This window comes from Canis lupus, chromosome 25 (assembly GCF_003254725.2).
Source record: "Canis lupus dingo isolate Sandy chromosome 25, ASM325472v2, whole genome shotgun sequence".
Lineage (NCBI taxonomy): Eukaryota > Metazoa > Chordata > Mammalia > Carnivora > Canidae > Canis > Canis lupus.
The window spans coordinates 11,820,884-11,892,721 of NC_064267.1; the positions used below are offsets into that span (position 1 = coordinate 11,820,884).

The 71,838-nt window shown below is 44.7% G+C and overlaps 1 protein-coding gene, 1 long non-coding RNA gene and 1 other non-coding gene across 3 annotated transcripts; 2 read left to right on the forward strand and 1 right to left on the reverse strand.

Moving 5' to 3' along the window:
- Positions 1-8,857: 8,857 nt before the first annotated feature.
- GSX1 (GS homeobox 1) lies at positions 8,858-10,400 on the reverse strand. Its single transcript, XM_025463821.3, has 2 exons — positions 9,989-10,400; positions 8,858-9,522 (listed from the first exon to the last, which is right to left on the reverse strand). The coding sequence occupies exons 1-2, from the start codon at positions 10,398-10,400 to the stop codon at positions 9,143-9,145; spliced, it is 792 nt and encodes a 263-aa protein (XP_025319606.1). The 3' UTR covers positions 8,858-9,142.
- A 17,619-nt stretch (positions 10,401-28,019) lies between these two features.
- Positions 28,020-60,156, forward strand: LOC112669491 (uncharacterized). Its single transcript, XR_003142301.3, has 4 exons — positions 28,020-28,219; positions 28,877-28,961; positions 34,546-34,784; positions 60,032-60,156. It is a non-coding gene; the product is annotated as an uncharacterized LOC112669491 (long non-coding RNA).
- Positions 38,591-38,805, forward strand: LOC112670224 (small nucleolar RNA U3). The gene has a single exon (XR_003142817.1). It is a non-coding gene; the product is annotated as a small nucleolar RNA U3 (small nucleolar RNA).
- Positions 60,157-71,838: the final 11,682 nt, after the last annotated feature.

The window sequence follows — 71,838 nt, forward strand, 5'->3', positions numbered from 1 at the left end:
TAATGTGTTATACACATGCTGATACATTTCATTATATAATATTTAAAAATTCATATTTGTTAATGTCAGCATCTCATTAGAAAAATCCAAGTATTGAAAAGATGTTAATTTTGTAGTGATGGGTACATATATTCCAACATTTCAATTTTTGCTTAAAACCTCAAATTTTGGGGATCCCTGGGTGGCTCAGAGGTTTAGGGCCTGCCTTAGGCCCAGGGTGTGACCCTGGAGTCCCAGGATTAAGTCCCTCTTTGCTCCCTGCATGGAGCCTTCTCCTCCCTCTGCCTGTGTCTCTGCCTTTCTCTCTCTCTCTCTCTCTCTCTCATGAATAAATAAATAAAATCTTAAGCAAAACAAAACAAAACCTCAAATTTTATCATCAGCAGCAAATATTGTCAGTTCATTTTTTTAAAGTAACAGGATTACTTTGTTTTCAAGGAAATGTCTACCAAATACCCAAGTCTGAATAATTAGTTTGCCTGTCAGTTCTTCTTTCATGTAAAATGGTTTTCCATGAAAAAAAACCCTAGCTAGTTCAGCTTCCTACTTAACCAATCACTTGAGTGTTTTTTGTCAGGACTACTGTTTTTCATACCTTCATTTACAGTAGGCAAAAACTTAACATTTCATCTTAGAGAATATTAAAAAGGCATATCTTCAAAGTTGAAAGTCAAGTCTTTAAAGTTGAGCTTTAATCAAATTATCATTTCAACCACTTTATCAAGAACATTCTTAGGTGCAACTAGATACTTTTTTTTTTCCCCTGGGTGTGAAGAGGTCAAGAATACAGTGACCACTGCCTTGGTTTGTCTAAGGTGCAGGGAGTTTTGCCCACCTTTGCTTTTGCACCACTAGTGTAGATGCCACACAGTGAAAAAGAGAATTGAGATCTCAGTATCATTAGGGAAATAGTTTTTGGCTTCTTGGACCCCCTTCAAGGGTCTCAGAGGAGCCCAGGGATTCATGGCTCATACTCTGTGAATGACTGAACTATAACATGGGGTAGTGATTGGTATCCAGAGTGGACATCTGTCATTTTGTCTGCTCCACATCCCTTCTTTCCTTCCAGAGACATAGCCCCCACTTATTGTGTTCAACTGGAGCATCCAGTCATAGTATCCACTCGAGTGCCACCCTTGGCCACAGTCACAGGATTGGCATATGACCCAGGCAGGGTCGATCTGTGGCTAGAATGGTTACCACCATGGACAACCTCTGCCACCACTCTGTGACCACTACCACATACCACTTGCCATCACTATGGGAATCTGGGCAAGAGAGAGATACTCTTGCTCTTTTGTCAGGGTGTTTAGCTGGGATGAAGTAAGCCTGAGCTGATTGTTACCATCTCCCCTTTTTGCCTACCTCCTAGCCCCACACTCCCACCCTGCAAGGAGAAAGCCTGTACAGCATGAAAGGATAATGCCAATGCACAGAGAGGAGCAAAGTCAAAGGTTAGGGAGAGAGGGCAAGCTATCTCACCACATTGTCATGTCCCTGGAGATCCTGAGGACAATTCCATTTGGAACGTAATTGGTTCTGTGAACCAATAGATACCCTTTAGCTTAAAGTAGTTTGAATTCAGTGTCTAACACTCCGTAGAGAGCTGTGATTAGAAGAGTTAGCAAGCACCATGAGGACATTCTTAACAACTCAGAGAGTCTTCAGGGTGAAGGAGAATTTCAGAGAATGTTTTCTCCCTGGTGAGTCAGAGCGAAGTATCACAGACTGCACAGTTCTGTGAATGTGTGTCAACCACCTCAAAGAGGCATGGCTAGGCAATCAGTCAGAGAGGACAAATGGATGTTGTATCTTGAGTCTCCATGTAGGCCGGAGCATGGCTTCCCTGTAGGTGTGGAAGCACCATTCCTACTGTCCTCAGGAAGCCCAGTGCTGTTCTAGGATAAGCCAGCTCATGCTCCAGTTGTGACTCATGCTATAACAACTGGATGATGAATTAAGAAACATCCACCCAAGTCTAAATGCTCCGGTTTGGCCAAAGGGAATGTATGGGTAACAATAGTGATGCAAAAGAGCAGCGGTCCAGGGAATCCTATTAAGTTGTACTGGTCACCTGGTCAGAACTGATTCTGTTTCAGGGACAGTCATACCTGTCCCAGGTCTGTTCACAATCCCATGCAGGTTCTATATTGCTCATATATGGCATAGATTACTGCATCACTCTAAATTCTTGGTTGCAGACAATCGCAATGAATTCTAGCTACTTAAGCAGAACAGGTATTGAATGGAAGGTCACCTGATAGTTCACAGAATCAATGGGAAGTACTGGTGAAATGCCTGGAAACCAGGCAGGCAGAAAGAGGAGATGTAGCCAAAGTCTCACCACTGAGCAGTCTAGTTAGATGCCACCTCTAGGGCTCCCACCCTGGACTATCCCCATATCCCACCATTATCATAGGTCATCTGCCATCACTCGGGGGTTCTTAACTTTCTGGCCATAGGAAATACTGTCTGACATGCATCTCTGTGTCACTCTTCTCTAGAGTCAGACTCCCAGGGGAAATGTTGGACCTTAGGTCTGTGCACATGCCTGATCTGCTGGGAAGGTGGCAGAAGTAAATATCTAGTCCCCATTGGATCTTCTAGTGCAAAGTGGGACCCTTCAAATGTCTACTCAGTGGATGCTTGCTTTATTCCAGAGCTGACTAATTTATATTTGACAAAATAAAATCTAGATGATGATCAAAAAAAGAGAAAGTGCTGGTCAGAACAAGGGGAAAAAAAACCCTGATGTCAGTTACATCCCTGACTTTAGAGAAGGGGAAACCAAGATCCAGGAACGTCATCATTTGTCCAAAGTTATAGGATTAGAGGCATAGTTGGGTCTGGACCTCAAATTCTTGACTCCTACTCCAGTAGACTTTCCTCTGCAATCTTATATTCTTGCATGAGCATGGAAGGGCTCAGAGAGCTCTCATCCAGGTCAGAGTTTGTATTCATTTGCTAAGGCTGCCATACAAAATACCACAGATTGGGTGGCTTAAACAACAAAAATTTATTTTCTCTACTATGAGGGCCAAAAGTTTGAGATCAATGTGTCTGCAGGCTTAGTTTCTTATGAGATCTCTCTCCTTGGCTTGCAGGTGGATGCCTTCTCCCTTTGTTTTTACATGGTTGTCCCTTTGTGTGTACCTATATCTGGAGTCTCTCTTACAGACACCAGTCATATTGGATTAGGGTTCACCCATATTACCTAATTTAATTACCTCTTCAAAGACCCTGTTTCCAAATACAGTTACAGTATAAGACACTAGATGTTTGGCCTTCATCATATAAATTTGGGGCAGGGAGACACAATTTGGTCTGCAACAGAGACACTCTAGAAATTCCTAACATCATGGAATCAAGGAAACAGACAACTACTTCCACCTGATACCTTTTGGTGAACAATGAGCCAATGGAGGTAGCTTCTGCCTCCCAGGATCCCAACAGCCTAAAGCTCAGTGGGACTAGCAAGGGAAGCTCCTCACTGCAGGATTGCCTGAGTGACCCCCACTTGCTCAATTCATATCCAGTCTCATCAGTTGCCCCCTGACTGTGGTGGCACAGGACAGAACTCCTGAATGAACTCCTTCCTTAGCCACCACTGCCTGAAGTGAATGACAAGTCAAATGGCTCCCTCACATACTTCACTGGGCACTTCCTCCCTTGAGCTGGGAAGTCCCACACACAGCGGCTTGTATGCCAGGCTAGGAGGCATCAGGGTTAGCACCTGGGATTTCTTTGGTGGTTTCAAAGAAGCCTTCTAGAACCAGGGCTTGGATTCATCGTGACAGGATAATCTAAAGCAGAGCATTTAACTTCAAGATAATTTCCCTCTCCTAGAATCATCAACTTTTTTTTTTTTTTACCTTCCTTTTGTTTGAGCCTCTCAACACACACATGTTTCTGTTAATATATTAGTATTTGAAACTCACCTATGGGTTGCCATATATAAGACTGGATTCATGAGATTCTTGCCTCACTAGAATCATCGTATTCCTTACTTTGTGGGTGAGCTTAGTTCTGAAATAATCGGTAAGATAGTTACTTACCCTCGTCTGTGGTTCTGGGTTAGAGGCAGATAGCCTCAGGCAACAATGGTCCATACTGGTGAGACTTCTGTACCATCCCCCTTACATAGACCCCTTTTCTTGCCCCTGTACCTCTTCCACATCCCTTAGTTCTCAGGGATCTTCTGCTCCTTTATTGTTCCAGAGTCTTCTCTCAGAAAAAATTATGTATTCAATGGTTACTACTCTCAGGGGTACTTGTGTTGAATCAAATATGAGGGGCCTTAGCAAAAAAGAATTGATTTCTAGTTTCAAACTTACAGGCATTGACAAAACAGATAAGGAGTATGCTTCAGGAAGAACCATAATAGTGGTGGTGGTGGTGGTGGTGGTGGTGATGGTGGTGGTGTGTGTGTGTGTGTTTGTGTGTGTATGACTTGGTGGGATGCCACCTCAAGCTCCTGTTGGGCTCCCATGGACATGACTGAAGTGGGATCCCAATTGTCTACAGGTCATGAGACAAATGGATAGAATATTATTGCAAAGGCTTCAGTGGCTTTGTAAACTCTGCTCACCCAGTTAAGACTGTGACCCATTCACCCTTTCAATCCACATGCCCAATGCTGTAGAGACTAGCTGACATGCTTCCATTGTGCAGGCATTTTTGGTATCTCCCCTAGCGTCCCCCCCACCCCAACCTTTTCTCTTTCCCGTTCCTCCTCTCACGCCACACCTCAGTGCATGGACCAGTATCCCGGACGTATAAGGAGCACATATTCAGTGAAGGATAATTAAAGGAAAGGTAGAAAGGTGTGCTCAGAGTTAGGCTACCAAATCCTGGCCCCTGTGGACTGGCAAAAAAGATATGGCACAAAAATAGTCAGCAGAAAACACATGGGTATACATCAGTCGTTCTTAACCTTCAGTGTTTTTGCCCTCCAGAAGACATTTGACAATATCTGGAGACATCTTTAGTTGTCACACTAGGGAGGAAAGGGGGCCCTGGTGTCTAGTACGTGGAGGCCACAGATGCTGCAAAACATCCTGCAATGCCCAGACAGGCTTCCATAAGGAAGAATTATTTGGCCCAAAATGTCATTAGTATAGAGGTCAAGGAACTGGTCTAAGTGAATGTGTAAAGAAGACTCCAATTTGGACTTCCGTGACTTCCAACACCTGGGAAATGCTTCAGAGGGGAGCTGGTACTTATTCTCTCTGAATGAGTAACTCCTGGGACTCCTGGAAATGTTAGCACTTGTGTGAGTTCTCCAGCTGCTCTGTGATGGATTCAGATCTGAGACTGTGAGTGGCCACTTCTATCATTCTGTAAATCAATCAACACCAACTCTGTCGGAGGCACAGTTGTAGGCACAAGTAACATCACCACCTACAAGATGAGTAACCATTTATTGAAACTTGGCAGACTTGTGCTTAGCATTTTATGTGAATTCTATCCTTTAATATTGCACAACAGCCCTGTAAAGGAACTATTAACATAATCCCCATTTACAGAAGGAGAAATTGAGGTTGAGGAAGAACCAGTGGCTTGCTCAAGATTGTAAGGAAATGGTGGAAACGCATTGCAAAGTCAGGCACTTGGATTCTAGGGTCCACACTCAACCACTGAATTGCACAGAGAACAGAAAGAAGCTGTCCTTGATATAGAATCGGCCGCCTGCATGTGGATTTGCCAGACTAAATGGGGATTTCCAGGAAATTTCATTCTAACTCAGTTTGATTTTAATTTCATATATATATATTTTATTTCATATTTTGACTTGGAAGCCCCAAATTCCGGCTCAAAACACTGTGGGCTCAAAGAACGGATTCTGTGTCCCTAAGTGAGAAGCCCCGATTTCGGGTGGCTCCCCAATGGTAGGCGTGCCTTGCCCTTTTCCAAACCTTGCAGCGGAGGAAGGACTTCGGTCCGGACGGAGGCAGGGGGAGAAGTGTTTGAACCCGAGCGTGTTCGCACTCCGGAGCCGGTCGCCGCTCCGCCAGGCGGCGGCTGGACGCTGAAAGCCCTTGCGCGCCGCAGCCGCCTGCGTGCTCCCCAGCGCTGCGCTCCTGCCACCGCCTTGGCAACCACTGTGGCCGCCGCAAGGAGGCTGCGCTTTCTCCAAGCGCTCTCCAGGACACCCTGTCAGAAAGCGCAAGGGCTGCCCTTATGGGAGCGGGACGGCGAAATAAAGCCTTGGGTAGGGAAAGCTGAGAGGAAGAAAGGCACGCTCCCAGGAGAACTGGGTGCGTGTGGACCCTGCCGGCAGCAGTGGCTCTGCAGTTTCTGCGAGCAGCTGGGAACAGGAGGGACCTCGGCATAGGGTGGCAAAACTGCAGCGTTCGGCCTGGGGAGTACGCAGGAGGTTGGGGGAGAGGGGCGCTGTCCAGCCTCTACACATTTCTCCAAGCTCCATTTCCATCTTCTAATAGTCACCACCCTGTCCCAAACCCAAGGCCCTAGTAGGCCTATCTCCAAAGATGCCTTTCTGACGAGGGGTCTGTCACTGAAAGTTGGAAAGAGCCTGTCCCTGTATCCAGGGAAGGAACTGATTCAAAGTGAGCCCTCCGCCCTTTGCATTTACCATAGACCTGTTTCCCGAAGGCTGTGCTGCCCAGGGGCCCCAAACCTCAGTCAAAGGCAGACTGGTGGATTGCAAATGGCCAAAGGATATGAAACTTCACTCACCCAAGGGTTCTTAGAGCGGCGTGTGAGCTGGAAAACTGAGAAAGCATCCGAATCATTGATAAGAAAGCATTAGTTGGGATTCAATTCATGTTATGCCTCAAAGCGCCTCGGTTTCTTTTATATTGGTACAATTCCCCCCTCCCGGGGGTCTGGCAACGGGTCTGGGTGAGACTGGGGTTCAGACTGATGAAGACAGAGGAGGAACCAGGGAGGGTGCAGAGAGGCGGGTCAGACCAGCTCTCATCTGTCTCAGGCACAACCCAGGCATCTCACTCCAGAAGAACCAGGAATGCCCTATCCTGGAAAGCCAGATTGCGCTGTCTTTATTCTAGGAGAGCTGGAGAAAGCACCTCCCACTGAGCTCGACGGAAGGAAAAGATCATTTTAGAAATGAACCCCGCTTGTGTTGAGCAATCAAACTGGAGCACCTTTCATGAAAGAGGCATATATTTGCTTTGCCTAGACTTTGGAAGCCCCCGCTACCCATACACATATGGATGTGTGTTGGGGGGAGATAGATGTCTGGCAGAAAAAGAAGTGGCCCAGTTTTCCAGGAGGCAGACTTCTGGAGGCAGAAGTCTCCAGATTTCTGGAGGTCGAAGGAACCCAGATCCTCTGTCTCCCGGATCCGATTTCCTGAGCAGCAGAAACACCCCACTCCGCGGATGTGTGCTCTCCGTCTGGGCGGAAACCCCAGTAATTCCTTCTCCTTGTCCACATAATTCACAAAAACCTCGCAGATCTCCCCAAGGAAGGTTGGGGTGTGGATTTTTAGTTCCAATGGACTGGGGGGGGGCGTGTAATAAGAATGGGTGAGAACATAGGTCCCGGGGGCACCGGCGCCTGCTACATAGGGCCGCTCGCCCGGGACTCCCGCGGAACGCTCTGGGCCCTGGGAACCGTTGCCGCACAGTCTGATAGAATTTGCCTCAAAGCAAGCCGAGGGGGCCATTCCAGAGAAGGCGGTGCTATCTTGTTGGGAACTTATCCCTAACAAACAGGGTGAATAAAAAACAATTGATAAACATATCAGAGCGCAGCATAGCACTGAGTTCTCCGGCTCACTAGGGAGTTAGTCGCCGCCCTTGGGGAGGGCGGTCTGGACTACCAAACCCGCAGGGATGCTGGCGGGGCCGGGTCCCAGGAAGGAAGGGGGCGCTGCAGGGGTCTGCACCAGAAGCACAGTGTGGGTGCGTTCCTTCCTTTCCTTCCGACTGGGCTCTGGGCTCTCCCCCCGCACTGGTGCACCTGGGAACCCAGACTAGGGAACCCCCGGGGCCAGTGGGGCACAGGAGTTAGAATCCTCGCGGCGCTGAGGGTGCAGACGGGGCTGGTGGAGCAGCAAGTGAGGAGCTGAGCTGGAGCTCCGACCTGCTACCCCATTCCTGCTCGGCCCCAGCAAGAAGCCCCAACCCAGGCCTACGCCTGTCCAGTCCAGAGTGGAGGCCTGGGGTCCAGAGCCACGTGGATTTCTAAGAAAAAAAAAAGTTTATTTAAAATTTTGTACATAAATAAATAAATAAATATCTTCTGGTATTACAGAAACCATACAACGACAAACTAGACCAGGACGGGGTGGGAGTCTGGGGTCTAGGGAGGAGAAAGGTCGCCAGAGGCGGAGAGCTGGAGTCTCATTTGGGGAAATGCGAAGCGTCTCCGAAACAAAGCGAGTCAGTTTCCCCGACACGGATACTACGGGCGACAATTTCTCTCGTGGGAGAGGAACTGCAGGGACAGCAAGGCCTGATTGCGTGTTAAATGGGCCCACTGACCTTCCAATGGGCCCCTCGAGGAGGGGAACAGAAAGGAAAAGAAAAGCAGTAACAAGAGTTCATAAATTGCGTGTGTGGGGGAGTGCGCGGTGGATAAACGACGGCGGTGAAGAAGTAGGGACGCAGAGAAAGAAGTAAAAAAAAGAAAAAAGAGGGTGGGGTTGGGTGGGGTTAGCGAGCGGGCCTCTGAGGGTTAGGAGGCCCAGCTTGACCCAGGGTGGGGGCGGGGGGTGGGGGTAGAGGACGTGAGAAAGCCTGAACCCGTCCAGAGAGGTCGGGCGAGGAGGCGCCCGCGGCCAGCAAGGCGCAGGGCCGGCCGGCATGCCCTCCAGTGCCGCGGTGCTGCATGGCTGAGGACTCCAGCGCTTGCAGGATTCACAGCTTGGAGTTCACTTTGGACGGCCGAGGGCCCTGGGGTGGCAATACCAGCGTCAGGTCTCTGCAAAGCCCTTGGCGCTGCCCAGGGCCCACGGCGTCGGCAAACCCTTGCCAAACCCGTGCGTGGCCGCGGTTGGGCAGCGGGTGCCTGGGAACAGGTGCTTTGTCCCAGGACCAGTCTCTGAGACGCGGGGAGGGCCTGGGCTGGGCGACCTGGGGAGGTGTGCGCGTCCCAGGGCCAGTCTCTGAGACGCGGGGCGGGCCTGGGCTGGGCGACCCGGGGAGGCATGCGCCTAGGGAGTGACCGTGAGATCCCGGTCGTCTTTCCCCGAAGAGGACGGAGACATGGGCAATTCGTCGTCATCCTCGGAGCACTTGGCTGAGGAGAGCGACGCGCATTTGCAGCTTTGCGGCGCGCCAGTGCCGGCACCCGCGCTCCCGCCGCCGCCGCGGTGGTTGCTGCCTTTGCCCTCCTTCTTGTGCTTCACCCGGCGGTTCTGGAACCAGATCTTCACCTGCTTCTCGGACAGATTCAGGTAGGTAGCGATCTCAATGCGGCGTAGGCGGGACAGGTACATGTTAGAGGCGAACTCGCGCTCCAGCTCTAGCAGCTGCGTGCTGGTGAACGCGGTGCGCATCCTCTTGCTGCTGGGCAGCTGGTTGGAGCTGCTGTCTGGAGGGGGGCGGGGGGTGCAGAGAGGGAAGCGATCAGACTCCTGCGCTGTGGGCCCGGTCCTCTGGTACAAGACCAGTAGAATCCCGGGACTTTGGTCTTTCATCCACCTCTTTGCCCCAAACGAGACGCACAGCAGCGTGAATGCCGGCGCCTCCGTGCCGAGTCTCGGGACCCAAATACTCGGAGTCACGCATTCTTGGCACTGCTTTACCGGGCGCCCCGAACCTCAGCCTTCGCTCGCTCTTGCGCGTCCCCTCCAAAACTTGGACCTTCTGCCCTCACCCTCCCTCCTGGGTTCTGTCCCAGCCCTCCCTCGGCACCCCCCCCCCACCGCCCCTCTCGGGGTCCCAGCTTCACTTTCATCACCTCCAGAATGCCCAGGGACCCTCACCCCCCATCCCTGGCTCGCCAACCCTCATCAGATCGCCTGTGCCTGCCCCATTGCGCAGCGGATTCGGCTTACCCACGGAGATGCAGTGGAACTGCCTGGGGTCGGGCAGCGGATACGAGGTCTGGTAGAGCGCGGCGGCTGCCGCGGCGGCGGCGGGGCCGTGAGCGACCCCGGGCGACACGGCCGAGTGCTGGCGGCCTAGGGGCGCGTGGCAGTACTGTGAGCCGAAGGGCGGGAAGGATGCCTTGAGCAGAGGCAGCGCGGGCGGCCCTGGGGGCCCGTGCAGCTGGGAGGCGGTGACGCAAAGCGGGCACACGCACAGCAGCCCGGCCTTGCGCGCGTGGCAGGCGCCGGGCGAGAGGCCGTGCAGTGCGTGTGGCGGGGGCACGGCGTAGGGAAACAGCGGCGGCGGGCTGCCCTCCGGGGCCTTCTTCTCGCCTGCCTCGCGCAGCACCAGCGAGTCCACCAGGAAGGAGCGCGGCATGGCCCCGGTGCGCGGTCGCCCCGCCGCCAGCCGGCTCCCCGCGCCCCGCGGACTTCGGGGCTCCCCACGCCCTTCCCCGGGCTGCGGCCGCGGGCTGTTGCCTGTTCCCGGGAGACGAAAGGCGCCGCGGAGGCCGGGGCTGAAGCTGCTGCCGCTGCTGCCGCTGCTGCCGCTGCTGCCGCGGGCGCCGCCCGGAGAGCTCGGGGTGCTGGCCAGCGCTAGTGGTGCTGAAAGGCGCCGACGGCGCCGCTTAAATAGGACTATTGCCATGTGATGGGCTACGCCAGGAGCGGCCGGGGCCTCTCAATAGGGTTTTTGTGCCTTTTCTCTTGGCATTCACTCTGCACGCTTCCTCATTATTTCACTTGTTAACTAAATGAACTGCATAATGTACTCTATTCTTGTCAACCCCACCCACGCCGTAACAGGCGCCCTCGCCCCCTCCTCTCCCTTTTGCGGGTTTATTTTCTCATTCTCTTGCGATTTAATATTCTTTTCTTTCTCTTTATTCCTTACTCCCCTTTGGCTTTGCATTGGCGATCGGCTGGTTTATCTTATTGATTTTGTACCCCCGCTGTCTCGCTTCCACAGATTCCCATGGGCGCACACCCCATCTCTCTGCGCACTCAGTGGCCCTCGTCCCCTTCCCTCATCTACCCTTGCTCCCCAAGATCATGCTCTCTCCAATCAATTGGCTCAGTTCTACGTTCTGCACCCCGCAGGTGTCTCTACAGCCGGTCTCGGATTTCCACCTGTGGAATTCTTTCCCCTCTTCCTGCGTGGGAGGACCGGAGCTAGTGCGGGGAGGATGCGCTGCTGCGGAGAGGGGCAAAGAGCTTAGGATCCCTTATCCAGCACTGGCCCCAACGCTTTCTCTTTTACGTTTTTTTCCCCCAAAAGTCTTAACTTTGATGCTGCCCTTAATGCCCCGTCTTTGTTCGGTACATGCTAGTCAGTCAGACTTTTCCTTTAAACGACAGGGCTGTGGATGTAGAGTGGAGAACAGTCTCTGAGAGTCACGGACGGAGACAAGGCATGGGGAATGAAAGCCTCCACCGTGAAGACGGAGCACCTCATCAGAAGAGGCGAGTGTAGGTGCTCTGCCGGGCGCAGACCCTTCCGGCGCCCTCTGCGCTCGCGCACATCTCAACAGACTCCGGTGCACTCGGAACCACTGCCTTCCCGAAGTTTGTCCCACAGGAGCGGCGCGAAGGGCAGTTGTATTCCAAGCTTCTGCTGCCTTTGCCTAACCCGGACGACCTCCCCTGTCCCCAAGACTTTCTCCAGCCGCCTGCTCTCTTCTTTCTGGTCACACAATGGTTAAACAACTTCAAACGCCTGGCTCTGTGTACACAGCTTCAGCCTTTTAAATAGTCCCCGGGCTCAAAGCTGCTTCGCCCAGGAACTTTTTCCATACAATGGGAAATTAGCATAAATATTTAGAATTTACAGCCCCGGACTTTTCACCGAAGACGTTTACTTTCGATTTTATTGGAACCAAATCACTGCAGTCACCTGCTCTGAGCCCTGAGTGGGATTGTGAGAAATGAAGGGGGAAGCTTTTCGGGGGGGGGGGGGGGGAGAAATCAGTGCTTGGGAGTAAGACTGCCCCCAAATTGAAGCATTTACATGGTTTTTCATCATTGGGTAACATCTTTACAATAACAATAGCAACAAATTATAACTGATCAGAAAGCAAGGAGAATTTGTTGGAGAGAAAAAAACTGATTCCGTAACAAGAAGGGAGGCAATAGGGAAAATAACCTGGAGGAAGGGCATGTCATTTAGCCGGAGGAGTAGGGCTCAACGCTTCCTTCATTGGTTGGCATGGGGAGGGGGGGTCTGGCGACCAATGCTGCCCCAAGGCAGAAGTGTCCTCCCCAAGCTGCTCGCCTAAGAGTGGTGCTTGCAAGCTAGCCAGAGTGCATCAGTGCAGCCCAATGCCCGTTCTAATGGTTCTCTGAGTACTTTGGGCTGGCCAGGACTGCTGAGAGTGAGCCGAGAGCCGTGACCAGGGCCGCAGAGGCACCCCCCCTCCCGGACGATGGCGGGTGGGAGAGTCGCGGAGTGCCCGCGGGGCTCTACGGGGTGAAAGGGGCGGCCGCTGCACCCCGGAGCCGGCAGCCCGCGCAGGGCGCGTGCAGAGCTCTCTTGGGAACCGCAGCCCGCACCCGGGGAGGAAGGGGTTAAGAGACCCTGCCTGCGAGCAAGGCCAAAGCTACTGGGAAAGAATATCTGGGGGGAAAAATAACCAGTTTTTTTTCCCCCTCCAGCCTCTGGACCTTATTGAATGTCATTGAAGAAAGTTTTGAATGCCAGATAAAGAGAGGCGAATTAAAGTGTGTGACAGCGGAGGATAAGCAAACACAAAGAGAACTCTGTCACACTTTGGGGCAAAATCCGTGGGCTTTTTACCAAGTCTCTTCGCTATGATTGAATTAAGTAATAGGAAAACATTTTCTTTCAGTTTAGAGCCATTAGACAAAAACTTCAAAGCGAATAACACTTTTTAATGTGCGGCCCACAATGGATCGGGTTTTGTGCTGAAATGTTTAAATGGTTTGTTGTGCAACTCGGCGCGGGAGAGACCCGGGCCCGAGCAAAATAGCATCCCTGAGAGTGTTTCGGGAGGCCTGGAAGGAACGCACACTTAATCCGCCATCGCTAAACCCGGGGGGCTGCGGCCGGAAAGGGGGCTCCGGCTCGGCGGTCCCGGGAGGCGGGGCGCGCCCCAGGAATTGGGGGATTTCAGGAAAGCACTGTGCCCACGGCGAAGGCCGGGCAGGGGGTTCCGAGCCGCCCGGCGAGGGGCGCGAGCTCGCCCGGGGGTCGGTGCCTCTCAGCTCCGCAGCCAGCTCGCCCGCCGCTGCCCTCGAACCCCGGGCACCGCTGCCCGGGGACTCTCTGGCCGCCGCGCTGCAGCCGGGCCGACGCGCCTTCCGGGGTTGGCTTCGGCTGGGTTTGAACTTCACTACCCCGAGCAAACACCCTCTTGGGCGGGGCGGGGTGGGAGGAGGCGGCGGGATTAGCCTGACAGCCCGAGAGAGGGGCCCCGGGGAGCCCCTCGGCCCGGTGGGCCCTGCTCTGCCCCTGGAGCTGGTTTTCAAGTGTCCATCAGGGACAGTTCAACATGGAATAATTTCTCTTGTCCCGCTCTTTTCTTCTCTTTCATACTGCCTCCTTTCCTGTTGGTAGAGAGAGCATGCCATTTTTCTTCTGGAAATGTATCTCTGAGGTATTTGCAGCAAATAAGTTTCTGCAAAAGCTGCAGAAATTGGGAGGAGGGTCCCTTTACCTTGTTCTTTTATGTCTTCAAATGTCACTTTTCTTCTCAGGGAGGCTAACCCTATTAAAAGATATCACTCCTTTACCCCCACATTCCCCACTGTGGTTCCTTGCTTTACAAATACCTTCTAACTTTGTGTCTTTTACTTGTTTTTCTTTCTCAGCACTCCTCCCACCCTGCAGAAACATAGCTCCATTGAGGATCAGCATGTCTCTATTGTGTATCTTGTGCATGACTGTATCCCAACTCAGAAAAGTTCCTGGCACATAGTAGGTGCTCAGTATGTATTTGCTGGATGAATAAATGAATCCTGGCCCATGATTCAGGAGGTGGCATGGGTAAGAGGACTTTCTGGTTTGCCTGCTTAATACACAGAGGCACTTAGGGGCATGGTGTGGGACAACTTACCTGTAGGAATTGTCTGACTCTCTTGCAGCCCACTCTTTCCCCAGTGGCTGAATCATCACAGGAGCTCAGTGTGTTTGAGTGAATGGCAGATCTGTAGGCATCCAGCCCTCCTCAGGAGTTTCTCACGTTCCTTCACAGAGTCAAGATGGTCTTATTCAAGGCAGTTGCAGTGTCCTGCTAGGCAAGACTTGGATGAACCTATTAATAGCTCAAGGCTAGGGTTTATCATTTATGCCTTTTCATAGTATACAGCATATGGGGTTGATTAGAAAGAGAGGCAATGTGGTATATGCCCTGGAATTACCAGTGACCAATTCTGCCTTTTCTGGATTGAGGCAATGGAGTGGAAATTCTCATTGTAAGAAAGGGACTGCTCACTTAATCAGGCCAGTAGTGACTCAGACAACTCCCCCAGGAGAGAGCAGCCTGTTCACTTGATCAGTGGGGGAGGAGAACACCTGGTCTGACAGGGAATGGTGAGTGCACCTGGGAGCCAGGAGTGGAGGGTGCCTGGTGGGGAGTGGAGGAGAAGTGCCTAGACATGGGTGTGAGCAGAAGTGGAGGCTAAGCCACAAAGAGCCATGCTAATAGGTTTGTACTCGATCCTGTTCAGAGGTTTTTAAGCAAGGGAACTTAAGAAATATAACTGAAAGCCATAGGAGGTCCTATAGATGGGGGCAGAGACAGGCCAGAGCAGGATCCAACAGAGTTGGGTTGCAAATGAACAATTTATTGAATTTTTGATGAACAAAGTTAGGGAAACAAGCAAAGAAAAGATCAGTTCAAGTGATGGATAATGATGACCTGAGATCTGGAGAGGAGATAGGAGGATCAGAAAGGGGAAATATTTGAGAGAATTTGAAGGGGGGAAAGGGATGAGACCGATTAGGCATGTGTGTGTCTGTGTGTGTGCAAACACACACATGCACGTGTGTGTCGGTGCTGGAGGGGAAGGGCATGAAAGAGGGCACCAAACACATGGATGACTGCTGGTTGCTTGTTTGAGGGAATGAGTGGTAGTGATATCAAAGGCAGAGACAGGAAACTCAAGAGCAGGACCCACTTTGGCTTGTGAAGGTGCAACATAATGTTATATCAGGATGTGTTGCATTTTATTTTTCATTTTTTATTTATTTTATTTTTTTAAGTAGTAAGTAATGTGGGGTTTGAACTCATGACCCTGAAATCAAGACCTGAGTTGAGATCAAGAGTCAGACTCTTAACTGACTGAGCCACCCAAGTGCCCCACATTTTTTTTCTTTTTTTTTTTAAGTAAACTCTACCCCTAATGTGGACTTCAACTCAAGACCCTGAAATCAAGAGTCACATGCTCTACCAACTGAGCCAGCCAGACAACCGAGATGTGTTGTATTTTAATCCTTAACCTCAAAGCATTCAGCTGATGTTCCATAATGAAAATGTGATTCTAGAGTTAAGTAGAGAGATTAAAGATGGAGAGAGAGATTTGGAGCTTAAGTATGCAAACATGGTAGCTTTATTTTTATTTTTTTTTATTTTTTAATAATAAATTTATTTTTTATTGGTGTTCAATTTGCCAACATACAGAATAACACTCAGTGCTCATCCTATCAAGTGCCCCCCTCAGTGCCCATCACCGATTCTCCCCCACCCCCCGCCCTCCTCCTCTTCCACCACCCCTAGTTCGTTTCCCAGAGTTAGGAGTCTTTATGTTCTGTCTCCCTTTCTGGTATTTCCTACCTATTTCTTCTCCCTTCCCTTCTATTCCCTTTCACTATTATTTATATTCCCCAAATGAATGAGAACATATAATGTTTGTCCTTCTCCGACTGACTTACTTCACTCAGCATAATACCCTCCAGTTCCATCCACGTTGAAGCAAATGGCGGGTATTTGTCATTTCTAATGGCTGAGTAATATTCAACATGGTAGCTTTAAACTTAGGATGGATGAGCTTGTGGCTGTGGAGTGTAGGGAAAAACTAGAATTATAGATATATCCCTGGAATCATCCATATTTAAAGTGGCAGGTAGAGGGAAGTCTCCTTGCAAGTCAGAGAAGCATTTTCAGCATCTGTCTTAGACCATTAGATGGTCTTTAAGATAGAAGCTTCATGCTGGGAATAGGAGAGCAGAAAGATGGGAGGAGCCAGAAGGTCAAGGAGCTGCCTCCTATTTTATGAGTGAAAGATAAATATTTATCACTTTTTTTTTTATAATTTTTTTTTTAAGATTTTTTTTAATTTATTCATGGGAGACACAGAGAGAGAGGCAGACACAGGCAGAGGGAGAAGCAGGCTCCATGCAGGGAGACCCATGTGGGACTCGATCCCGGGTCCCCAGGATCACGCCCCGGTCTGAAGGCGGCGCTAAACCGCTGGGCCACCGGGGCTGCCCAATATTTATCACTTTTAATTATTATTTGAATTTTCTATTACATGCAGCTATATCTCATCATAACTAGCATGGTCCCCACTTCTGATCCATCCAGATGATAAGAATCAAATCAAATGAAGGAATCAATGGTAATCATGTCATAGCCTCTTGGACATCCTCTTGTTCCTTCCCAACTATATTACAAACCCAGGGATAAAGACTTATTTATATTGGTGTCACCAACCTTTCTTAGAATTTTTGGTACATTGTGTATGTTTAATCAATGTTTAATGTTACTACTAATGGCAATAAGTAAAGAAAGCTGTCCTTTCTTTGTACCTATTGACCACATCATAGCTGCATATTGATGAGCATCACAAAATTTCATAAGCTTTCAGTACTTTAGCTTTCTATAGTCAAAGTGGAATAATCACTCACCTCCTTTGAAAGAATTAAAGATGATGTATATGTAACCTGAATGTTATGGTTTTCTGGTTAGTGGGTATAGGTGAAGGCAATTAATATCAATAGCCTAGAGCTTCTAGTTGAACTTTGCAGGACCTGACCTCACTTTTAGGATGCCCCACTTTCTATCAGGTTTTCTGGAAGTGGGCTCACATGCCTTAGCCATAAGCCATAGGCCAGTCTGTTAGTTGGTACCCACCCACCGTGTGCTTCCTCTCTAGAGAGTTTTCTCCTTAATCCATGTGCTCAGCCTAGGATAGATCTACTGCTTCCATCCACATCTTGTTCCAGGGAACACTGTTCATTCCCTATGTATTGCTAAAGCCCTAAGCATGCTATTCAAGACAGAGCATGCCCTCAGTAAATGTGAGCTGTGTGTATTCTTTCCTGGGTGATGGGTTACAGGAATGTTGGTGATGCCTTCTTTCAGCATGGATTGTCCAGCCTAAGTCATTCACCACAAACCCTTTCCTTTTATTTGACCTTGACATTGCTGGAAGCAAAGATAATTTCTGCAAGGATGAGGGCATTCTCTAACTCAGGGACCAGGAAGATGAATGTGGAACATCTTACTGAGAATTCCAGTAGGAAGTTTTTATAGATCTAAAAAGAAAAGGTGGTGGGTTTGAAATAGAACCAGTCTTACCTAAAGAGTTTTCCACTGATGAGTGAACATGTGACCTTTAAGCCTGGCCTTCAGAATTAGTACCTGTTTCCCCCTTATGGATGACAAACACTCTTGAGACATGAGGCTGGACTGGATAATATGTGGCCTTGGGCAAGATTCCTATCAGGAAATTTGGTTTCAAGATCTTTCAGTGTGAATGTTCCATGTTGTCTTTCTCTGCAGGAAGAGACTACCGCTCAATGATCGGCCAGGTGGCAGCATAAAGCAATAAAACCCACAGACCCGAGTGACCTCTGTGGCTACTCCATTCTCTCTCCACACATTCCTCTTTCTCCACTGTTACCAGAGCAAACCCAGGACATATCCTTGCTTCCAACCTTCCATTCTCTGAAAGCCTTTGGCTCAAAAACACTCCCCCACCCAAAGCAAAAACAAGCTTCTAGAAGAGAAAGAGTAGATAATTTGTTTAGGGCTGAAAATCTGTGGTATGTCATAGAGATCAGAGCAGATTGGTTTAAAAAGCCCTGTGGATTCCTGTGGCCATCACTCCCACTTCCACCACCCCTAACACAACCCCAGTTTGGTTCAGCAAAGTACTTGAGGTAGCAATTTCACAGAGCCACAGTAAGCAGGTGATTGATAATGGCTGTGTCTTTGTTATACTTTGAATAATAGGAAGGAACAAGAGGAAGGGAGGGGTTCTCAGAGAAGCTCCTGTCAAGATACCTCAATTCTTGTAGGAGCTGCTCTAAGATTGTCTTAGTGATACCCTTAACCCTGGCAGGAGGCTGAGCATTTCTACTCTGACATTGAGAAGGATAGGGGCACCTGGGTGGCTCAGATGTTTAAGCAGCTGCCTTCCGCTCAGGTCATGATCCCCGGGGGTCCCGGGATCAAGCCCCACATTGGGCTCCCTGCTCTGCGAGGAACCTGCTTCTCCCTCTCCCTCTGCCTGCTACTCTCCTTGCTTGTGCTCTTCCTCTCTTTGTCAAACAAATAAAATCTTAAAAAAGAGAGAGAGAACACGATAGAGGCATAGAGCCGCCAATGGACCACCATGTCTTGAGGTCATGTATGATTCTAAAAGTTAATGTCCATCATTTGATACTCTTCATCCTCAAGAACCTTAATTCCCACAGAGAACCTTAATTCCCACAAAGAACATTGTGTCTGTCATCAATTACTTGAGTAAGTGTAACTGTATAGATCTCTGTGTCTTTTGGGAGTACCAGGTGAATGTCTCCAGTATAGGAGGCCCTGTAAAAAGGAAAGAAAATAATTTAGAATCCATAGGGAATTGTTTAATAGTGAATATTCCCTGAGTAGACCTTGTATGTCAAAGAGAGGTCCTATTTCCATCTAACAAAGTAGAATTAGTGAATAAACCGAATCCCTAAAAAAAAAAGTCACTTTCTTTTACTTCCCAGGCCATTAAATAAAGGCTAATACCATGGGGCAGTTCATATCAGCTAAAGTCTTAGAGTTAGTCTTAGCTGGCTCTAATCTAGGACAGCAAGAAGATATTACCTCTGTCTTGTCTAGTTTGTATCCCAGACACAAATACTTCCCTAAGCCTTTGTTACTGATTAAAGATCAAAACACAAATTGGAAACAACCTGAGAGTCTCTCCAACTTATTATCTTGTCTTAGGACCCCTTGATAAGCCTCCTGACCCTGCAGAAACTTCACTCCTCATGACTGTACTCTGGCAGTGCCTCCAATTCATAGTGCAAGTGGTCCCCATGTGGAGTATAGACACTGCCTTATTCATTCCTAGCTCAACCTAAGACATCGTTAAAGGGGCAGGTTCTAAGATGATCTATCTCAACTTTCAGGTGTCTTTTTCTTTATTTCTTGATCCTGTGATGGGTGCAAAAAATATGTACTACACTTAGCACTAATAGGGCTAAGCTCTGTGGGCAGTAGTTTCATCCAGCTGGCCTGTTGATTTGTTTCACAAAGGACTTCAGGTAGACAATGGTGGAAACAGATGTCACCTTTAGGTGGCATTTGGTTTATGAGAGGTTAATTTCTAAAAGATTTTTAAAACCAAGCCAAGTACCTTTGTAACCAAAATTATATCAGACTACAACATGGGACTAATAAAATACAGATTTTATATTCCTGACAAGTGCATCATTTTATTGTTAACATATATTATAATTCTGTTTTAGGACAGAGTCTAAAAGGTGGAGATTTCTTTGGAGTTCCTCAATTCTTTGTTGAGACAGACTTACAGAATGATATTCAGTTTAATGAGATCAATTGGCCAGAATTTACTACTTATATGCTAAGCACATGTACTAACTTATTTAAGCCTCACAGTCATTAACATGAATTTTAAGTTAGGAATTTAAAATGTGTATTTTACTGGTCAGATACTATAGATGGGGACAGGTTTTGGTTAGTAATCTGCATGACTGGGAGTTCCTATACTTGAGATAAGTACTATTATTATTTCTAATTCACAGATATGGAAACTGAGGCATAAAGTAACTGGCCAAGTAAGCAGGGCCTCAGCTAAAATCTTGGATGGTAGTGGTGGTTATTTCTAAGATGAAGGGAAGAGTGGGGAATAGGTGAAACCAGCAATTTTCTGCGACTCTTGTTCTATCTACTGAACAAATGTTCACTGAGTTTCTGCTTTGAGCAGGGTAACACAGTTGTTAGGAGAGGGGCCTCTTGAAGACATTCTGGCTATGATTTGGGGCAAGTTGCTTAATTCTCTGAGCCCCCGTTGCCATTTCTATGAATTAGGACTCATAACAGTGCCTGCTTTGTAGAACTGTGGGGAACTGAAATGAATGAAAAGACCTCCAGATCAGGTGGCACTGTGTCTGTCACATAGTAAGTACTCAGTAAATGTTAGTTATTATCATATGCATGTATCATACAGGTGATTTATGGAAATAACAGAGCCCAGCCACCTGTACTGCATAGGAAAGGCAAAGGCCTGTGCCAGACCCAGAGGACTGGACAAGTTAGAAGGCAGTTCTGAGAGATGCCCTGCCAGAAGTTACTTCACAGGACTGAGGATGAGCATTCTGGATCAGCACCAGGAGGCAGAACAGAGTAGAGGGCCCCAGACACTGAACAAAAGCTTGTTGAGAGAGAGTCAGCCAGCCAGGACTCCCATTCCAAGAAGAAACCCTAGACCATGATTTAGGCCAAAGACACAGATTTTCCTTTCCTTTCCATCCTCTGTGAGATGCTGGGGCAGGTATGAGAACAGCTTTGTGACTGGGGAATCTTCCATTGAGATCTGGCTTCTCTCTGATCCAACCAAGGATATGAGCAGCCCCTGTGAGAGCAGGTGAGAAACTCCTCTGTGTCATGGAAAAATTAGAGGAGGGTGTACATTTAAAAAAACCAAACCAAAACAAGAGCTGTAATTGGTGATACTAGGGTTGCAGTAATGAGTATATATGCTTCTTTCAATATTTGTAGTAGATAGACTCAAGGAGGTTGCTTTCTCTTTGGCTAATATGCACAGGGAAAGAAGGAGAAAAATAATGAAGATTTTTTTCCCCTTTTTCTTCTCTTTTTTCCTGCTTTACTCCTCCTTTCCCCAACCTCCCCCTTCTCCTTTCCCTAATTGTCATCATCACCATCATCGTGATCATTATCATTTTTACCATCATCAGAAGTTTCTAGTGGAAGGCATTGAAGCTTTAGAAAATAATGAGGTTTAGTCAAGACTTATATTCATCAGTGCATGAAGCAGAAACCACTCCAACTATTTTATGAAGTCTAGGGAGAATTTAGCACATGTTTACAGAAGGGATGAGCAGTAGATTCTAGGCTAGGCCTTTAGGAAGTTAAAAATTGCCTAATTAGCCTGCCACAATCAAGAAGAGAGCCAAGATGCTGCCACAGGAACAGTGGGCACCAATGTACGTCACAGTCATAGCTGTGGTCTGGGGTCAGTGACTTGCTGTTTCTATAATTTCCTTTTGAGACAATGAAGCTAGTGATCAGACACTGGAAAGCTAGTGTAGAAAACTCCCAAATCTCCACGACCATCCTTGCTAGGAGCAGCAGCTGGCAGGAGGGAGGTGGGCTGTGGGGACACAATTTTCCATGAGTCTCTTGTGTCTGCACACCTTATAGATATACTGTCTGCTTTGTTCTAGACTGTCTTTTCAAGGCTGCTTGCATAGAAAATAGCTTTGGAGATAGAGGTAGCATCCTCTTCCAAAGCAAAGTGCAGGCATGTCTACTACCCGCTGTAAGAGATTTGGGTTCTCCTGTGTCTGTGGGGGTCACCTGGCCCTCTTCACATTGCCCTGGGGGAACTGGGTCTTAAGGAATCAGCACAAGAAAATGCTGACATTCTGGCTACTGCTACGCTGTCATTATAAGTCCTTTGTCTCAGACCCAGGAGTCTCCTGCCTTCTCCCAGCATCTATGATACTGTGGTGCACTAACTTACTAGCTTGCATGTAGAGTAGACTCTCAGACCCCACAGATTTCTTGACAAGTCTCCCCTCACTTCTGTCTTCCAAATATTAAAGAAGTACATTTAATCTCAGGAACCTTATATATAACCTGAACCTTGGCTGCAAGGGAGTCTGAATCATGTGGGTTTAACTTTCCATACTCTGTAGCACAGAAAAGCACCATGTGGACCACACTTCTCTCTAGGGCCTTGTCATCTAGTTGGGATTTATAATAATAGCTACCATTTACTGGGTTCCCACATCATCTGGGAGCTGTGGTGGAGGGTGAGTTACAAAAGTTATTGTGAATCCTCACATCAGCTCTACGAGATGGATATTATTTTACTCCTTTTCTCTGTGGAGAAACTTCCACAGGGATTCAGAGATGTGCAGGACCATACAGTTCTAAGTGTCTGAGTCAGATTCAGACTTGGGTCTGCCTGACTCCACTGCCCAGCTAGCACAGATGGTAAGTACCGGTGCAGTCTTGGTGAAAGTTTTGTTCCAGAAGCATTCAGAGAAGAGCTCTCACTAACCTGGGGCAGGGAGAAGGAGGGGAGGCTCATGTGGTCTTTCAGGAAGTGTAGGATCTAAGTTAATGGGGTGCAAATGGGTGGATAAGATGAGGAAGAGAGAGAAGCTGGGAAGGGGGCATTGGACAATGCACAAAAGTCCACGTCGGGAAGATAATGAATCTCGGGGGCGGGGGATAGGGGGCTAGTGTAAAGGTCTGGTATAAAGGCTAGTGAGTTTTAGAATAAGACTTAATCCCTACAGATAGTGGTAGAAATACCAAATTGCCATTACATGTCTCCCATTACCTTCTTTTTGCCACCGACTTGTCTTTCAACCCCGATGATTCCTGGGACAGAGAGCAGCTCCCCATTTCCCTAAGCCCGGCAATGCTGGGAGGGAAAATGGCTGCCGGTTCAGCCACCACTGCGGCTGTCTCCAAGGCCAGGGAGGCAGCCTCTTGCCCAAATTCTCCAGTGCAGGACCAGCAGAAGGAAGGCGTTAGCATAAAATGGAGAGAGAGCATGGAATGTAGCTCACATTAGCAGACAATATTGCTTTGATTGCAGACAACACACATGAATTGAATTGATAAAGGAATCTTCCCATCAAAGCCAGAAATGAGTGGAAATTAACTTTAACAAAGTAAGCAACCGTGCTCCAGAGACAGATAGAAGAAACCTACCGCATTCCTTGTACATGTCAGAGACGTCGAGGAGCAAAGTGTTCAGGCCCATCAGCGAGCGCAAGAGTGATTAATAAACACTTACACGGACATTCATCTGACAGGCGACTGACAAAGCCCCACAATGATGGGGAGAAGGGGCATTTCTTCTTGATAGATGTATCTGAAATGCTCATTTACTCCTTTTTCATGGATTTAAATGTCCAGGTATTCTCTCTCCATAGAAATTGATTCTGAAATGGTGCTGGGTTAAAAATAAGAGCTAGAAATTTAACTACGTCGAGGTGGCTGAAAATGCATTCGTCCTCGTCATCGATGCATAGATTGAAATGTGCTGTGGTTTAATGGAGGTTTGCGGGGGCGAGGTGGGGGAGGGCTACTTCTCCTTATCCTTTTTTAGAGTATAACGTGAGAGACGAGTACGAAATCGCTTTGCCTAAGATTCTTTGAACAGCTTTAGAGACTACATACTAGTCTTTTTCTCTCCATTCTGAAACATTTTAAAAATTATCTACTGGAAACCAGTTCTCAAAGAATAGGCTTAAATTTGGGCCTGCTAAGATCTGCACTAGGTCTGAATTTAACGTGGTCCCCAGGAAGTAAAGAACCTCATGTCTTCAGGCCCCCCTCCACTTTCCTCTTCCCAGATAACGAGGCAGGGTTGGGTTTGGCAGATTATATTTACTCACCATTGATCTCAACGTCCCTTCCTCTTGTCTGTGAAGCCCAGCCCCAAGCAGGCTCCTGGCATTTCCACTTGGAATTCTCTTTTGCCTGCTCAGGCAGACCTTATGGAAGTGTGTGTCTGAGAGGAGTCCTATTTACGTAGCAATTGTGCAATTTCTACCCACACCAATGGCGTGATGATGCAAAAGGTACTCTCAGGTACAAGTCTCCCTGGAAGTCAGTATGTGTCTCCATCAGTCTCCAAACTCTCTAAGGGAAGAGAAGTCTGGCTTTGGGCTCTATATAGAGCAACTGTAGCTGATTTCGTCATTCCCATTCCCAAAGACTCAGATACCATAATGGTCTCATGAACCTTAAAGTAAAATATAGGAGGCACTCTTAAGGCCCTAAGACTCTATTTTTTGGAATCTATACCTGGGCATCAAAGCACAATTCATGGTCTCTGCCAGCCCCACTCTGTCCCTATAGAGATTAAACAGACTGTAGTGAGCAAGACCGTCTTCCTTTGGGTTTTCATCCATGAAAGAATCAAAAGAATTTGATAAATTAAGGAATGTTGTCCAGTGCTCTTAGAAGGTGGCACTGTATCTCTTAGGAATTCTCCCAGCTGCAAATGACAGAACATTTGACTAACAGTTCTTTAAATACATAGGACATGATTTCTTTCCTAAAAAAAATTTTTTTTAAAGATTTTATTTATTCATGAGAGACACACAGAGAGAGGCAGAGACACAGCAGAGGGAGAAGCAGGCTCCATGCAGGGAGTCCGATGTGGAACTCGATCCCAGGCCCCGGGATCATGACCTGAGCTGAAGGCAGATGCTCAACGATTGAGCCACTCAGGCGTCCCCTACAAAACTTTTAAAAAAAATCAACAAAACAAACAGCTATGCAGCAAAACTCCTAGGAGACCCCGGCTTCTCTTATCTTTCCTCTCTGGCATCCCTAGTCTATTGTCTTTTGTCTTTCTGTTTGTCCCTCCATGGTAGATAGAAGGCTGCTATGTTCCAAACTTCCCATGTTCCAGGCAGGAACAGTAGAAGAGAGATGGACAAAGTTGTGGGCCACTACCTGTTCATCAGGAACCACAGCTTCCTGGGAGCTCCAACCCTGTCAATTTCTGCTACATGCCACCCTAGTGGAAGGAAGGGAGCCATGGAAAAGGGGAGAGGGTGAGAATTAGGTCAGCCAATCAATGGTGTCTACAAGTACCAGTAGCAATGACCGCACAAAAGAGAATTAGAGGGCACCTCTGGCATGGAAACTGTGATCAGGGATGTCTTGATCAGCTTGGGGTGCTATAACAACCACCATACACTGGGGAGCTTAAGCAATACACATTTATTTTCTCACAGTTCTGGAGGCTGGAAGTCCAAGATCAGGGTGCCAACAAAGTTGGGTTCTTGGCAAGTGCTCCCTTCCTGGGTATCTTCACATGTCTTCACATGGCATGTCTCTCCCTTGAGTGGAGAGAGAGGGAAAAAGAGCAAGCTCTCTCCTGTCTTTTCTTTTAAGGGCACAAATCTGACCATGAGGGCCTCACCCTCATGACTTGATTACCTCTCAAAGCCCCGCCTCCTATTACTATCACCTTAGAGGTTAGGGATCCTAACCAACATATGAATTTGAGGGATGAGGGACATAAACATTCAGTCCAGAAAGGGATGATGGGAATTGAGGGACAGGTTTTTTTTTTTTTTTTTTAAGATTTATTTATTTATTTTTAGAGAGAGAGAGTGGCAGGGGCAGGGTAAAAGGGAGGGGGAGAGTGGGAAAATCTCAAGCATACTCCTCAATGAGTGGGGAGCCCAACGTGGGGCTCAATCTTACAACCCTGAGATCATGATTTGAGCTGAAACCAAGAGTTGAACACTTAATTAAGTAAGCCACCTAGATGCCCCATGTAGGGTAGGTTTTTAAGTGAGATTGACTCAAGACTTGACACCTCAGGGTCCTGACACTTTGCCACCTGCCAGGCTCACCTTTTCATTTCATATTTGATTGAAATAGCTTGTCTGCCCATCCCCTCCCAGGAACCCTGGGAAGGCCAGTGCCTGCCAAAGTTTCTGGGGATCCCTGCATACTGCTTCCACTGAAGCCCTCCCCTTCTCCCTGCAGAATGACTCTCATGCTGAACTCCATCCTTCCTCCTTTATTCTCCAATGGCACCATTGGGCTCTTGCATGCTTGTGATGTTCTCTTTTCAACTCATCAAAAAACTAGGAGTATGCAAATATCTTTCATTCATTTCAGTTGGCTGGTGTTTACTTTAATCAACTTTTTGCCTAAGAAATTAAACAGTATTTAGGAAAAAATTTTTCTCAAAATGGTGAGTCTGCATTTTTAAAGAATGATTTCTGAAGGATGATTTACCTTTTTTTCATTTTTAATCTAATTTTCAAGCCTTTTCAGAACAATGTTGTCACCTTGAGATACATTTTTCTTTTCTTTTCCTTTTTTTTTTTTTTTATAGAGGGGGGAGGGCCAGAGGGAGAGAGAGAGAATCTTTAGCTGGCTCGACACCCCAATGTGGACCTCCACATAAGACTTGATCTCATGACTCTGAGATCATGATCAGAGCTGAAATCAAGAGTTGGACACTTAACCAACTGAGCCACCCAGGTGCCCCAAAGTTTTCTTTTTTTATCAAGTTTTTTTTAACTTTTTTTTTTTTATTTAAGATTTTATTTATTCATGAGAGACGGAAAGAGGCAGAGACACAGGCAGATGGAGGAGAAGCAGGCCCCGTGCAAGGAGCCCGATGTGGGACTGAATTCCAGAACTTTAAAATCATGCCCTGAGCTGAAGGCAGATGCTCAACCACTGAGCCACTCAGGTGTCCCGACTGTTGTTTTTATTGTGAACTAAATACATAACTGAGCACTAATTAGTATCACCCATTTTAATGGACTTTATGGTCATTCATTTCCTAAGACCCAACAATCATATTTATTTAAAAAATAGTGAGAGAAAAAAAGCTGAAGTTGGTTTTTTTTGTATGTTTTAAAAAAATTTTTTGCCCCATCACAAATACGAAAATGAACCTATTCTAGTTTCTTTAGTAATAGCTAAGGGCAAAGACCACAAATTAAATTAACCTCCCTCCATTAGGCACAATCAATGGAGATTTAGGTTTTTTTCCCCCTAGTCTAGACTCATATTTGAAAATGAATGTTAGAATGAGGCACATTTCCTGCAAAGGCCTGAGGACAAAGGGACCTGCTGATTGTAGTCCATGTGACTCCGGGAAATGCCAGTCCTGGAGCTCAGGTTTGGGCTCTCTCATGGCCGGAGGCAGTGATGGATGGAGTTCTAGTTTGAAGGTCTGAGCAGCCATGAATGAGACACTCCTGCTGTGCCTGTTGGGGGCCGAGTTTTCTCAACAGCCACAGTTGGCTGTCAAACCCTGTGCTGTTTCTATGACAGGCTGAGCTGGGAGCTGCTGCTGATAGCGTGTTGGGTGAACACAGACCCCCACGTCCGAGCATACTGAATTTGGAGAGCCAGGCAGTTGGAGGATGTTCAAAATCAAGCCATCAGGGATTTGGTAGAGCTCTGAAATGAAGAGGGGACGTAAAGCTGCTTCCCTTTGGGATGGGTTCCCCCAAGACAGCTGGGACTTATCTTGAGTAGTTTGAAGTACAACCTTGAATGCTGTCGCTTCCATGTCTTGCTGTACAGCCCTAGCTTCAGCTGAGGGACTCGCCTCTAGGCTAAATCACCTATGTCTGCATCATCCAAGATTGTAGTCATTTGGAGAGGGGGATGAAGGGGAGATGTCTTTTAGTCCCAGGAGCCAGAGGCCTCTCCCAAAGGATGTGGGTGCAGGTGCTTGAGACCCTTTGGAAAGAGAGGGAACAGGGGAGATTGTGGAACCAGAATGGCAGCTGGGGCTGGAAGCTGAGATCCATATGCCCTTGTGTTGGTCATTCATTCTCCCATGGGGAGCTCCTACCAGGGCACAGGCCTCATATGACATTCTCACAATCACTCAGGCTTCTTCCTCAGGGGTCCTGCAGGGCAGTCACAGGCACCTGCTAGAAATTGAGGTCACATAGACATGTCTAAGACACCATCTGTGCTGCCGTGGAGACCTGCACATATGAAAGAAGGGTGGGACATCACTACACAGAACAGTGGGGGCCCAGGGAGGACATGGGGAATTTGTCAGGGTGGGTGATTCTTGAGCTGAGGTTTGAGCAATGAGAAGGTGGTGTTCAGGTGGACAATGAGGAAATATGTCTCAGGCAGAGGGTGCATGTGAGTGAAGGCACAGAGCAGAAACAACCTGGCCTCTGGGAGAGACGCAGGGAGTTTTATAGGACTGGAGTACAGGGCTAAAGCTGGAGGAAAGGTGAGACCATAGTGATAAATGGGGTTTAGATCAGTGCTGCCCCATTGAAATATTACGTGGGCCACATATGTGATTTTAAATTTCATTATAGCCATATTTAAAAAGTAAGGAAAAAAACAAGTGAAAATCATTTTAATAATATATATATATTATCATTTTAACATGTAATCAGTATAAAATTAATATTAACGAGATATTTTATATTATTTTTCTAAATCCTCAGAATCTGGTGGGTATTTCACACTCACCCGCATTGTAAGAGTTTCATAGTCACGCATGGCTAGTGATGCCGGTACTGAACGGTGCTCATCTGTGTGAAGGGCCTATTGGGTAGCCTGGGGAGTGGATGTTGTCCTGAGAGCAAGCAAAGAGGGGGGTCATTGAAGAAGAGAATAGCGTGGTTACTTTTATGTTCTAGAAAGATCTCTGGCTAGAGTGGGAAGGAGAACCAATTGGGACAGAACTGCAATAGACCAGGCAAAAGGAAATGCCCCAAAATAGAACACCGTGCAAAAACGTGTGTATGTGTGAAAAAGAGGAAAAGTTGAACATGCACGTATTTCTTGGGAAATGCACCTAATAGTAGCATTACAAAGCAACATTTCTTGTAATAAATGTGGCTGATTTAACCACGTGTTTTTTTTGTTTTCCATGCAGAAACTTTCTGGTGTTGGGATAGCAGAACTCCCCGTCCCCCTAGTCCAGGCAGAGGCTTTCTGGCTTCGGGTACCTGGGGCTGCAGGTAAGGGCTCCGAGGTGGGAGCCAGTGTGGGCAGGCAGGAGGTTGGCAGTGCAACCCCACCTCTCCTTAGGGCACAGAAAGATCCCAGAATCTCAGGACATGTGGAGCTGCGTTTTCCTAGCCACTTAGGCTTTGTTCTGTGCACCTTCTTTGAGCCTTGCCTTCCTTATCTCCAAGATGGACATGATAGCTCACCTGACAGGTCTATTTGGAGAAGCACATGGAAAAATAATATAGGAAAATAGCCTGGAACAGAGCCACAGATGGCTGCCACCCAGTGAGCATTTGGGGCCATCTCATTCTGCCACAGGCTCCCATGCATGTCCAGCAACCTTGCTGCCCCTTCTCCTTTTAGTTAGTGAATGGTGGCTGAGAGGTACGAAAGGGACCAGTGTGCAGCCATTAGGCACTTGTTTGTAGGCACTCCATAAGAGGAAATACTCTTCCCCTCTCTTCCCTTCCCCTATCTTTCCTTTTCTTTACTTCTCTTTCTCTTCCTTTCCCAGTAGTCTCTCTGCCCTTTCTCCCTGTTTCCAGAATCCAGGCTTCCGACTCTGCTTCTCAGCATATGTGAGCCTCAGTCTTCTCTGCAAGCGTGCATAATTATAGCTGCCTCCTCTAGGGCGATTGTGATGTTCATAAAGTCAGGCCTATGAAAGCTCCTTGTTAATTGCATATCACCAGAGAAAATGACTCAGGACTTGTTCTGTCTCGCAAGGACATCCAGAGGATGGTGTCTTGTCTCAGCAGGGTTGGTAGTGCTACAGGGTGTGTGTCTGTGTGTGGGGGCGGGGGGGGGGGCTGGTTAGAAGAGGCTGGAGAGGCTGCAGGTCTCAAGGAGAGAGCCAAGTGTTGGAATGGTAAATACACTTGCATATTTGTGGGTGTTAGTATGTTCTGGATGATCAGAAAGCTGCTTTGGTATGTGTGTGGTCATCTTCCTTTGTTCTCTCCTTGGGTTGGGTAGAATCAGCAATCATTACCATGCTTGTTGGAAGCATTGTTCGAATCAGGTCTTGGTGCTACACGAGTGCCCCAGACACTGAAGGTAAATGAGAGACCAAGGAAACTTCCTGAATACAAAATCCTGTCCGGAGAAGTCTTGGAGATGGTCTATTTACATAAGTGCCCGTGAGCGTGAGCGTAGGCAGGAAGCAAATTGTAAATCTGCCTCAGCTGGAGCTGCAACATGGAGCCCTTTGCAGAGCTGGGTCCCTAGTGCATCCTCAGCCCAAACGGGCATCTGCAGTCTGTTCTAAGGGGTAGTCACACCCTCCAGGCTGACCTACTGATACTTGGACACATTTCTGAGAGCCCATCTGGTTGAACAGCAGTTCTGTGTGTGAAGAAACCTAGAGCTTGCAGTCCTTTGGGTCAGGGTCAGGTGCATGTTCCAGGACTATGAACAGTGTGAACTTGAGCAAGTCATTTACCTTCCCTAAGTCTGAGTGTTCTCAATGACAAAACAAAGCTAAAAATACTTCGTTGCTTTTCTGGTGTAAGACACAAATGAAAGGATGTGAAAAGTGCTTAGTAAACAAAACCTCTGGGCCAATGTGTGGTACTATTATTATTATCTGTTCTGTGAGGGACTTTTCAAAATGCCCCGCAGGACCCCTGAGGAGGAAGTCTGAGGTGATTGTGAGAATGTCACATGAGGGCTGTGCCCTGGTAGGGGCTCCCCATGGGTACGCCGTTGCCCAGAGCACTGTATCTGGGTCATGCGGCACACCTGTCCCTGGTTGATGGCCCATGCATCAATATCAAGCCTCTTGAGACCTCAGGCAAATCCAGGTCACTACAGTCAAGGAGTCTGGACAACTTGGACTTCATCCAACTGTCAGTGGTCTCCAGAGGGCTGCAGGCTGGTGAGTGCAAGTGGTACAAGGTCAAGATGGGAAAGCTGACCAACCCAACTCCCATGAGGTGATTGTCACCCAGGGTGGGCCTACCAATGACCAGGAGCTGGTCCTCTGCCTTGCAGGACTTATATTTTCCTTCAGAGTTAATTACACTTAGTAGTTCAGACTCACCTTCCCAAGCTCACAATAGGCTAAGGCATGAGGCTAGAATACCCATGTACTGGGTTACAGTGAAAACATACTGGTCCAGTTGACCAGGTCAACTCATGGTTTCCTATTAGATGGGCTATGTAAAAAGCAGAATTGTCAGAATTAACAGTATTCATATCAGATCACCAGATCAGCTTGGAAATGGAGCAAAGGGAGTTGCTTAGATGAATTCAGTAATAATATTAGAACAGATGTATTCTTTTTGCTACAAGATAGCCCAGTCAAGGGAATAAGGCAGGGTCAAGTTCTTGGTCAAACTGCTCAATTTCCAGACATCAGACGGGCACTGCCAGCATTGGTCTTGGGACTGTACTTTTTCTAACCTTCCATTATCAACCCATCTGTCTTTTCATTGGCATTTCCTTTTTTTTTTTTTCTTTTTTTAAGCTAAGGTTCACATCCAGTTAGGTTAGAGTGGGACCTGTGGGCCCAGGATCCATTGATTTTCCAGGTCTCTGCCTGCCTCCACTTTGTGTCAATTGCACAGTTTACCTCTACAGAGCAGTCTTATTCCTTATTTCCAAATGTTTTGAAAAGAGAGGCAGGTGGAGACCAGGCTGGGGTTGGAGGGTGGAGTATAATGATTCCAGGAGGTCTGTCCAACTTGGAGTGAGATGCCCACCTGCAGCTGGTGGACACTGGGCTCAGGGCTTAGCCACTGAAAAGAGCTAATTGATTATGAGGGTGGTGGTCAGGCCAATACATGGGTCAGACCTCCAGTACAGCAGAGCCACATGACTCACCCAGGAAAGCAAGGCAGAAACCTGGTCCTGAAGCCTGAGCAGGCCGAGGCAGGTAGTGAGAGGAGAAGACAGACAGCAGGGTCTTGGCTCTCCTGTCTTCCCCCCAGGGCTCACCAGTTACAGAGAGAGCCACAAAGCCTGTGCCCCATGCTGTTGGGGACTGGGTTGGGTTGGTTCAGGGACTGGAAGAGGTGGGCCCTGCCTATGGTCTCTGAGAGCCTGATACACTCAGCTGCATGGCACCAAGACTAGCAAAAAAGGTTTGGAAAGAGGGTCATGTTGGCAAATGTAGGGAGAACTAATGTTAACCTCATGGGCCAAGTAAATGTTCTCTGATGTCTTTTAGAAATCTATTTGCCAGGTCACAGTGAGATAGCGACCTCCTGGTGATCTTCTCTCTGCCTGAGTCTCACCCCCTAGCAGCTTGCTTTGGGGACAGGCCTGTGTTGCCTTTCCCAGACTTTGAAAGACCACTTGCCACTGTTACCCACATCACTGTGTCAAAGATTCTGTGCCAGGGTAAGCGGTTATAAGCACTGACTTTAGAGAGAGATGTGGTTTGAATACCCGCTCTGCCACCTGCTGGCTGTGGGACATTGTGCAAATCAGTTAACCTCTACACCTCCGCTTCCTCTCCGGGGAGTATTCATTTTTACCTCATCCCTTTGTCATGAGGATTAAGTGCCAGTTCCTGGCCTAAGGAAACTCTCAACCAATCTTTGTTGACTGATAAAGTGAGGTGATGCTTGTGAGGTTCTTAGACAGTGAGTGACGCTTAGGGTAAATATTCAACAATAATAAGCAGTATTAACATTGTCATGTGTGGGACTTCAGAGCTCAGGGCCCAGCCACAATGGGCCACCTGAGCTTCCAGGCATAGCCATTGAGAGGAGAGTGATGGTGTCCATCGAAAGATGAATGGATAAAGAAGCTGTGGTGTATGTATACAATGGAATATTACTCAGCCATTAGAAACGATAGATACCCACCATTTGCTTCAACGTGGATGGAACTGGAGGGTATTGTGCTGAGTGAAGTAAGTCAGTCAGAGACGGACAATCCTTATATGGTCTCATTCATTTGGGGAATATAAAAAATAGTGAAAGGGAATAAAGGGGAAAGGAGAGAAAATGAGTGGGAAATACCAGTGAGGGAGACAGAACATGAGAGACTCCTAACTCTGGGAAACGAACAAGGGGTAAGGGGTGGTAGAAAGGGAGGTGGGCAGGGGGTAGGGGTGACTGGGTAACAGGCACTGAGGGGGGCATTTGATGGGATGAGCACTGGGTATTATGCTATATGTTGGCAAATCAAACTCCAATAAAATAATTACAAAAAAAAAAAAAAGAAAGGAGAGTGAACATTTCCTGGTCCCTGGCCATGTGGCCATAGTGCAAAACTCCAATGTACACAACCAGAGGCAATTTGAAATTATGATAGCTTGTTTAAAGTATGTCTGGTCAGGAACCCACACCCACCCAGGGATGATGTCCTCTTTCGCACCTCCCCTTGGAGGAGCACAAGGGTCCATGGAAGGGGCGTGTGCCTTGACTCATTTTTCCCATGCAGCGTCTGAATTTACTCCCTCACAGAGGAAGCCAGAAATGGAGTCCACATTGTTTTGTTTTCATGGCTAAAGGATAGAAGCATATGTTCTTCTCTTAATGCTGCACAGATGGCCCTAGGAGCATCTGTGAAACAGCCATTTCATGTCTTGATGAGGCTTCATGTCCTCTAGGCACTGACATGCATGGAATCCACACAGAAGAGCTCCCAAGATAGGGATGCCTGGGTGGCTTCAACTGGTTAAGCGTCTGCCTTCGGCGCAGGCCATGATCCTAGGGTCCTGGGGTGGAGCCCCATGTCGGACTACCTGCTCAGTGGGGAGTCTACTTCTCCCTCTCCCTCTGCCCTTCCCCCCTGCTTGTGCTCTCTCTCTGAGAGGTTTTATTTATTTAAATAAATAATTTTTTTATTTAAATAAAATCTTTTTTTAAAAAAGGAGTTCCCAAGATAAAATAAATGGCAGCTGCTTGCCTTGGGGTTAATTCTACCCAGTGCCATACCCCCACATGGCGCAAGTCCCCACCGTGTCCTCAAATGGCCTTTAGCCTGAGAACCAACACGGCTGGAGAAAGATGCAACTTTGGGGTTTTCAGGATCTATGAGATGAAGAAAAAGAGCGCTCAGCCACCCTAGCCCTCTGTTATGTCCCACTCCTCTGCCTGATCAGACTTCCTGTGGGGACCCCCCAGGTCAGGGAAAGATGGCTGTGATCTAGAGAGCTTGGTACCCAAAGGCTGCCTTGTCTGTCCGTATCATGGTGGAAGTCCATCTGTGAATTCAGAGCTTGCTGGCCTCTCCACCCGTGCCCCTCTCAGTGTCACACAGTGAGGAGAATCGAGAGATGGCTTCTGGTTGGAAAGCACCCTGCCTCACCTGTTTTAGACCATGAATTTCAGAGAACCTGTTTTTGACATCAGTTGCCCAAGAGGTGGCAGATAGCATTGGAAGAGAGTTCAGGCAGGGCTTTCCTGCCTCACCCCGACTCCCATCTCCAGCCAATAGAGTCAAGAGCATGGCTGAAAGTAGTTTTTAAAAAATTATTAAAAGTTAACTCATCATCAAGCCAGGATGCCAGGCAGGTCCTAAGATCATGACTAGTCAGAAATTCCAGAAAACAGTGGAGTTTCAACTTCCAGTTACTTCTGAAGCAAGACCCCGAAAATGATTCAGTCATAATTATTTTTCCAACTGCTTTATCAATAGAGTCATTCACTGTTACCCAAGAAACCACATTTCCCACACCTGGCCTTCAGAAGAGGTGGGAAGGAGCCATCACCCTCTCCCCGACCTCACTGCCAGATCAATATTCCACTCCCTTCCAGACCTATGTCAGCATCACCAAGAACAACAGCAATCGTGGTGCCCAATGGGTGTCCACCGTGTGCGGGGCTCCTGCAATCTTCACAACAGTGCTGTGGTTAGCATTGTTTCCCACTTCACAGGTAAGGAAATTGAGATCCAGAGATTTTTTTTCATCACTGAACTAAGACCTCCTGATTGTCCCCTCTGTCCTCAGTTTCCTTTCAAGAAAATACTGCCAGAAGGAGAACAGGACACAGACTCCTTTCTGTCTACCCTCTCCACTTTCATTCTTCTTGCTTTCCCCTTCAAAAATAAGCATCATGTACCTACTGGATGTCAGAAACAGTCCCAAGCTGTGGGGATTCAAAGAGGAGTAAGAAAGACTGCCTCTGGCCTTAAGGAGCACATCCTTTAGACATCATTCCGATAGAACGTGATCCATGCTCAAATATATATGTACTTGGTGCTTCACAAGGGAGATGACAGATTGAGTCCTTCAAAAATATTTTTAAATTGCTGGAAGTAATAAATATAATAGAAAATATTATTCTATGGCTAGAATATTAAAATTTTTAAAAAGACATGCATTATTCATATTCTTTTTCTTCAAAATATTTTCAAACAGAAGTAGGATCATGCTGTATTGATTTTTGTTTTCTTTAATTGACTTAATAGTTTTTAAAAAATATTTTATTTATTTATTCATGAGAGACACACAGAGAGAGGCAGAGACACAGGCAGAGGGAGAAGCAGGCTCCATGCAGGGAGCCTGGTATGGGACTTGATCCCGGGACTCCAGGATCACGCCCTGGGCCAAAGGCAGGTGCTCAACCACTGAGCCACCCAGGCGTCCCAACTTAATAATTTTAATAATAGATTCTTGAATGCATTTTTGTTAGAGAAGTTCAGAAAATACAGATAAAGTTGCAGTTAACTTTGCTACCCCTGGTTTCAGTCTCAGAGAAAATCACTGTTAAAAATTGTATTTGTATTCCTCCAGCCCTTTTGCACACATACACACACACTCACAATCTTCTTTTTTTTAGATCCCATTCCATATAAATGAATATACTTTTACAACATTTCATGTCTGAGAAATATTTCATTATATACTACACCATAAATGATTCACTGATTTACCCTATTGGGTATCATGTAGATTGTTGACAACATGTTTGCTATTACAAACACAGCTGCAATGAAACATCTTGGCTCTAACTCTTTGAGCTTATAATGATATCATTTTTCTTAAGAATATCATTCACAGAAATGGAGTTTCTTTCTTTCTTTATTTTTTTTTAAGATTTTATTTATTTATTCATAGAGACACAGAGAGAGAGAAAGAGAGAGAGAGGCAGAGACACAGGCAGAGGGAGAAGCAGGCTCCATGCAGGGAGACCGATGTGGGTGGGACTTGATCCCTGGTCTCCAGGATCACACCCCAGGCTGCAGGCTGCACTAAACCACTGTGCCACCGGGGCTGCCTAGAAATGGAGTTTCTAGATAAAAGAATACTTACGTTTTAGCACATTTGATATATATTCCTTTCCAGAAAGCTCGTAACAGCGTATATTTCTGCCAGCTCTGTATGCATGCCTATTTGCTCTCTCCCTCATTCTATACTGATATTTATATGGATTTTGGATTTCTTTGATTACTATAGTGATTGAATACTTTTGTGTGTTTACTGATAATTATTTTTCTTCTTTACTCATTATAGATATTCATCCTTTAGGTACTGAAAACTTTAACCATTTGTTACAGGAAATCTTTACTACTTTGATTTGCACTAAAGTACTTAATAAAATAAAAAAAAATTATTAGAAAAAGACAGAAATGTAGAATATAGATAGTGCAAATCCCCTATATGGAAGGATGGAGTTGTTGTGTCCTTTTCACCTCTTTTCCCCCATTTGGTCATTACTGTGAAGGTCACAGTAATTTTGGTATATACCATATCACAGTTATGCTTTGAGAAGTGGTCAATTTTAGCAAATCCAGAAGGAAGACAAGACCAATCTTGAGTTACCAGAATTGGGATGGGTGGAGAAGTAGAAAGGATCAAGGGGAGGTTGTGTGGAAGAGTTCAGAGATCAAGAGTACAAAGGAAGGAGGGACTGTCAAACGTCCAACTGAGATAAATTCCATATGGACTGAAGGAAAACAGAAAGATGTGTTTGCATCATCCTCTGTATGCCATGTCTGCCAAGACTGGTTTGACAGCAACCTTGTTTTCTTTCTGATAGCTCTTGACTTTGTGCCCTACCAAACAAAGCAGGTATAATCTCAATGCCACTTCCTAGAGAAAAGTGCCATTAATGGTTGTGGTAGGCTTACTAATGTCACCACAAAGACATCCACATCCTAGTACCTTGTATGGCAAAAAGAAATTTTGCAGATTGATTACAGATCTTGAGGGGAGAGACTATTCTAGATTATACAGGTGAGCCCAATATGATTGCAAGTGTCCTTATAAGAGAGAGACAAGAATCTGAGTTAGTAGTAGAAGTGAAAGTGGAAGCAAGGAGTTAGAGTGACAGATGGAAGGAATGCAGGAATGCAGGTGGCCACCACAAACTGGAAAAAATAAGGAAATGGTTTTTCCCCTAGAATCTCCTGAAGGAACCAGCCCTGCCAACACCTTGATGTTAGCCCCAGTGAGAGTTCAGACTTCTGATCTCCAGAACTAAAAGAGTAAATCTGTGTCATCATAAGCCACTAAATTTGTGGTAATTTGTTATAGCAGTGAAAGGAAACTAATAGAATGGTAGACATTTATTCAAGCAGATTGGTTGTATTTTTTTTCCTTCTACATATATTACTAAATATGAGTGTGTATATGTGTGTATCTTAGATGTGGTCTATTTGTGTGTATGTTTATGTATCGATATCTATAGCTCTCTATGTATCTATATCTACATCTATGACATCTTTCTATGTCTGTGCATATAAATTTACCTAACTTAAAAACAATAAACAGTGTGGTATTCTAATATCTAAATGGAACATACTTTATTCAGCTAATTCTCTCCAGAAGAATTTTTAGGTTGTTTTAATTTTCTTTACCACCACAAATAGTCCTATTGCTAATCCTCATACATGTATCGTGTGCACTAGTTTGTGTATTTCTGTAGAATAATAGAAGTTCAACTGCTGAGTCACACATTTTAAAAAAAGATTTTATTTATTTATTTGAGAGAGAGAGAGAGAGGAGGAGGAAGAGGAGGGGCAGAGGTAGCCAGAGAAACAGACTCCCTGCTGAGCACAGAGCTGACATGGGACTTGTTCTCAGGACCTGGGGATCATGACCTGAGCCGAAGACAGACACTTAACTGACTGAGGCACCCAGGTGCCTCTGAGTCACACATTTTAAACTATAATAGAAAATACCTGGGTGGCTCAGTCAGTTAAGCATCTGACTCTTGGTTTTAGCTCAGGTCATGATCTCAGCGTCATGGGATTGAGCCCTGCTTGGGCTCTGTGCTCCGAGTGGAGTTGCCCTTGGAATCCCTCTTCCTCTGCCCCTCCTGCAGCTTACACATGCCCTCTTTCTCAAATAAATGAATAAATGAATAAATAAATAAATAAATAAATAAATAAATAAATAAATAAATAAATACAATCTTTAAAAAACTCCAAGATTTCTTCCAAAAATTTGTTTTAGGCTTTTTACTTTTTAATTCTGGTTCAGGCACTTTTCATATACAGAAGTTTTAAACATTTGTGAAATCAACTGCCACTCCTCTCATTTAACATTTTTTACCTTTGCTATTCCACTTAGACATGCTTTCTCCATTAGCAAGATCACAGAATTATTCATCTGTAGGTTTTATTCTAGTTTTAGGATGGACACTGAAGAATGTCCAAGAGTTTGCTAGGAAGACAAATGGATACTGCTAGACTAGAGTGAAACTAGCAATGACTCAGTTAAAATATTCCCTGACTTAAGACTATACTTTTAGGGATCATTTCTATAATTTGTTACTAGAGAATGTTTCTCTAATCATGTCAAGTACCCAAAACCATGAGAAGGAGACACCATGTTCTTTCCTGAGCATGAAGCTGGCCCTAGGTATTGTTTCTGCAACCGCCTTTTGCCATTGATGATTGTTTTTCTCCTCCTTTGGGGCAGTAAGAGGGAGAGGACACAGTCTGAGTGCTTTCTGTTTTATTTTAAGAAATAGATTTCCTAACTTGACACACTGAGATTATAAAACAGATGAGCCCAGTAGCTGTCACAGCCTATTTTTGTTCTCTGAGGAAGCACCATTAGGGTTCTTCCTCTGTAGATGATATGCTGTGCCCCATATATCACCACCATCTCCCAGCCTCCTGGCCCACTATGTGCCAGCCAATTGATCTGCTTGCAATCTCCAGAACACCTACTTATTCTTTCTCATCACCTGGTTTTCACACATGTCCCTAACTCTGGTTTGGGTGTCATTATTCTCCTGATTATAAACTATTAGTTGGGGAGCCCGGGTGGCTCAGCGGTTTAGCACCGCCTTCATCCCAGGGCCTGATCCTGGAGACCCGGGATCAAGTCCCACATCGGGCTCCCTGCATGGAGCCTGCTTCTCCCTCTGCCTGTGTCTCTGCCTCTCTCTCTCTCTTTATGTCTATGATGAATAAATAAAATCTTAAAAAAAAGAACCGGAAAAGATAACTACATAAATAAATAAAAACTCTTTCTTCTTATTTAAATCTCTCTTTAAAATAATCCACCATTTTCAACAAATAATAATAACATGCTGTGGGGTTTATAACATAGGTAGAAATAAAATGTGTAGGGCACCTGGGTGGCTCAGTTAGTTAGGTGTCTGCTTTCAGCTCAGGTCATGGGTCTCAGGTCCAGGTTATGGGGCCCCATGTTAGGCTCCCTGTTCAGTGGAGAGTCTGCTTCTCCCTTTCCCTCTGCTTCTCACCTCTCCTCCACCCCTACTTGTGCTCATGTGCATGCTCTCTCTCCCAAATAAATAAATAAAATCTTAAAAAAAAAAAAAAGACTGAGAGGGGAGAAATGGAAGTATACTATTGTTTCTTTATTTTTTTAAGATTTTATTTATTTATTCATGAGAGACAAACACAGAGAGAGAGAGAGAGAGAGAGGCAGAGACAGGCAGAAGGAGAAGCAGACTCCATGCAGGGAGCCCAATGTGGGACTCAATCCCAAAACCTCAGGACCACAGCCTGGGCTGAAGGCAGGCACCAAATCGCTGAGCCACCCAGGGATGCCCAGTATATTTTAGAACAAAGAATAGTACTAGGATAAACACAGTAACTACCTAATCATATAGAAACTGATTCATCCATTCATCCATAAATCTAAATGAATGCATCTGATAGCAGACCTTGAAAACACATGGTGCAAAAAATTATAGAGTGCAAGGGGAAATAGAAAAATCTATAATTATGTTTGTAGATAGAAACAAATACACAGAAAATCAGTAAGAATATTGAAGCCTTGGGGCACCTGGCAGGCTCAATCAGTAGAGTATGCAGCTCTTGATCTTGGAGTTGTGAGTTTGAGGCCTTTGTTGGCTGAAGAGATTACTTAAATAAACTTATTTAAAAAAAAAAAGACTATAGAAGACTTAACCACCACTATCACCCAGATTGATCTCACTGACGCTTATAGGACACTCATAAAACAAAGGCAGATTAAACATTCTTTTAAAGTACATGTAAAATAATGACCAAGACAGATCATATTATGAAGCAATAAACAAGTGTCAAAAAATTTAAAGCATTCAAGTAAAACAAAGTATGTTCTTGAACTGCAATAGAATTAAATGAGAAATCAATTATAGGAAGATATCAGGAGAATTTCCAAATACTTGGAAACTAAAAACTACACTTCTAAAAAACATGAGTCAGATAAATTTGAATGTACTTTTGAGATGAATAAAAATGAAAATGTAAAAAAAAAAAAAGAAAATGCAACATGAAAGAATTTGTGAGATAATTGTTAAAGCAGTACTTGGGGAAATTTGTAACATGAAACACCTATATTAGAAAAAAGAAAAGTCTCAAATCAATAACTTCAGTTTTCACCTTAGGAAATGAAAAAAGGATGAGCCAATTAAACTTAAAGTAAGCAGAAGAAAGGAAATAATAAGGATCAGAATGGAAATTAATGAAACAGAAAACAAAATAACAATAGAGAAAACTCATTAAACCAGAAGTTGGTTTTATTTTATTTGCTAGAGGAAAATCAATTTTATATTGGTTTATTTAATTTGGTGTGTATGTGGGGAAATCAATAAAATTGATAAACTTCTACCATATTGGTAGAGAAAAAAGAAAATACACAAATTACCACTCTAAAAAATGAGATAGGTGACACCACTACAGAGTCTACAAATATTAGAAAAGATAATAAGAGAATATTATGAACAACAGTATTACCATAAATTTGACGGATTAAGTATTGTTCAGTTTCTGGAAAGTACAAATTGCCAAAACTCACTCAACAAGAAACAGATTACCTGAATATATCTATGAAAGCAATTAAGTTTGTAGTTAAAATTTTCCCTCAAAGAAAACTCTAGGCCCAGATGGCTTCACTGGTAAATTCTAGCAAGCAGTTAAGGAAAATATATTACCAATTCTACACAATTTTTAAAAGTCTAAATAAATGATGAGGGAAACAAACAAATAAGGATTTGCTGATGTTTGGAGAGCACTTGAGGGACCTCTTGTCACTTGATGAGCCAGAGGACTTCTCCTCCCTAGTCCTGGAGGAGATAGGAGTCTTATTATCTGAAGCATGTATGGACTGGAGGCAGCAATTTGACCGATAGTCATGAGATGAGATGCCAGAGCACTTGCAGCCAAGATTTGGTCCTCTAGCAGGATATTTGAAAAATTTTTTCTAGGGACTCCAACACACACACAGACATAAAGATACTGATGTTAGTGGCCCTGCAAACAAAACAGTCTAGCAAAGAAGACTTAGACTGTACAACCCTCAATCTTATGTTGAAAGGTTCTAATGGGCTTTTCAGCTTCTTTAAATGTTAAGCATATACATTTAAATATATGTGAGTAGATCTTTCGTGATATAAAAATGTTTTTTAAGCTTCTTGGATGGGTAGATTCGTGTTTTTCCTCAGTTAGGAAATTTTAGCCATCCTTTATTCAAAAGCATTTTCCCCCTTTCTTTCCTTTTGGAACTCTTTTTTGTTTGTTTGTTTGTTTGTTTGTTTATGAGAGTGAGAACAAGGGGGGGAGGGTCAATGAGAGAGGGAGAGAGAATCTCAAGCAGACTCTCCGATGAGCATGGAGACCCACATGGGGCTTGATCTCATGACCCCCAAGATCATGACCTGAGCTGAAATCAAGATTTGAACGCTTAACCAACTGAACCACTCAGGTGCCCCTCCTTCTGGAATTCTGTGCAAGTTATGCTTGATGGTTTCCCACAGGTCTCCAAGGCTCTGTTCAATTTTCTTTATTCTTTCTGTTTTCCAGATAGGATAATTTCTGTCATCCTCTTTTCTTTTCTCTTTTCTTTTCTTTTTTTCTTTTCTTTCTTTTCTTTTCTTCTTTCTTTTCTTTTTTTCTTTTCTTTTAAACATTTATTTATTTATTTATGATAGACATAGAGAGAGAGAGGGGGGCAGAGACAGGAGGAGGGAGAAGCAGGCTCCATGCCGGGAGCCTGACGTGGGACTCGATCCTGGGACTCCAGGATCGTGCCCTGGGCCAAAGGCAGGCGCTAAACCGCTGAGCCACCCAGGGATCCCCTGTCATCTTATTTTGCGCTAAACCGCTGAGCCACGCAGGGATCCCCTGTCATCTTATTTTCAAATTCACTGATTCCTTCTTCTGCTCCCTTATATTTTCTGTTGAGGCCTTCATTTTCCAGTTTTAGTTATCTTACTTTTCATGCCAAGATTTTCCACTTGTTTCTTTTTCTCTCTCTTTTTTTTTTTTTTATGAGTTCTAGCTCCAGGTTGATATTCTATCTTTGATGAGTCATTGTCATTATACTTTTCTTCAGTTCTTTAAACCTGATTTTCTTTAGTTGTTTGAACATATTTATAATAAATGCTTTGAGATCTTTGTGAAAAGTTCAGCATCTGAACCCCCTCAGAGACAGTGTCTATTGACTGCTTTGCTCCCACTGACCCAAATCTTTAAAGTTTTTGTTAGAAACTGGATAATATATTACAGCAACTCTAGCCTGAGATTCCACTCCCTACGTAGGCCTTTTAGAAGTTATTGCTGTTGCTGACTGTTTCTTTGGTGACTTGCCTAGACTAATTTCAAGAGCTCTGTTTCTCTTACAGTGTACAGCTCCTGATGTCCCCTGTCCATTTTATTTAAAGTGTCATTTTGATTTTTTAATACTGGTTTCCTAGAGATCATCTCTATCTCAGTGTGATTTAGTGATCAAAGATTGTGCTCAAACACTTAAGATAGTAAGAATTTCCAACCTTGGCTGATAGATCTCTATGGGGTTGGGGAACACGCTCAAAGTTCAGGTCATTTACAAGTCTTCCTTGGATTTTGCTTTTCACCGGCTCCCTGTGTGTCTCTCTGTGTGCATGCAAGGCCTGTATTCAGCCAGGGACAGATGGATAGCTAGACCACACTCTAATCTCTCCTGTACATGCACATAGCCTTGGAAATGTGTGTAGCTTTCCAGACTGCCAGGGACATGTGAGAAATGACTGAGACCATTATGGCTATCTCCTTCCATGGGTCTTCCTGCTACATTTCTGTTATTTGGCCCAATATGAGGTTAGCTGCAATGTTGGTCTTTCCTATTTGTTTGTAACTACAATTGCTACCATTTCTTTTTTTTTCTTTTTTTTTTTTTAAGATTTTATTTATTTATGACACACACACAAAAACACAGAGGCAGAGACACAGGCAGAGGGAGAAACAGGCTCCATGCAGGGAGTCTGACGTGGGACTCGATCCCGGGACTCTAGGATCACGCCCTGGGCTGAAGGCAGCGCTAAACCACTGAGCCACCTGGACTGCCCAATTGCTACCATTTCTGACAATGCCCAGGGTATGAGGTTTTTCTGCTTCTGCTCCTCATCAAGTCAGCCTTGTCTGGTGAAGCTGCTGGGTTTTTGTGGCCTGCTCTGCCTTGGTGGAACTACCAGACTAGAGCCAGGGGACAGAGCACAGGCAGATGGTAACGGGGATTAATCCCAGGCTAAAATGACAGCGGTCCATGGTTCTTACCTGAGTTTCGGTAGTCTTTCTTGAAGAAATATTTCTCAAGTTTTATATGCCTTGGGTTGATTTCCAGCATCCTGAAAATGCTTTTGGCTCTTTTGCTGAGTTTTGTCACTGCTGGTTGAGAAGAGGGCTTGCCAAACTCCCTACTCTACCATTCGGCCTTGTCATAACAATACAAACACTGAGTTCTGTAGCCAAAGCGTCTAAGACATTATATTGGGAGGGTAGAAGAAAAGAGATTGAAATCTTTATATTTTCAAATTAAGGTTCAAATGATAATGCCTAAAGCTGAAAAATTTTAAAGTAGCACTATGAACATGTTTTTTTAGTGATACAAATATACGTATAAGATAAATCAGTTAAAATAATTTAAAATAGTTACATGGAAGGGGAAAGGGGCAGAGGGGTATAGGATATGCCTTCAGCCTCGAAGAAATATATTGATTCAATAAATGGTGTCTATATATAACTTTGATAAAAAGTGGAAAAAATTTAAAGCTAACAGGAAAAAAAATAAACACAAGCCTTTAAGGTCAGTCATACCTGAACTTGAATTTGGCTCCACAATGCTAGCTGTGTGACTTTTTCACAAACTTGATACCATCAAGTCTCCATTTTGTCTTGATGAAAACACGTGGATGATGGTTGTTTCAAAGAGTTATAACACTAGCACATACTATGAGCCAGGCAGAAAATATTACAAAGTAGAGAACAGACTTTGTTTCCCTGTCTGCAGGTAGGTCCATATGTCCATCACCCTTCTTGCCAGCCCAGAGCCTGTGCGAATGGATTTTTGCATCTGTCTAGTTAATGGCTAACGTAGGCCAAGCGTGTGAGGTACTGTCTCAGTGACTATCCTGGCTATATCTGCTTCTGTCCCCCACTAGAATGTAATCTCCAGAAGGGCAGGAACTAGTCTGTCTTCCTCCAGAGTGCCTGACAGTTCATGGATAACCAATAAAATTTGTTGAATGAATCAATGAATCAGGCAATCTGACAGGGGATTCTATTCTTCAATTAATAATGTTTTCATTACCACAGCACAGGCTGCTCTCCATTGAATCTGTGCCACAGGGCAGCCGAGGTGGCTCAGCAGTTTAGCGCCGCCTTTGGCCCAGGGTGTGATCCTGGAGACCCCAGATCAAGTCCCATGTTGGGCTCCCTGCAAGGAGCCTGCTTCTCAACCTCTGCCTGTCTCTCTCTCTCTCTCTCTCTCTGTGTCATAAATAAATAAATAAAATCTTAAAAAAAAAAAGAAACTGTGCCACATATGGACAAACAACTTAAGGACAAGATAGCTTCCAGGGAACATTCCAGAACATTGTTATCCTTCCCAAGTACAGGATGCTAGCTTTGGCTTTTGTTTTTGTTTTTGTCTGTCTTTGTTACTTAACAGAATTCTATTATCTTCTCCTCAAAGGCTTCAGTTTCTCTCCCTGAAACAGTTTTGTCTTTTTTTTTTTTTTTTTTAATTTTCATGAACCTCATCCTAGTACTTTATATTGATGTCTTGGGTTACAGTCCAGATTTGAACTCAAGAAACTAACAAATAGTTCGTATTCAATTCAGAGCTTTGTTCAATCAATTCGATATTCTAAAATACAAGTTTATAAAAACCCTATAGACAGGGTTATGAGCACCTTGAAAGGTCCTGAACTTGCAAAAGGAATCATCTATGAATTCTGGTAAAAAACCAACCCACTGATATACCTAACATATTATTCAATTTATAAAACCTTGACATAATCACCTGAGGATATCTAAAGTGAAGTTCATGGGAAGTGGGATGTACTCACATAAATATTTTATGCCACTGTTAGTGTTAGTGAACCAGTGTGGCCACATAACCCTGATTTCAGCTTCTCTTCTTATACAACACTGAAAATTGCCATTTTAACTTTGAGTAGCATTCTGTAGGTTAAAGGAAGAGAGAAAGGAATACAAGATGAATGGTTTGGGCTCAAGTTGGCTTTTTCCAGGCCAAAGTTTATTGTTTACATGAAAATCCCTTCATGTTGGCCAAGAGTTCTCAAAGGCAACTGCCAGGCTGCTGGCACCATCAAAGGACTTATTCCCTGAAGAAGGCTAAAGCATGTGGAATTCCTAAAGAGATGCCTCTTTGGTTGGGCACCAGGGGACAAGCAGATGAGAATCTGGCTTGGATGACAAACCATTGCTTGTACCAGCATCTTGAAGGGGCCAGAAACATTTCTGACTTGCAACTGGGTCAGATGTGCTGGCAAAGAGCCATCTACACGTCCCATTGTCTATAATTTGATGGCACAGGACAATGAGACCCCCTCCCTGCCAGCCTGGGTGATCATGGAACAAAGCAAAACTTATTGGTCTGGGGTGGGTGGATGAGGAAGGAGTGAAAAGTGCTGGTCTTCTTCTAACTTCCACCCAAGAGGAATAATGTGCAGATCAATCTGATAGCCCTAAGACTTACTTGCTCCAGCCACCTGCAAGGTCATGGATCATGGTCTGCCACATAGGCCAGCCTATCTCCTCCAACCCCAGGACTTGAAGAGAATTACTTATCTTCTCTGGTCATCTGTTCCTCTCTGACACTAGAGATAATAATGCCATCCTTTCTGAGGCATTGTGGCCAATGATACGGGCAGCAGAGCAGCAGAAACTGCTGGCGAGGTCACCTCTGAGCAAGACTATGATTTTCACCGGCCTTTGATACTTTTACTTTTGTGGGCCTCTTCCTTCATGAAAAAAAATTTTAATTATATTTTTATGACTGTATTGTTATAAAGGTGAATATATTAACACATAGTAAAATATTTTTTTCAACTGTGAAGTTAATTTTTTCTTCTGATGTTAAAAGCAATTAAAATATTTTCATGGGTCCCTAAAACTACTGTGTTCCCAGACACTATACCTGCTGTGCCCAATGGAGAAGTTGGCCCTGCCCACGAAGGGACTCTAAGACATGAGATTCCTTTTACTACACATACTGGAGGTCACACCTAAGGGCTGGGACTTGGGGAGTTAGATGTAGATTTGTACTGTGGCTCCATACTATACTGGCTGTAGAGCCTCAGGTATGTTGCCTAACTTCTCTGAGTCTCATTTTTCACCATATTAAAAGGGAGGAAATGATACTTTCTCAGTAGTTTTGATTTAAAGATTAAATACTTAACATAGTGCTCATCAACTGGGAAATGCTCGGTAAATGGATGAGAGCAATGATAAAACACTCCAAATGAGCATTGTTCTTCAAAGTGCAACTCATCAGGGATTCCTTCTATTTCCTAAAAAGTGGAAGTGGAACTGAATCCACAGTTCAGAGGGTTATGGGGCCATTCCAGAATCTATGAGGAGTGGGAGGGCAGGGAGCAGGAAGACTGTCATAAAAGTCAAGAATTCATCTCCTTCCCCATTTTGCTAAATGCCACCAAAAAAGCAGCCTCGTGTAGCCCAACTAGTTATTTGGAGATTTTCTCTTCTGGTTCAGGCAAGGATGGAGCAAGGCAGAATGGACCTAGATCTAGATTTGCCAGGGTCAAGCATGAGGACTTTTTCGTCTCAACAGGTTGCTTTGCCCAAAGCAGGGCCCAGCATAGCATTAAGCATATGACCATAAGAATAATAATGTGAGTCCAGTGGTTTTAACTAATCCAAAGAAGTGATTATAAATGACAAGACCTGACCTTTTTTTTTTTTTTTTTAAAGATTTTATTTATTTATTCATGATAGTCACACAAAGAGAGACAGGCAGAGACACAGGCAGAGGGAGAAGCAGGCTCCATGCACCGGGAGCCCGACGTGGGATTCGATCCCGGGTCTCCAGGATCGCGCCCTGGGCCAAAGGCAGGCGCCAAACCGCTGCGCCACCCAGGGATCCCAAGACCTGACCTTTTATAGGACAGGTTCCAAGTCGATCATGTGATAAAGAAAAACAAAATATAAAAAAATCTCTGCTTCCCTAGTTCCAAATGCATGTAAACAGAGATTTAGTTGCATGCTTAAGATCCTTTAAAATGCAGATGACTATGGGAGGCTTAGGGGCTATCAATCATTCACATCTTAGACTGAATTATTTTAGTGAGCCTGATTTTTCTTCAACATTTAACTGAGATTCGCATTGCTGCTGAACAGGAGTTTAGATGGGATGAGGAGAAAGAGAAAGAGCATATTTTGTTCCCTGGAAGCACCAGCTAAGTATTGGGACCTGGAGAGGACATGTGCATCGGGTGACTAGGAAAAAGGGAATAGAGAGATGGGGAACCTTTCTAACTTGGAATTTAAGCAAAATGGTGAAATCAGGGTCTTTAAGTGATTTATGAAAGAATAAATTGTCATTTCCTTGGATGTATGGGTTTGAATTTCAGATCTGCTACTACTGAGTGCCTCTGAGTCTAGTTTTCTTCAGTCCTAGTTTGTTTTTTGTTTGTTTGTCTTTAACTTGTAATAGAGAAAGCAAAAAAAATACCCACTTCACAGGATGGCTGTGGAGATGGCTTGAGATAAATCCTACAGTGCACATTTGAATCTTGTTAAAATGCAGATTTAGATTTAGTAGGATTGGGGTGGGTGCAAGAGTCTACTTTTCTAACAAGCTTGTAGGTGATTGGACCAACTGGTGCTAGACCCAGTACGTGTATCCTCTACTTGTTCAGTATATAGGACAGTTGTACAGTATTTAATATAGTGCCTGGCATTTGGTCAGTCTATCATTTTTGGATAAATGGGAAAATATATCCTTGATATAGTATAGTTTTATTTCCTATGATGCAAGCTGGGACAACAGTCGATTCTCACCATTGAGGACGTGATCATTGATGGCACTCACAGAGCTACTGTGGGGAGACAGGTCACTTCAGAGTCAGCCGTGGTCATCCTCCACAGGCTTGCTGGTGAGAGGCAGTCAGGTATATGACAGTAACAGAGCTATGGCCTGGCCTGCTGGGTGGGTCCCTGGGATGGCCTGGCTTGCAGAGAAGCTCAGAGAAGCTGATATGTAATTCTGAAATCTCATACCATGAGACCATGGGAGACCATGTCCCCACTGAGGGCACAGTGGAAATGGAGAAAACATTAACAGGCCTTTATTCTTTCTTCTAGCCAACTTACCTTCTCCTTTTTGCTGGGGTGGACATTATGTGAGGCAGCACAGGCTGTGGCAGGTGGCATCAAAGAGATAAGCCCACAAGGTTGCTAAATGTCTTGTGTGTAGCTCCCACGGGTTTTACTTCTTTGAGGGACATCACTGCCTCACATTTGAACCAGAAAGAGGAAAGGTGTGGCCTATGTGTTATGGAGAAGATAGGAAAGTGCATCGGAAGGAATATGGACTCTAGGGTCGGTGAGAAGCTGCTTCCAGGCTCAGTGTTGTGGTAGTGAATACCTGCATGGCTACAGACCTCACAGTGATTATCTGAGCCTCAGTTTTCTGATCTGTGAAATGGGGCTGCCCACACATAACTAGCAGGGTTGTTGTGAGGAATCAAGGAGATGATGTGTTATTAGATGGCACCTTAATAAAATGGCACCTTTAAACTATTTTTTAATTTATTTTTTATTTTTAAATATTTTATTTATTTATTCATGAGAGACAGAGAGAGAGAGAGAGAGAGAGGCAGAGACACAGGCAGAGGGAGAAGCAGGCTCCATGCTGGGAGCCTGACGTGGGACTCGATCCTGGGACTCCAGGATCACACCTGGGTGGAAGGTGGCGCTAAACCACTGAGCCACCCAGGCTGCCCTAAACTATTTTTTAAAAATATTTATTTATTTATTTATTTTAGAGAGAGAGAGAGAGAGAATGCTGGTGTGGGGGGAGAGGGAGAGAGAGCCGTAAGCAGACTCTCCATTGAGCACAGAGCCCTACAGGGGTCTTGATCTCATGACCCTGAAACCACAACCTGAGCCGAGACCAAGAGTGTGATGCTTAACTGACCCTACCACCCAGGTGCCCCTAAGATAGCACCTTTAATGTTACGGGTTCTGGCTAGTTTCTGGAAGGCAGCATGCACTCAGAGAGATAGGCAAGCTCACTTGGGTTTTCCATCCCATCATAATCTGCAGTCACTCATCAGACACTGTCTTGGCTCTCACACCTAACAGTCCTATATTGTGGCCACAGGAAGGTGGCTTGGGCCCGGCTAGCCCTTTCTGGCTTGTTGAAGTCTCCTTGCTCCTGTACAGTTACAAGCCTTACGGGAGTCAGGAACATCTACATCTATAGCAAGCTGAGCAGATCTGACAGCCATTGCGCACAGTCCTTAAGGATGGTCACTCAACCCTGTTCCACCCATACCCTCCTGTTGGCCAGCAGAAGAGGAAACAAAACGTTTTCATTAACAACCAGGGAAATCTAAGCCAACCTACAAAGTAACCAACCTAGCCCTAAAAGAAAACAGAATGTAGGAAAAGATTTTAATGAAAATTATTGAATATTAGAACACTTAGCATAGAGACTGTGAGCAAAAGATTAAGTTAGTTTCGTAGACTGGTAAAGCACTGCAACAGGTCCAACGTTGTTTACTGGTTTAGAAGATGTTTTCTGGAGTGCTAGTGGTCTCCAGCATGCACTGAAGGACACCAACCCATTTACCACATAGAAATCCTTGCACACCGGTACACTGGCTAAATGTTAACCAGAATCTTAAAAAAAAGGAAAAAGAGCTTCAGCCTTTTCATTCATATAAAAACATCACTCATCACCCTGATTATTTATTATGCTTGATTTCAAAGCCCTCTCCCTGGCTATAATCCCAACAGGGTCAAAGAGGTAGGGTTTTGACCATGATTTTTCATGGGGCCGGGGCGGGTGGGCAACCAGAGAATCACAAATAAAAAATGACTTCTTCCCTCCTCTTGAATTTCATCTCCTCTTCCCTCATTCTCAATTTCCAAAGATCCATGCCCCTTATCTGCAGTGAAGCAGGGTATATCTTCTGCAGACATTTTCTCAAATGATAAAGGAGGAGGGTCACACAGTCTTGAGTCCTCCCAGCTTGACAGTGAGCAGATCATTCGGCCCCATGAAGACCCCACAGTTACATGAAGGCTACTGTCATATGTTTTCACATGTGATTAACGGATACAGATAGAGGAGGGACACTGAACTTCAAATGCTTTGAAAAAGGAGGAGGTGAGATCGGGAAACCGTGTGCCAGGCCAGTGGTCTGTGCAAAGCCTGTGCCCAGATGAGCAAGCTTTGCACCGACCTTGTGAGCTGTGGCAGGGTACACGGTACCTCCAGATCTGGGAATCTTCCAGACCAGTAGCCTTCTCATAGACCCTACTTCCCAGCATCTGCAGAACTTGACTTTAGGAATTCCTCCCACGCTCACCCCTACCTCTTCCTGCACTGGGTGCCCCTGTGCATTTGGAGGCTGGGGGAGGAGGATGGAGGGATACACACTTGTGAAATAAACATTTTTGGGCAACCTCCAAATTGTTTCAAAATCAGCGGGACACATGAGCCAGCCACAATAGGTTCACTTTCATGTGGATGCTGGAGCAGGCAAGACTTCCAAGTAAAAACTCTGAATGTGAATTTAGCTAGTTTTGGATAAAGACGCCTTTCAGCGTCAATAAACACCATGAATGCAGCCGTGGTGGAGTTACAACTTAATGAGATGAGGGGAAGTGCACCGGGTCAGGCCTCATCTCCCAGCTTCTGTCATGCTAATCAGCTGGGCAGCCGGCAGCTGAAAAACTGCTGGAATTTTTATTTGCATTTCATTTACTTGGAAGGAAATTGACCCAGATGGTCCACAAAGACTCTAGAAGGCTGGCAAGCAGTGTGGGGCTGCACACTTCTCAGAGGGCCTGCACTTGTCTGCCCATCCTTTTTTGAGCCTAGGGCATAAAAGATTAAAACAGCGTAAGGGAATTGATTTCATGATTTTTAGATAATTTCCCCAAGATTTCAGAAAGGACCTCAATAACTAATTTAATCAGCCAGGAGCTCAATAGTAATTAAGAGGAAGAAAAGCCAAGATAATGAAAGAGGTGGTGAGGATTTTTGCTGTTGCTGGTGGGAACCTTTCTTAATTAGGGAAAGTCTAAAATCTAAATGATGTTAATGGAGACAAGCATAGGCCCAGGGAGCCAGCGGCTGGCGCCACAGTCTCCCTGTGATGGATTGCCCACGCAGTTCATCTTCTGCAAAGAGCCCAAACAATTGACCATAGAGGTGCCCTGCTTGGCATTTCCGTGGGTATTTGCCTGAGTCTTGAAGGTTGGGACTTCTGGCAGGGACTTGTCTCCACCAAGTCCCTTCCAAAGGGGTGGGGGTGGGGGGTTCCTTCCCATCAGGTGAGACTCATACCTCATGGCTCTGTGAAAATGTGGGATTTGGGAGTACAGGCTGTTGGATCAGGCTGTCTGTGTCCAAAGCTGGGCTTTGTCAGATGTCAGATGGAGATAATAATAGCTCCCTATAGGGTTCTTGTGCACTGAAATGAATGTAAGGCATGGAAAGTGCTTAGCCCAGGGCCACGAACGTAAATCTAGCCGAATAAGTGGCAGCTCTCAGTGTCTATGTTACATGGACATTGTCTTCAGGTCTTTAAGTAAAAATATCTCCTGGATAGATGCAAAACGGGTTGATATAAAAGATGATACCCTCCCCATTTTATTTTGGTGGCTATAGACACCTGGTACATAGCAGATAACCAGTAAATGTTGCTTGAATAAATGCATGAAACATCAAGTGTCAAAGAATAAGCACATGCTTTGGATTACACAACAGGGAAGAGGGAAGGAACCAAGGATTTGTTTCATGGAGCCATGCCTTCAGAATCCACCTACCAGTTCTGGCCCCGCCTTGAATCAGTCTGTATCAAAACTCCCCTCAAATCACAGGAATTCTCTCCAAAGAATGGCTACCTTAGTCCTCAGCTCAAATGAATCAACTAAGGCTTACCCATGTTCTGATCTGGTCTTGTGACCTGAAAGCAAGTAGAGAAAGGATACATAAATTAATAGGTCGTGTCTTTGAGGATATTGAATGCATGAACTGAAATAGAGTGTCTGATGGCCAGTGCTGGCATTTGTTTCACTGACTCTATATTTTGGACTGTCTGCCCTGGGTGCTCTTTCCTGGGAACTGAGAGCCATATGCTAGGTGGCTTTTAGGTTCACCACCTTCCCTCTGATTCTCACCTTTCTCTGACCTCCATGGTCACCTGCTTTTTCACCTCCACCCTACCTTCACTCCCAGGCTTATAGCAAGACCCCAGTCCTGGTCTCCCGCAGAGGGTAAGCCTGGTTTGCTTGTCACCTTTACTCCATAGTTTTTTGCTTCTGCTCTTACCTAAAAGGGCAAGAAAGAATACCAGGCCTCAGCTCTCATGGAACGCATCCTGATTTATGTATAAATCTTTATCTTAGGTGTAAATATAAGGGTTTCTGTATAGTGGCAATGAGAAACATTTATTCTACCCGAGTGCCAATAAATGGCACTCTCTTCACTAAAAAGAATGTCTGTAGATTGGCTTTAAGTAACAAATATTATCCCATTGTCTTTCAAACATAAACCAACTTAAACTATCTTACGCAAATTATGAGAGTTTCTTGTGAAGATCCCAGAGTGGGCAGGCATCCCAGAGACTAAGATGCATCCTGCTCTTGGGGATGTGCTGGGAGTTGGAACTTGAACTTGAGGCCTCTCTCTGTCACTCACAACTGCTCTTCCCTAGGTATTTCTTCATTCTTCTCTTGCACTCTGCACACTGGCTTCTTCTGTTGTTTTGAGTCCAGGGTGGAACATGGCCTACAGGGATGCCAAGTTGATATGTTACAGATCCAGGTACCCAGAAAGAACCCCAATCTCTTGATTCTAATTCCAAATTCAAGGGAAGGGAACCTTGAATAGCTCTTTTGGGGCAAGCACTCACCTCCCCATCTAGGGAAGGGATGAGGTCAAATGGCTGTCAGAGTTAATGAGTTAATATTTGTAAGGTAGCCTTTACTTAGCAGACAATGAGCATCATAACTAGTTGAAAATAGAGGCTCAATTGATTGTAAAGAATCTAGAAGAGAAAATGTTGCTCCTCACTCTCATTTATCAAGAATGGCGCAGAGAAAGGGTCCAGGCAGACCTTAGAGACTGGGAACCAGCTTCCTTTAGACAGTTAGTGGGGCAGTGGTACCCACTGAATGTCAATGGAGAAAAGAAAAAATACCCCAAAATTACTCTTCCCTGCCTCCTGAGGATGTGTTCTATAAGTAACCTAGAATTCTAGATCGGAAAGGCAGAGTGAGCTGTCCTATAAGGGATGGAGGAATTTCCCTCCTGGAAAGCTTGGATTGGGGGAGGGAGGGTGAGGTGGGGGGAGGGGGTGGGGAATTCAGGTGCTTACTCTCTTGAAAGGGTACCTGGCCAATGATTGAGCTAATTCCCTTGGGCCATCTGAGTTCCCCAAGAATGAGCTTTATACCACAGAGCACAGAGGACAGTGTAGGTTGGAGGGAGCCTGGGCAGGCACTTGTTTCAAAGAGAGTAATATTTCAAAGTGTCTTGGTAAAGACAGGTTTTGCATTAGAGACTTTAATGTCTCAGGAACTGTAGCTCAAAAGCAAGGAGGAAGCTGACAGAATGGGAACCCTAAGGCATTTGCTCTCTACCAGGAGTGATTTTGCCTGCCTCCCCATCCTCACATCCCTGCAGGAGCCTTTGGCAATGTCTGGCGATATTTTTTGTATGTCACACTGGGATGGGGAATGCTACTGATCTAGTGTGTGGAGGCCAGGGATGCTACCAAACATCCTGCAGTGCCCAGGACATGCTCCCACAACAAAAAATTATCTGGGCCAAATGTGAGTAATCCTAAGGTTGAGGAACCCTGAAGTAGGGAAAGTCTTTCTTACACTTGAAAGATTGTCAGCTTTCAGTCGTAGAGGTGCCTGGTGGTAGTGTTGACAAAGGATGCTGACAAAGATGGTGAAGTTAGCATTGGCTGAGGGGTTGGCCAATGTGGTGGCCATGTTGTTAAAAGCATACAGAACTTGTAGGCAGTCATTTGGATTTTATATCCCACTTTCATTAAATAGTTAGTGACCTTGGGCAAATTAATTTACCCTGTGTGAGCATCAGTTTTCTATAAAATGAAAGTGATAGTAATACTATCACACAGGGCTCTTGTGAAGAGTAAATGACATAATGCACGGCAGTGTGTTCACCACAGGGAACCTCTACCTCTGCTCGAATCTGCAGTGGGGTTTCCTTCGGGAAGCAATGGCAGGTGGAGCAGCTGGAATTGGGTGCTGAGACTGAGTATAGAAGATGGAACTAACTAGAGTTTGAGAAAGAGATGCTGGAGATACATTCTTTTCCTTGTTGGCCTACAAAACAAGAAATGGGGGAGTGGTAAGAAGACTTAGTCACTGCCTTCCAAAGGATCAAATTGTCCCAGTTGGGTTCGACATTGAGGCTGATCAGTGAAGGCATCCTGGTGAGATAGGACTCATCCAGATATCCAGATAACAGTAAGAAGGGACCATTGGTAGCACTTTACAATCTCCTCTGTGTCTCTCTTCTTCCAAGGAAATTTGAGGTACCTTCCTAGAGCTCCGCTGTGCTTCACTTTGCATTGGCCCTGCACTTACCTAGTGAGCCACCTAGATGGTATCTTAAGTGGGGTCTAGATACTTCCTAGTGAGGAGCATCTGGGTGGCTCAGTGGTTGAGTGTCTCTGCCTTTGGCTCAGGTTGTGATCCTGGGGTCTTGGGATTGAGTTCTGCATTGGGCTCTCCACAGGGAGCCTGCTTCTCCCTCTGCCTATGTCTCTGCCTCTTTCTCTGTGTTGCTCATGAATGAATGAATGAATGAATGAATGAATAAATAAATCTTTTTAAAAAGGATACTTCCTAGGCAGGCTGCAGGTGATGTGGCTGGAGCACAACCCTGAAGTAGAAAAGAATGTTGGAATTACTTTTAGAACCACTGACAGAAGCCATTTTTCATTTCTTGTTGCATCAGACACAAAGTCCAGCATGTATGAACAAGAGTGGTGTATGTTTTTCAAGTGGTAGATTGTGGAAACATCCCAAAGAAGATGTTAGAAGTTTTAAAAGATACTCCATACAACTTTGTATGCATCTTCACATAACACATTTCTAAAGAAAGTGGGATTTTTCTTCAAATAAGAAGAGAAGGTCTACTCAGACTGACAATGTTTGCTGACAGATGCAGCCAGCTCCCACATCTCTGGCAGAGGCCTTTGGAACAAGGGAGCAAAGGTCCAACTACTCAGCAGAGGTCCCCAGCTCTTGTGGAAACCAGTGCGAGGACAACTCCAGAGAGGAGGATTTGAATTGTGGCTAAAACATGTCTCTGCATTGGTGAACTTTACAAAGTTCCAAGTCATCTGTGCTTTAAAGTCACCAGTGACCGGCAACTCCAAAAAGGTCCTTGGCAATGCAGAGAGAAGCAGAGACTTTCATATTATAGTTATGAAAATGCACCCAAACACCCACAGGCATGTTGGGGTTAAGAAGCTGCTGAGGTCAGGGGAAGAAGATGCTTAAAGCAGTGAGTCTGGCAAAATAGGCTCAGGTGCAGCAAATAACAGCACATCATTTATATTGAAAAGCTGTTGGGGGGCTCAGACCACATGAGAAACAGGGAGACCTCTTGAACTCTTTCTGTTACTAATGCCAATTTTGGAGAAGGACTAGGAGGAGGAGAAAAAGGAGGTAAAGAAAAAGGAGACAGATTTCTACAAGCTTGTAGAAAAATGCAAGGCTGATGACTTAGCAATTAGATCCCCACATCTGGCTTTGGTGGCAGATGCTACTGCACTGAGGCAACATCTGCTGCCCTTAAGAGATTGGGAATTCCCCGGGTCCCAACTGCCAAACAGTGCCTCTCTGCCAAAGCTGCAGGGGCCAGCAGAGCATGCTTGTCCAGTGTTTTGCTGTGTGCCAGAAGATGGGCTGAGTCTCCAAGGAAGCACAAATCCCAAAAAGCCAAGAGTTTGCAGAAGAAAAGATGGGAAATGACCCTAGGGCTTTATTTTTTTATTTTTTATTTATTTATTTATTCATGAGAGACACACAGAGAGAGGCAGAGACATAGGCAGAGGGAGAAGCAGGATCCATGCAGGGAGCCTGATGTGGGACCCAATCCCAGGACTCCAGGATCATGCCTTGGGCAGAAGGCAGATGCTCAACTACTGAGCCACCCAGGTGTCCCTTTAAATAGGCTTTTTTTTTTTTTTTTTTTTTTTGACCCTAGGGCTTTAACATGAGCCACTTTATCCTTGTAGAAATCAACTCCACTTAGATGGGCAAACTGATTCTCTTCCCCAGGAGCAGTAAGGGCACCAGACCAATGTGGTGATTGATGTAGAAGGATGACATGCTTTGTGGTCATAAAATATATGAGAACTAGGTCACTAAAGTGCAATCAAGTTTTTTTGTTGTTATCATTTGTTCTATTAGTAAATTTAAGACCTGGAAAGGCCAGCCCCCTGGAGCACAGATGTTTTACGTGGTTCTACAGTAAGCAAGTTAGGTGCTGTTGCTGATAAAATTCCTTAAGAAGACCATGTAAGTGATAGATGAGAAGTATCCTGATCTAGCAGAAACAATGGAGGTGGTGGCCTTTGCAAGAACTGACCTTGTCTCTTACAGGTTCTGTCCCTTTATGGCTGTTAGGAGGCTGTCTAGAATCAGGTAGTTCACTGGGATCCCCATTTGATGGGCCTAGAGACAGAGAAGCAAACACACTCCAGCCCACTTCTCTCTTCCAGGGCTTTACTCCAGGGAACTCCACTGCCTGAGCCCTAATTTTATTTATAGGATCCTCAGTATCTGAGAAGCAGAATAAAGTTTGAAGGAGAGCTCATTGACTATGGCAAAAGTGTTTTCTTCACATGAGTGGGATGTCATATTTGTTGATGGCATCATCCTCGAGTTTCTTTATCCTTATGCTTCTCCAGTTATAACACTGAGTATTGGTAGGAATATTTGGTAGGGATAAAAGAAAGAAGTCAAGTTTTGCTTGCTTGTTTTATTAGCTAGGAAGGCTATCACACGTATACCAGGTGGTGGGTGCATTTCAGTGTCGTGGAGGTGGTATTTAGAGCCCAGAGTGAACTAGGGGTTCTTGTGTACCTTTGCCAAGATACTAGATGAGCAGCAGATATGCTTTAAGTCCTAGGCCAACTGGATGGAGCTGGTGTCAAGTCTCTTCCAGACAGCTGGTAATGCTGATGGGTCTGTCATTCTGCTCCACGAAGAACATAAATCATGAAGGATCTCAGGAGGGAATAATCATATCTAGAAAAGATAATAAGAGATATATTTTTAATTGCTCAAATTTTCTGTTAGCATTCAATATGTGTTATATCTATCATTCCTCCCAAAACAAGGCATTTTTTTCCTGTTACCAATCATTGTTGAATTTTTTCCATACTATTTAACAAATAAAAATAATCTGTTAAGTTGGGGCTTTCCTGTGGACTGAATGCTTGTGTCCTCCTCCAAATTCATATGTTGAAGCTCTACCCCCCTAAGTGGGATGGTATTAGGAGGTAAAGCCTTTGGGACATAATTAGTGTTAGGTGGGGTCATCAGGGTGGAGATCTCATGAATGGGAATTACGAGAGAGCTTGCTTCCTTTCTGTTCACTGCCATGTGAGGGTATAATGAGACATTGATGGTCTGCAACTGGGAAGAGAGCTTTCACCAGATTCCTACCTTGTTGGCACCCTGATCTTAGACTTCAAGCCTCCAGAGCTATGAGAAATAAATTTCTGTGGTTTATGAGCCACCTTGTCTATGATATTTTTGCTATAGAAGCTTGAAGGGACTAAGGCCTCTCATAGGGGTCTGTAGTGGGGGCCATTGGTCCTCTTAATTTATACTGATAAGCTGAAGACTTAGAACCCATTGGAACCCATCCTAAATATATCTCTTAACTCTTTGGTCCAGGCCTTCATTTTCTCATGTATAAAATAAGGTTGCATGACCTTATGGGTGTATTGTTTTGAAGCTTTAACAAAAAAGATAGGAAAAAAAAGAAGCAGAATGGTGTAGCAGAAAGCACTGGTTTCAACGTCAGACCTGAACCTCAATATATATGTTTTCTTCATTCAGTTCTTTTTGTCTGCCTATCTGCCATATAGCCATCTTTCTTGCCTTATTCCCTCTTTTTCACTCTTCCTTCTATAAATATTTATTGAGCTTCATAATATTAATTAATTGTACTTCCTCTTCAAATCACTGCTGGTTTCTACTCTTTCTCCCTCAACTTGTTTTATTCTGTCTTGTAGCCAGAAACCTTTGAAGTTCCCAACATAAAACATAATGGCTTTAATATTCCAGGATCCACCCTGGACAAAGAATGATTCTGGGGTCCTGGGATCAAGTCCTGCATCAGGCTCCCCGCAGTGAGCGTGCTTCTCCCTCTGCCTATGTCTTTGCCTTTCTCTGTGTGTCTCTCATGAATAAATAAATACAATCTTAAAAAAAAAAAAAAAAGAAAATAGGACATGACCCAAAGCTGAAGGGAGACCTAATGACATGAATGACTGGGTTGAGTAGTGGAAGATATATAAGCCATGACATATGGAAAAGCCCTAGATTAATGTCAGTTATTCCATGTTCTCTCAAACTCCCCATCAACAGTATCCTTACTGGATAAACACTGGAGACATTCCCATCAAAACCAAGAATAACAAGCAAAGGCATATTATTATTATTTAACTCTGTTTTGAAATTTCTGGCCAACAACGTTGGAAAATTGGAAACTGCCAACATGCTACATTACACAACTCCAAGGAAAATTATTCGTATTGGTCTATGTGAATGGCGCTCTTGGAATTGTGTAATTGTGCCTGTTCATGGCAGCCTTGGAAACAAAACTACTATTGGAAAGGAGAAGGAAAATTATTATATGTAGATAGTATAATTTCTACTTAGCAAATGCAGGAACTGAAAACTATCAAAGTTAATAAAATAATGCACCTAAGGTGGCAGGCATGATCATGTTATTTATAAAAAAGAAAGTGAGTAGGGGGATGGGTGAAATAGATAAAGAGGATTAAAAGTACACTTAGTGTGATGAGTGCTAAGTAATGTATAGAATTGTTGGATCACTATATTGTACACTTGAGGCCAAGGTAGCAGAATAGGTTAGTTACACTGGAATTTTTAGTTTTAATTATTATTTATTTATTTATTCATAAAGATTTTATTAATTTATTCACGACAGACACAGAGAGAAAGAGGCAGAGACACAGGCAGAGGGAGAAGCAGGCTCCGTGCAGGGAGCCCGACGTGGGACTCGATCCTGGGACTCCAGGATCACACCCTGGGTCAAAGGCAAGTGCTAAACAGCTGAGTTACCCAGGGATCCCCCCAAGAGTATTATTAATTTAATTTCTAGGAGTCTGTCTTCAGCAAAACTGGTAATCAGAGATGCAAACAAAATTTTCACTTATGTAGAAGGCTGTTCCAAATAATCCTAAATTGTGGCTTAGATTCTGGGATTCTGCTGAACATCTAGCTATAGTTGGTGTCCTGATCTTTCCCCATATATAGTTTGTACAAGTTGATGTGGTGGGGAGGGGTAGTAATTCTTGAGAGATTGAGTGCTTTGGTGTCTGGGCCAGAGGCTGACAACAGGGAATATGGAAGAAGACATGCTCTCCCTTTCTGCATGAAATGCATGCCCTGGCATCGCTCACAGTGAAGGGGACCATTGCCATGTCTTGCAATGGATACATTGAGAACATAGTGGCTTTGGCAGAGGTCCCCTTGTCGCTGAAGACACCAGCAACGGTGGTCATGCGGATGACTCCCTCTGAAGATTTATGAGTAAACAGTCATCCTTCAGGAAGATGAAAAAGGAGAAAAGTGGCCCCAAGCACATTTACATCACCTCTGGAGTCTCCCAGAAGATAAGATTTTTTTAAAGTAATTTCTATACCCAACATGGGGCTCAAATTTATAACCCCAAGATTAAGAGTTGCATGCTGTACTGAGTGAGCCAGCTGGGTGCCCCTCCCAGACTTTAAGAGAGGTTCATAGCTAAGGATCAGCTGATAGGGGCCATGCAGCTTCCGGAATGAGGTTTTGCTATTAACTAGGGTACTTGTGGCCATAAAGAATAGAAAGCTTATTCTAGCTGGCTTTGACATTAAGGACACCCCAACCCCCAGCCCACCACCCTGAGAGCAACCCTGGCTTTTTCCTCTCCCTTTCTCCTCTTGACAATGGGTTAACTTGTTCCTAACTATCTGAAAGCTCCCAGTGACTTATCCAGTAAATCTACATAAGCATAGTGAGGAACAGATCACAGAAGTGGAACCTGCGTATGATATCTCATTAACAAACTATAGGGAAATAAGCAAGTGGCTGCTCCTTTGTCCATCCAGATGAATAATATCTGCCTTTTTGTAGAATGTTTTGAGATTACGTGAAAGATGTTTCTATTGAATTTTTAACAAAGTGGAAAAACATTATAATAAAATGCTGAGTGAAAAGTGACACTTTACAAATCCAAGTTATGGTATGATTCCTATTTGTTAGGTAGGTAGATAGATGAGAGGACTCAGAGTGAAGTTTAACAGTGGCTCAGTGTTCTGGGATTATAGCTAATTTTTTAAAATTTTTATTTATTTATTCATGAGAGATGGGGAGAGAGAGGGACGGAGACATAGGAAGAGGGAGGATCAGGCTCCCCACAGGGAGCCCGATGCGGGACTCGATTCCAGGTCCCCAGGATCAGGCCCTGGGCCGAAGGCAGACGCTCAACCACTGAGCCACCCAGGCGTCCTGATTATAGCCAATTTTTATTTTCTCTGAAATATTTTCCTATGTTAAAAATATTTTCTGCAAAAAGTATGTATAACTTTATGATCAGAGTAAATTATTAATATTTTCTTTAAGATTTTTAATTTATTTATTTATTCATGAGAGACACACAGAGAAAGAAAGGCAGACCCATAGGCAGAGGGAGAAGCAGGCTCCATGCAGGGAGCCTGATGTAGGACCTGATCCTGGAACTGTGGGATCATGCCCTGAGCCAAATGCAGACACTCAATTGCTGAGCTACCCAGGCATTCCATAAATTATCAACATTTAAAAAAAATTAACGGCATAAATACTGGTTGGGGATATCCTGCCTTTTAGGCTATAGTACTATAATGTAATTCTAACATTAACCACCGAGAGTTAGTGCAGACTCAAGGGTTCATCAACAAGACTACCCTTGTTTCAGATGCCAGTTGCAAGTTTGGAGGTCCCCAGGCCAACCACACTTCTGACCACAACTGGCTTTCAATTTGGGGCTTCTCACAATCTCCTCGGGTTTGAAAATTCTCTAGAAAAACAACTCCCAGAACTTAGGAAAGTCCTATGCTTACAATTACAGTTTTTGTTTTTTTTTTAATATTTTATTTATTTATTCATGAGAGACACAGAAAGAGGCAGCAAAATAGGCAGAGGAAGAAGAGGATTTCCTGCAGGAAGCCCAATGCAGGGCTGGATCTCAGGATCACGACCTAAGCCAAAAGCAGACGGTCAACCACTGAGCCACTCAAGTGCCCTACAATTAGAGTTTTCTTATAAAAGACACAAGTCAGGTCCAGTTAAAGGAAGAGTTAAATACAGTGAAGTCTTAGAGGGTTCTGAACACAGAGCCTCCATGTACTTTCCCTGTGGAATTACCATACATCACCCTCCTAGCACACTGATGTTCACCAACCACAAAAACTCACCCAGGTTGCAGTGCCCAGTGATTTTATAATGTTCACAGTTTTCATTGGGATTTCATTATGTGAGGCATGATTGATGGACTCATTGACTACAAAATGAATTCAGTCTCTAGGCTCCTTCCCCCAGGAGGCACAGGTGGCTCAAGATCGTAACCCTCTAGTCATATGACTGATCTTTCTGGCAGCAGCAGTCCCATCCTGACTCACCTCATCAGCATCAACTCAAGTGCGGTTGAGGGCCCACCGTGAACAAGATACTTCTGTCACTGAAGAAATTCTAAGATTTAGAGGCTATCTCCTAGGAACCAGGGTTAAAGACCAAATTCTCTATACTACAGTATAAATGCATTATGTAAAAAGTTCTTAGGGTTTTCAGGTTCTCAGTGGGAGTCTGCAGTGTTTTATGGCAGCCAAAAACAATAAAACCAAAACAAGCTAACATTGGCCTGCAACGTTGGAACCATATAGTGTGTTAGTTTGTTGGGGCAGCCATAACAAAGTGCCACAGACAGGGTGGCTTAAACAACGACACTTATTTTCCCACAGTCATGGAGGCTGGAAGCCTGAGATCAAGGTTTTGGCAGAGTTGTTCTCTTCTGGTGCCTCTCCCTGACTTGTAGATGGCCATCTTCTCTCTGTGTCTTCACATGATTTTTTCTGTTTGTGTCCAAGTTTCCCCTTCTTATAAGGAAACCCATAATATTGGATTAGGGCCCATCCTAATGACCTCATTTTAGCTAAATCATCTTTTAAAAGATCCTGTATCTGAAATACAGTGATATTCTGTAGTACTAGGGGTTAAGACTTTGACATATGAGTTTGGGGGGAGGGACACAATTTAGTCTAGAACACTCCGCCCTCTAGTCCCTCCAAACTCCCGTCTTTCTCATATGCAAGATACGTCCACTCTGTCCTGACAATCTCAAAAGTCAGCCCATTCCAGCATTAACTCTAAGTCCAAAATCTCACCTCAGTATCATCTAAATCAGGTGTGAGTGAGCCTGGAAATATGATTCATTCCGAGGTAAAATTCCTTCTATCTGTGAACCTGTGAAACCAGACAATAAGTTCCCTGCTTCCACAATGCAGTAGGGGATAGGCATGAGATGGATATTTCTTTTCCAAATGAGAAACATCAGAAAAAAGAAAGAGGCCATCATTCCCAAGTAAGCCCAAAACCTAGCAGGGTGAACTCCATTAGATTTTAAGGCTCAAGAACTATCCTGTATGGCTCCATGCTGCATCCTCCAGGCCTACTGGGCTGGTCTTGCTTTGGGGCAGACAAGGGCAGTAGCCTGGCCCCTCTGAACCTGAGGAGGAGATAGTCCCAGATAGTCCTAGCCCTGAGTTTTTTGAATTAACAATTAACAAGAAAGGATGCCAACAAATCCAGAGATTCTCTGTGTTTTCCTTCAGCTGCAGGAAGAGAAGAAACTGCCTTTTTAAGCACAAGGTCCTAAGACTGCCCTGGAGAACAATAAACTAAGACTCAGTGTTCTCTAAGCTTCATTCTACGAAAAACTCAAAACTGTTCAAGAAAAAATAGGATCTGTGGGAAAAATATAAAGGCAGGCAGTAACTTTCCAGAGATGTTAAGTATCAATATGGTTTTTGTCCTAAGAGGGGATTAAGAGACTACAGTTCTCAGGTAAGCAGAGCTAAACAGGCAGAGTGAGGGAACAGGATGGAGGCCATGATCATGCCCCTCTTGGCTCATCCAGTCCCTTTTGTCCAGTCGTAGGGAACGTTCTCTGGGGATAGCATGAAGAAGGGGCATGAGGCACGGGTGTGATTTCTGTGAGGGCGAGCATGGGGTTAACAGTTCACTTTCTTGGGCTACCTTCATGACTTCTACTATTTACCTCTTTCCCCCAGAGATGTATTTTTATTCTATTTTAAAAGCTAGCCTCAGGAAAATATCTCTTATCCTACAACAATAACCCCTAATGAGTGCTTGTGCTTTTGTACCACATGCTCAGCCGCATCTGCAGATTCACAGACCTGGTGATTGGGAGGAGCTTACACAAAATTCCCCTCAGAATGTGGGCTTTGGAATCACACGGATCTGGTGCCATGCCATTCTTTGCTATGTGGCCTTAGAAAGCTACTTGACCTTTGAGTTTCAACTCCTTCACTTATAAATTGAGGATACCAGTGGCTACTTTAACAACGATGCTGTAAATTATACTGTCATCGTACCTAGCAACAGTTAGAAGTGAGCTTTCTGGGCACCGATATATTTTTCTATGACTTTGGAGGACCCTGTTCTGGAAGTTTTGAGATTTCTACAAGTATGTTCACTCACTGGTCTTTTTGCATCTTTCTGAGTTTTACATAGAGCCTCTAAGTAATTCTTTTTCATTGGGAAATATGGGAGAAAAATAAGACTAAAAATGAGATCGAGAAAGAGCAGGCTAAGGTGGATGTAGCTGGAGGGCACTTCTCTGGCTTTTTGTTGACAATTCTTCTTTCTCCCCTGCCTCCCTACCCTGTTAAATGAGCACTGTTTGTGACCATTTTTGCCATATAAACACTCACAAGAGAGAGACAGACTTTTCAAAGCTGACATTCCTAAATATGTCAATAAGAAAATCCAAGCTTGCTTCAAGTCCAAGAGTGCATATTTGCTAAAAGCACGACATTTCTGAGCAAGAGCAAATACGCAGCCCAGAGCGATGGGGCCAGCCTCAGTGTGCAAGGCTGCTCTGTAAGGTGGACAAAACCACCTCTTGGGAAGAAACCCGAGTTCAAGGGAGTTCACTTCCTTCAACCCCGGCATTTGTTTCATCCTTGCATAAAATTAGAAACAAGCCCCAGTTTTTCTCCAGAAAGCTCGTAGAGCTACAAGCCAGACTTCAACATCCCTAAAAATGTCCTTTGCCTACACACCAGATAGTTCAAGGAAGCCGAAAAGTACCCAGGAGAAGATTTTGTATGGGAACGTTAACTTCCCATTCCATTTGACTTTTGGTCTTTAAAATACAGGTCAAATCAATGAATTTAATGAAGGCCGTTTAACACAATGGCTTCGCCTTGCATTTTGACCCACATAAAGGGGAGGCAGTCCAGGTCACAAAGCTTTAGCAGAACTTTAAGTGGTTAGTACACAAATGTGACAGAACGTTTAGAATCTCAGGGACTTGCAAGGCCTATTGACAAGCAGTTAAAAGTATTTGAAATAGCTGCATGAATGAACTTTGATAAGGTAGCACTATTGTCTTCCGCCGCCTCTTTCTCTTCATAAGAAAACTCCCCCAAAAGAACAAGAGTCAATGAATGTGAAATGTAGTGTCAGTTTTACTGGACTCTGGACGCCTTTCAGCGCTGTGGACTTTTTGTGGTGAGTTCATGCTACTTAAAAGTATTCTTCCCTCAGAGTTTCAACTCTTGCAAATGGCGACGTTTCAGTCAGCTACCCACCCAAGTCTTTTCCAACTGTTTTCACACCGTGAATAGCTCTCTGAGTTAAAAGAAAAGTGAAGATTAATTTCAGTATTTTTGCCTCTTCTTGACACTTGGATTTTTCGAGAGAGGACGCATCATCGCTCACCCTCTGGCTCAGTGGAAGGGGGGGGGAATAAGCCACGGGGGTGGGGGTGGGGTGGGAGGAACAAGCTATGTTCTTCTGCAGCTTAAAGATGATTCCCTCGCACCCAGGGCATGGGCAGGAAGCTCCATTTCGGAAAACTGCCCCTCACCTTAAAACTGGGAGAGATGATGAGACGCAAAATCTGACTGAGTGTTAAATTTTCAAGAAATATGTAGGGAAGTGGTGGGGGAGGTCTTTCCAGCAAAAGTGCCCTAGGACACTGTGGGGCCCAGTCCCTCTATGCCAAGAAAGGCTCCTTTCCAAGGATCCTCTAAACCCGTCTTTATATCTATATCTATATATTTATATATATGTATATGTATATATATATTAAAATCAGAAAACATCCGTTTTTCCAAGCTGTGTCTGAAATATCAGTCCCCAGGGGGGCTCCACCATTGTGTGAAAGCCTCCTGGGCCCGTTGGGAAGTTGCATGGAGATAGTGGTAGGATGCGAAAAGTCTACAAAGACCCCGTCTAAAGGGCCATGTGTTGGTTTCACAGGGTTTCATGGTTCTAAGATTGGCTAAATATGCTTTGGGGGGTTTTCTCAGTAAATCTCTATAGATAGATTTTATTGTATTTTACCCTTTTGTCTGTTTTTTTGTGTTTGAAATTTCTCCCTTATTCATTGACCAGTAACTTTCTGTCACCCATCTTTGACTTTTCTCCTTACATCTGCATTTAAGCTGTCATTTACTTCTGCTGTTCCCTCCTCTCAATATCTGACAGCCAAAGCCTTCATGTGCTTTTATCCCTTTGTGTCTGCATTATGACATAACCTGTGCAAAGTGGCCCGGCTCCCCAATTCTTGTATGTAAAATTTGCAACATTTTTTGAGACGGGTCAGTGCCCATTTTTGGGATCCTTTTCTTTATCTGAGTACCGTGTTAAAACTTTTTGCAGATGTGGCCTATTCAGGAGCAGGCCGAGGCTGCATGCAGAGATGGGGAAAAGAAGAAAAGGCCTTCCTATTTTGTGATTGCCATAGTAACTCAAACATTGCCAGTGTGTCTGCTGGTCCGGCGGCCGCAGTCTGCGAACTTGATTTCCTGTGCAATCAAGCCCTCTACTGGAGATCATGGCTCGTGTGACATGGGGCTATGCAGAGGACAGTGTGCTTGTTAGGCCTGAAATTAAGCATTTCACTTTAAAATAATACCCATTTGTATCCATTTTGTTCAACATAACAACAGCTGCTGTCCCTGGAATGACAGACTTGCCTTTTTAACCAAAGCTTCATATGACATTTATGAATGAGGCCGGTTCCATTCACTTGCAGTCTGAATTCACAGTAGTTATTTTTGCTGGGTTTTTTTCCTTGCCCAGCATATGGGTGAAATTCAACATGATTCAAGTAATTATATACACAGTTCACGAGGAGGAAAAAGCCTGCTTTGTTTGTATCATCCCTTTTAAACTAGTTAGTGGGCTTTAGTCCTTTTTTTTTTTTAAGGCAAAATATAGAAGATGAATTAATGCCAACTTTAAAAGATGTTGATAGCCTCGAAACAGGGAACGATAATGAAAGAAAGGTAATGTTGTCACCGGGTTTTGTTTATTTGTTTTTGGGTAAACAGCTTAAAACATCAGTCTGAGTTTCTCAGTGGGAAAGGGGCAGAGAATCCTGGGCAGGGCCCTCCTGCTGAAGTCATTAAAAAAAAAAAAAAAAAAAAAAAGACCGCTCCGAATTCTTGTTTTGCTTGCCAAGTGCTCAGAGTCCAGAAACATGAATAAAACTGCACAAGGCGTTACCCAGGTGAAAATGCCTGGTTTGGCACAAAAGGCCAAATGGCTGTCATCTTTCAGAATGCTCTACAGTTCCACGGTATCACTGGTATGAAGAAAAATAATCAGTGCTGTCACCGCGTTAACCAGAAAATGCAGTGCGAGGCTGACCCGTGACCAACAGCACTGCCAGTAGGTCCTCTCCTCCCCCGCCCTCTCCCTCTTCGTTTTGATTCACCAGCAGCTGTGGCAGCAGCAGATTTACTAAGTCTGACAGAACACACCGTGCTTCGTATCTTGGCACCAAAGGCTTCCCTTCCCTTCCCTTCCCTTCCCTTCCCTTCCCTTCCCTTCCCTTCCCTTCCCTTCCCTTCCCTTCCCTTCCCTTCCCTTCCCTTCCCTTCCCTTCTTCCCTTCCCTTCCCTCTTCCCTTCCCTTCCCTTCCCTTCCCTCTTCCCTTCCCTCTTCCCTTGTATCCTCTTCCCTTCCCTCTTCCCTTGTACCCTCTTCCCTTCCCTCTTCCCTTCCCTCTTCCCTTCCCTCTTCCCTTCCCTCTTCCCTTCCCTTCCCTTCCCTTCCCTTCCCTTCCCTTCCCTTCCTTCCCTCTCTCAGTTGTCCACGGGCAACTTGACCCTGTGAATTCAGCAGCACCCAGCAGTGCTCCCGAACCTGAAAAGGGCAAGAACCTGAGAGGATGACTTTCCCAGTCGGGGAGTTTCCATTGCTCTTGACACGTACAAACATTTAGAAAATTAAAATACTTGTCTCTGTTGCTCATGGAGCTCGGACAAGTTATTCTAGCCTCCCCTCCTTACCCCAGTTTGTAGAAGTAACATTGAAAGGCAATAGCAGGTCCAATTTCAGTGGAAACCATCCTCCTGCAGCTCTACCCCGCTTGTATTCCAGCCCTTTCAAAGTTTCCTATTCCACCGAAAAGTCGTTATATGAGTGTAAGCTGTAGGTTCAGGCAGGAAAACTTCTCTTCCTAAACATGATGGGCTTGATTTTTGTGTTGTATATTAATATATATTGATATATACAATTGTATATATCAGCTGATTGTATATTAATATATTTTAGCAATGATGAATAATCAAGATTCCACTCATCAGAAGGGGCGTGTGTGTGTGCACATGCACGTGTGCCCGCACGCACACAACGTATCCAGCCTATAGTTAGTCAGGTAGAATGTCTGGAGTAGAAAATGTTCTGTATCTGGGACGCCCGGGTGGCTCAGCGGTTTGGCGCCTGCCTTTGGCCCAGGGTGCGATCCCAGAGTCCCGGGATTGAGTCCTGTGTCGCGCTCCCTGCAGGGAGCCTGCTTCTCCCTCTGCCTGCGTCTCTGCCTCTCTCTCTGTCTCTCTGTGTGTCTCGTGAATAAATAAATAAAATCTTAAAAAAAAAAAGAAAATGTTCTATATCTAAAGTGCTTAGAGATGAGTTTGGCACATGGTAAGCACCATCATCTGCTAGTCACTTTAATTATCCTGGTAATTGTATCCATTCATGTATTCAAAATTCACTTGAAACCAAAATGGATGGGCAACACTTACAAAAAGTAAACTCTCCAATAATTTCTTACGGAAGAACCAATGGGATTCTGAAATTAATTTTTAACTGCACACATACCCTGATTAATGGATATTTCTTCATTCACTCATTCATGTATGCAGAAACTTTATAGACTAATTGTAGCCCAGTGCTAGGCATTGAGGCCAAAGATAAAAATAGCCCAGAGACTCACGAAGCCTACCCTTCAGTGAGAAGACAGCTGCACAAGAAGACACTTCACAGCAACGTGGCACCAACAAGTGGAGTGTGTTCAAGGGTAGAGGGAGTTTCTGACCGTGAAGACAGGAAGAACATCAGTCATCTACAACTAGAGGGTAAGTGCAGTGTAGGATTTGGATCATCTCAGAGGAAGAGAGGAGGAGGAGCAATGATGAAGGAAATTATTCTAGGTCGATGAAATCAAACAGAAAAACATGGAGATCTAGTGGGAGGCTTTTTAGAAATAAAGAATTGGATAGTTGGAATATTCCTTAGTTTTCCCCCAAAGGTTTCTGAGTAAGTAAATCCTTTATTTAATTTGTGTAGCAAAGATTTATTAGATGCCTATTATAAGCAAGTTACTTTGTTATTGGAATAAAAATATCAATCAAAGTATCTGCCCTCAAAACGCTCCCAATCTGCCCTTGTAAGTCCAGTAGGGAAAAACAAATGCATTCCAAAACTAGATAGAAAATGTCCATGGAATTTTGGTAGCCTGGCTTCCCTGCACTCATTTAAATGATAGAGGATGAATTATGGTCACTCCTGAACACTGCCTCTCTTTTGCTATCTGCAGTTTGAAAATGTGTTGTGTCCCTGTGAACTGTCCTATCTATGTGTCACTCTGTGACACACTAGCACAACAGCCTGTGTGGCTCTTATGGAAATTATCATTTATTTATTTATTTATTCATTTTTATTTTATTATTTCTTTTTGAGAGACAGGGAGTGCCTGTGCACATGCGTGGGGTGGGGAGGGTCAGAGGGAGACGGAGAGGGAGAATCTTAAGCAGGCTCCATACTCACTGTGGGACTTGGTCTCACCACCTGGAAATCATGACCTGAGTTGATTTCAAGGGTCGGATGCTCAACCAACTGAGCTACCCAGGACTGCCAGAAATTATTATTATTATTTTTTTAAGATTTTATTTATTTAGTCATGGAAGACATAGAGAGAGAGAGAGGCAGAGACAGGCAGAGGGAGAAGCAGGCTCCCTGCAAGGACCCCGACATGGGAGTCAATCCCGGGTCTCCAGGATCACACCCTGGGCCGAAGGTGGCGCTAAACCAGGCTGCCTAGAAATTATCATTTAAATGATGATTTGGGTCATTGCTTGTATAATCTCTGTGTCCCTTGCTAGAATATAAGGTTTGTTCTTACATTCCATGTTGGAGGACTGTTCTCTGCTCTATCTCCAGGGCTGAGCAAAATGCCAATAAGACAGTAATCGCTCAGCAAATGTTTGTTAAATGAACAGGTAAAGGCATCCAGCAACATGACTGCTTCAGATTCTCTGGGATCCTCCCAGCAGCAATAGGGCCACCTCTTACTCCCATTGAGATTGTCTCTAGACATGACAGATGCTTGCCCAGGCCTTTCTTGCACTCCCCAAAATGTCTGCTGTAAGAGAAAGGCAACATCCATATCCATTTCCTATTTGAAGGAGAAAACAATATGGTTTTCCCCACTCTGCATAATTGCTAGACCCCTCTGTGACACTGTTCCCAACTGTCCTAAATGGTGATAGGCCGGTGGCTATGACATATGAGGTCAAAATGCTTTATAAATTTTGACAATTCTGATGCATCTGCATTAGCTCTTACCAGGGGTTCCAGTCCTGGCAGCACATTAAAATCAACTAGGGGAAATTTAATAAACTCCTAATACCCCAGTTGCACCCCAGGCCAATCAAATCAGAATTTCTGGAGGCTAGACCCAGTACTAAATATTTTTAATGTCCTCTAAATGATTCTAATATGTAGCAAAGTTTGAGAACCTCTTCTCTGGAGGGTTGTCATAAACTCTCCTTACTAGGTTTGAAATTCTAAGAATTCTGTGATCAAAGCCCTCAGTGGATTGGGATGGGAGGGGTCCTTGGGTTTGTACCTTTCCTCCCCACCACCTCCCAGAGGAGCCATGAATTGGGCCTTGTCTCTCTGATTTGGATTGACTTTGGGAAGCAAATGATCATGCCTTGTAAAGAGTGAAACCACTTCTTTGGGATAGTAACTGGAGGTTTCCAAAACCATGGTGGGGGAAGAAGCAAATGAGGAAGGTAGATCCAAAGGGTAAATTTAGAGGGGGTGGGGGATAAAGCCAGAGAGGCAACAAGATAAGCAGCCACAAGAGAAAGGCTTTGTAGGAGACCAAGACACAGCTTGGACCTGCCTGACCTTGGTTGACCAGAGGCAGCTATAATTGTAACCCAGCAT

Excerpts from the sequence above, each read along its gene's own strand:
- GSX1 (XM_025463821.3), bottom strand. The coding sequence starts at position 10,400 with ATGCCGCGCTCCTTCCTGGTGGACTCGCTGGTGCTGCGCGAGGCAGGC. Across the intron at positions 9,523-9,988 it reads GTTCCACTGCATCTCCGTGG|ACAGCAGCTCCAACCAGCTG; the intron begins GTAAGCCGAATC and ends GCCCCCCTCCAG.